Source organism: Dipteris shenzhenensis, chromosome 3 (genome assembly GCF_047967505.1).
Source record: "Dipteris shenzhenensis isolate YYH24624 ecotype China chromosome 3, Dip_SZ_1.0, whole genome shotgun sequence".
Lineage (NCBI taxonomy): Eukaryota > Viridiplantae > Streptophyta > Polypodiopsida > Gleicheniales > Dipteridaceae > Dipteris > Dipteris shenzhenensis.
The window spans coordinates 37,816,858-37,888,946 of NC_141598.1; the positions used below are offsets into that span (position 1 = coordinate 37,816,858).

The 72,089-nt window shown below is 39.9% G+C and overlaps 2 protein-coding genes, 1 long non-coding RNA gene and 2 pseudogenes across 4 annotated transcripts; 4 read left to right on the plus strand and 1 right to left on the minus strand.

The window, feature by feature from the left end:
• The first annotated feature begins 2,323 nt into the window (after positions 1–2,323).
• Positions 2,324–3,529, plus strand: LOC147903746 (PRA1 family protein B1 pseudogene; annotated as a pseudogene). The gene is made up of 2 exons (XR_015540787.1): positions 2,324–2,518; positions 2,646–3,529. The product of XR_015540787.1 is annotated as a PRA1 family protein B1 pseudogene (transcript).
• A 21,605-nt stretch (positions 3,530–25,134) lies between these two features.
• On the plus strand, positions 25,135–27,867 carry ITPK1 (Inositol 1,3,4-trisphosphate 5/6-kinase family protein). The gene is made up of 2 exons (XM_087372577.1): positions 25,135–27,136; positions 27,746–27,867. The coding sequence occupies exon 1, from the start codon at positions 25,665–25,667 to the stop codon at positions 26,637–26,639; it is 975 nt and encodes a 324-aa protein (XP_087228703.1). The 5' UTR covers positions 25,135–25,664; the 3' UTR covers positions 26,640–27,136; positions 27,746–27,867.
• Positions 27,868–47,249: 19,382 nt separating this feature from the next.
• On the plus strand, positions 47,250–51,838 carry LOC147903748 (uncharacterized). Its single transcript, XR_015540779.1, has 3 exons — positions 47,250–47,339; positions 49,663–49,736; positions 50,768–51,838. It is a non-coding gene; the product is annotated as an uncharacterized LOC147903748 (long non-coding RNA).
• Positions 47,562–48,749, plus strand: LOC147903749 (uncharacterized protein At2g39795, mitochondrial-like). Its single transcript, XM_087372670.1, has 3 exons — positions 47,562–47,846; positions 47,939–48,285; positions 48,430–48,749. The coding sequence occupies exons 1-3, from the start codon at positions 47,562–47,564 to the stop codon at positions 48,587–48,589; spliced, it is 792 nt and encodes a 263-aa protein (XP_087228796.1). The 3' UTR covers positions 48,590–48,749.
• A 19,671-nt stretch (positions 51,839–71,509) lies between the features above and the next one.
• Positions 71,510–72,089, minus strand: part of LOC147903750 (uncharacterized) — a 1,338-nt pseudogene continuing 758 nt past the window's right edge.

A 72,089-nucleotide genomic window follows, 5' to 3' on the forward strand; every position in this document is an offset into this window, starting at 1 on the left:
AGGGTGATGTTGCTCCCCTACTTTGAGCTTGCCTCAACTCAGGCCACATGTGTGTGCCCATGGACATTGATGATGCACTCATTTCATCACATGTGGTGGCTCTTCTTCATGGGAGGAAGAGACAAGTGGGGCATGGAGCACGCACTTCCCTTTTCATGAATGATGAGGTGGATGTTTTTGCAATTGTCTCTCTATATGATGATGACTACTGAGCATCCAGCCTCTTGCTCGTGTCACATCTTGTGTGGATTTTAACTTCTATACATTTTAGTACCTTTGGATTGATCTCACCTTTGAGATTAAGTTGTTGCATGACCATCAGTATGTTTTGATCGCAAAAATTGACAATACTTGACAATGTTTTCGCTAGTGTTGAGAGCAATGTCTTATGTGGTTTTTGTTTGTTGATCAAAGTGTGTTAAGGCAACAGGAGTGTCTATTCAGATCTATAAGATGCTTTTTAAGATAATCTATTAGTTTGTATCCTTTGACTGTAAAGTTTCATATGAATATATTTGAAATCATTTAATGAGCTTCATTTCTTTTTCTCTTAATTAATAAGCATTTTGTGAGATTACATGGAGGTTGTTGCAAGCCAAATGGCTCGAGATCTACATTATGAGAAGATCACCAAAGAGCACCAATGTGCAAGATGCCTATTCGTAGATTATAGTGTCCAAAAGTGATGTTTCTCTATTGTAGTTTAACGTGCTTGTAATATATTCAACAAACAATTAATATCACTGCTTTCACAGTCTATGTAGTGTTACGAGTAACCTCACTTTCTCTCGATCGTCACTAGTCTCTTTTCTATATCTTGCATTTTATATCCATTACAATACATAATTGTTTTGAGAGGTTAGAATGTGTAATGCCAATTATGTTCCCCCTTGCTCACTCTTACCATCGCTTGTTTCCCCCTTGCTCATTGTTTAGGGTACCTCCAATGTGGGCATCTTGCTCCTTAACAAACTTTCAGGCCTTTATCAAGATTTTATGCAAGGGAGCCATTACTCTTAATCAATTATAAGTAGTAATGACAAGTGCGCTTACAATTTCAAACCACATTTGCAAACTCATTTTTCACACATTTGTCTTTCTTCTTTCTTTTTTTCTAAAATTTTGACTAACACACTTTAGTTTTGCCATTGTGGTGGATTGTGTAAAAATGGGCTAGAAGATCAACCATCCAAATATGATGTTTTCTATTACAAAGTAAGGCTCGGTGCCTTTTTGAGCTACACAGTTAAATCTTGAGGAGTTCAGATTAATCCACAGTTGGATCGTGCATGAGTTGATATCCACCCTATATCTTTTGACTCGCAAACAATTATTTCACTTTTAAACACCTCTCAAGGATCCTACGCATATGCACTTACCTATTTCTTGCTACTCATAGATGATATACATCTAAAGCATGAGGAATAGCCAAGCTTGCAGCTTCTACCAACACTAAGAGGGCATTCCCACGCCACCCTCTTGCTTCACCGAAACGAACGCCACCCTCATCGCCTGCAACAACGCTAGGACATTCCATTGTGTCTGGATGTCTCCAGACTCCCTCGATTGTCGCTTAGGTGTCAGGGCTACAAACCAGAAGGACTATCCGATAGGCTTTTCGCAGGAGCTATCTGCACTTTTTGCCCATGCCACGATCGTTTATTTCCTTCCTCACTTTTGATATGAGAGGATTTTCGTAGCTGCAATACATTAAGAACAATATAGCAGAGACATATCTATAAAAATGAAAAGGAGGTTAACGAAAATTGAGGGAAGTGTTGCAGGGCAAGCTGTATAGAGTACAGAAACGAAGCATTTATCAGAAACATTTACACAGTAGTGGAAATAGCGAAAGGAAGCTTCGTACTGTAACCTTCAACGAAGAAAAGAAAAGCAAGATACCTTGATGGAAACAAACTGTTGAAGGCGTTGAGACAAAGAGAGCTTCAGAGTTTTGAGAGCAGGAACAACAATTTTGGCACGATTTGTGAATTGCAGTTTTGGCGGGAAGATGCACAGGGAATTGGCAGTCTCCAGGCAATCGATTGCCAACCCATCGAAATTTGGGGAACAATGAAATCAGGCTTAACTCGCCAATTTTCTCGACTTTAGTGGACTGATTTGGAGCTTCGAATTCAGAGGCCAATTTTGCGGAGGATGGCGTGGGAACGGTGTGAATTCAACCATGCGGTATACAAAACCGATGGCGTGGGAATGCCCTCTAAGCTAATGTGGTGCATCCTAAATGTTTGGAGTTGGAAATTTGCTACCGACTATCGTGGGTTGTTGGACGTTTCCCATTTGAAAAATGGCTCATGACTTGTTAAACAGAAAAGGACATTCCAATCTAGTGCTCTTGGTTTGGTTTCAACGACTTATTCTGCCAACCATAGCTTGTCGCGTCCTACGATCCTAACCTTTGTTCTCGACCTTGCAGTTTTGGGCTCCGATCTACACGGTTCTAGCAAGAATTTCTGATCTAAGTTGTGATCCTAAAATTTATATGCGTCGCTCTTTGGTACCTCATTCTCGCCCGTTTTGCTGGCTCGCATCTCGCAAAAATTCCAATGATCGTAGATCTGTAACCTCCCAGTTCCGTATGTAGCAGAAATTTCGATTTTAAGGGTTTCTTGATTGTCTTGCAGATCTGTCTCTCAAGCTCCTCGACCTCTAATCCATGGCTAGTCAAGATAACGTCTTCGGAGTTCCCACGGCTGTGGCTGATCCGGCCCCAGTTTCAGCTCCCAATTCTCTGGCTAACGAAGATGCAGTCTCAGGAGCCCCCACTGCTCTCGCCTCTACACCCGCTGCCCGTGCCTTTCTCGCACGCATTTCCGAGGCCTCTCAGCAGGTCCTTTCTCAAAGACGCCCTTGGGTGGAACTGATAGATCGGAGCTCTTTCGCTAAACCAGAGTCGGCTGCAGAAGCAACCGTCCGGATCCGGCAGAATTGGAGCTACTTTCGTGTCAACTACGCTCTGTTTGTGACTGCTGTAGTGGCCGTCTGTCTCATCACAAACCCAGTTTCGCTGATATTGCTGTGCGGCCTGTTGGGCGCTTGGACCTTCATGTATGTGATTCGAACGGCTCCGTTGGTGCTGTTCAACAGAACTTTGAGCGAGAAGGAAGTTCTGGCATTGATGGGAGTGCTGACAGTGGTGGTGGTGTTCTTGACGGATGTTGGATCTGTACTCATCTCGGCGGCCATGATAGGCATTGCGATTGTTTGCGTTCATGCGGCTTTGCGTGTGCCAGACGTTCTGTTTTTGGATGAGGAAGTTGCTTCAACTGGTGTTCTCTCATTTCTGAGTGTTGGATCCTCGCACCCTCCCATCTCCACTCATGTCTAAAGGATTGACAACCTCACATGCCAAGATGTATGGTGTTCTTCTTCTAAAGGCTATTTGTTTGCTTGGGAGGCCTAAACTCACCAAACAAAGAGCATAAGGGTGGCTCTCCCCTTACATTACTACCATACTCATACCTCATGATATTTATCTTTCCATTGAGTCATATTTATTATCTTTCAATTGATTCTCTTTCATTTGAGTGTACTCGTTGCAATTACCTTCTCATATAGAGTTAATACCCTAGTTTGCCTTCCAAATTAGGCCATGTATATACACTCGATCACAAACCACGATATGAAGTCGAATGAAGTTATGCTCAGATCCTATGCTACACAAATGCCATTCTTAATCTACCTTGAACGCTCTTTGATTGTAGCTTCAGAGCCCAAGGGGTTCACTTTTGAAGCCCATAGGGCACATGCACTTAAAATATCCCTTTGAAAATTTAAAACTTACCACAAGCTTTGTAATGCCCATAAAATTTTCAATTATTTATTCTACCTTGCTCTAATTTGTTCATATATTATGATCATATATGGGATATTCTCATTCATCACTCCTCTTTGGGCCTTTTCCTCCTTTTTTCGATAGTAATCTTTTAATTCTTTTCAAATTTGGGGATCTATATGGCTCAATAGAGACCTAGTTATACCTCAGGATAATCTTATTGCATATCTTAGGAGGCGTAGTATACGACACTTCCAGACCCATGAAAAGCCACCCTAAACAATATGCACTTATTAATTCAAGTGAAAAAATGGTAAGCTAGGGTAAGACTAACAAGATAAATAAGGACAAGTGTCAAGCACACTTGCCTTTTGAGTCCATTTTAGAATTCCAAGATAAGTTGCTTTGCACATCTTAATTTCTTCTCTCTTATGTTCTCATTTGCTCGACATGTAAGAGGTAGTGCCAATTGTATTCTATAAAGTCTCATGTTTACCTTATCCTTTGCAATTGCAACCCATTCTTTGTTACTAACTAGGGTTTTGAGTGCATGTAAATCCAAACCTCAACGAGACCCATGTGAATATATGAATTATCACATACATGTGTGGAATTAAGCTCACTCATAAGCACATTTACTTAAATAAGCATTTGTAAGCATAGCAACAAGTCCTTCCCAATATCATCTATCCGTCGATCATCTCTGTGGGAAGAACATAAAAATAAATCTCTACCTCTTGGCGTACAATCATTAGTTTCAAGTCTACATACCCCAATATACTTAAGGGTTGACCGTTGATTGCTCAAACTAGAGCAACAGTAAGGGTTAGGGGTACCTATAGCACTTCCCATACTCCACGCGAGATGAAATTATGGCTCGCTCTCAATGGATCCACAAGCGCCTAGATCCTTGTGCTTGGACCTTGCAATTGGATACTCAACCTAGCCGGATCTATTGTTAGTTCATCGTTCGGCCCTAGGTGTTCTACTATTGCCTTAAACAAAGCCGTTTTCTTTCATTATCTGATTTTGGGCTTCTTTGATGGCCTGGCATTTCATCCCGGCTACCTCGACCTTGAGCTCCTTTTCCCGATGTATGGCCTGGAGGGTTTGTAGAGTGAGGGGACCATAGTATCTTTTCAATTTGCTACCATGAAGGTAGCCATCCATCTCAACTCCATCTAGGTTAGCTATTCGGCATGTGCCTTGTGGAGTAATATCCACTACGAGTTAGGGACCCATGCCCTAATATTTAAGTTTGTGCTTGGTGTTACAAATGCTATAGAGGATTGTTAGGTCTCCCTCTTCAAGGTCTTTGTTCCTGAGGTTGCGGTCGAACCATTTTTTATGCCTTGCCTTCTCCACTCGAATGCAATAGGTTGCATGCAATCATGTTTCATCTAGTCATTCAAGATCGATTAAGTGCTCTGCCAAAGCATTTTTGGTAAGCCTTTCCTTGATCGTGATGTGAAGGCTAGGTACCACATACTCCATTGGCATAACTGCTTCCATCCCAAAGGCTAAGCTAAAGGGGGTGCAATTCATTGCCACTTTGTAAGATGTTTGGTAGGCCCACAATGTTGCGATAAGCTTGCGCTCCTAGTCAATATGACTGGCTTCGACTGTGCAAGTTATAATCTTGCATCACGTTTTGTTCGAGCTCTCATACAAGCCGTTTGCCCTGGGATAGTATGGCATCAACTTCCTATGTATGATCATGAATTTGCCATCAGGATCACTATAGTTTCATTGAGGAAATGAGTTCCTTGATCACTGACTAATTCCAAGGGACACTCGAACTATGTAATGACTTGTTTGTATAAAAACTTAGTTGTGGACCACGCATCAAATTTTCTTATGGCTCGCCCCTCGACCTATTTGGTGAAATAATCTATGGCAAGGATAACGTATCTGGGCCCTGTTCCTTTACCTAATGGGCTTATTGGACCAATCGAATCTATGCCCCATTTCTCAAAGGGCTGATCAATTAATATTCCCGTTAGGGGCATCATGTCCAATTTATGTGGGATTTGCACTATTTGCCACAGATTGCATCGCTTGATAAACTCGATTGCATCTCCGAAGAGAGTTGGCCACCAGAGGTTGGCTTGTAACACTTTACATGTCGTAATGTCCCCGATGGCGAAGTGACCACCTACTATCCCGGAATCGGCTTCTTTGAGCATGTCGATATATTTGTGTTTGCACACAAACCTGTGCATGATTCTATCCTTGACCATGCGATAGAGTTGGCCTACAATTAACTGATATGGTGCTGCATACTTAATGAGTTTGCGGGCTCAATCCTCGCTCAATCCCTCTTGAGGGATTTGTCCAGGGGTAACTTGTTTGCCAAGTAGTGGCCTATTTTGGCTGCCCATTCGGAAATTATGTCAATAAGAAATAGGGGAGCATCTGGGAGGTCATCCTTGACTCATTTTGGAGCTTCCCCATTGGAAATACTTGAGAGGTGGTCGACTAGGATGTGGGTCTTTCCTTTACGCACTACGACTATGAAGTTGAAATCCAGAAGGATTAGCACCCACCTTGTTATGTGTCCCGTCATGCAGGGCTTGTTAACCAATTATAGTAATGCTTGATGATCAATAAAAAAGATGAACTTGTTGGCTAGCAAGTAATTCCTGAACTTCTTAATTGCGTAAACCATGGCCATGCCTTCCCTCTCTGTTGTTGTGTAATTAATATCAGCAGAGGTTAATTGTCGGCTAGCAAAGTACATCGGGTCATCCATGTTGTACTCCCCTGGTTGGGCTAACATGCATCCGATGGCAAATTTTGAGGCATCTATGTGGACGTGTAATATTAGATTCTAGATTGGGGCCTGCAATACCAGTGATGTGGCCAGATCTAACAACTTGTACAATGGCTGCGCTATGTTTGCGTAGAACAGGATGAATCTTTGATAGTAACCCATATGGCCTGTAAACCACTGCAGTCCCTTGGCATTTGTGGGGGGGGTAACTCTAGAATGAGCTTGATCTTGTTGTAATCTGTGGAGATGCAATCCTTGGACTATGTGACCAAGAATCACGCTGTGTTTGCCCCAAAATTGACACTTGATAGGATTCAAGGATATCTGATACAACCTGGCTCTCAAAGACTAGCTTCAGGTATCTCAGATGATCATCCATATTGAATTCATGCACACATTATCCAAGATAACTTCTACAAAGTCCCTTAGGTACTCCTTGAAGACGGTGATCATCAACCATTGAAATGTGGCGGGTGCATTGGTAAGTACAAATATCATCACTTTGGCCACATACACACCCCAGTCAGTTGCAAAGGCAGTTTTATGTTGATCTTTGGGGGGATGGATACCTGATTGTAACCTGAGAATCTATTTAGAAAGCTGTAAGCTTCCTTCTCAGCTACTCTTTCTAGAACATGTTCCGTGAAAGGCAATGGATAGTGGTCCAGGCCTTATGGCAGCATTGACTTTTTTCAAGTCTACACATACTCGAATCTTTCCATTCTTCTTCAAGACTATAACAATGGCTTACCCCCAAGCTGTATGCTCTATCTCATAGATGAATCTCGCATCTATGAGATTTTGGATCTCCTCCCTCACTATGAGTGCATATTTGGGATTCATAGGATAGGGACGTTGTCGCACTGGCCTGACATTAGCTAGCATGGGTAACGTGTGCTATACAACCTCAGCGGGCACACCCTTTAGGTCTATGTACTTCCAGGCCATACAATCCTTGTACTCTCAAAGGAGGGTAATTAAAGCATACTCCTTGTTGAGGGTGAGGTCATCTGCTATGTATACTGGTTGTGGGTCTTCCCCTTCTAGCACTAGGTTTACTTCCTCAACCTTAGTTGAGCCATGTATCCTTGGAAGCACCCTTCTTCCTGGGTTCTCAGTTGGGTTGTCATGCATATGTAGTGCTTGCCAGTTTTCCAAACAAGCAAGGAAGCCATTTCCTACTGAGGGAAAGAGAGCACGAAGGGTGCTTGAATGATTCATTCAAATGTATGGACAGCTTCTCATCCTAACATGTGAAATATTATGTCTGATTCATTGATGATTACTCGTGGAAGACCTAGAAAGTAAGAGAGAACATTTTCATCCAAACCTCTGTTAATGATATACTTAGTGAAAAGGCTTACTTATGATGGGTTTATGAAAGTGCACCATACTTATTTGACAAATGTGTTACAAAATAAGGAACCCAAGAAGTTTGAGGATGCCATAAAGTAGCCAAGTGGATACAGGCCATGGATGAGGGGATGCATGCCTTAGAGCAGTCGGAAACGTGGTCACTTGTTGACTTGCCTAAGGGAAAGAATGTCGTAGGTTGCAAATGGGTTTACAAAGTGAAGCATAATGCAACTAGCAGTGTGAGCAAGTACAAGGCTAGTTTTGGTGCTAAAGGGTATGCTCAACACAATGGCATTGATCACAAAGAGACTTTTAGCCCTGTGGTCAAGATGGTAACAATTCAGATGCTGGTCACATTAGCTACAACTAATGGTTGGAAAATGCATCAAATGGATGTCAACAATCCATTCTTAAATGCAGAGTTATCAGAAGAGGTTTATATGTAGTAGCCATTAAGTTATGAGGATGCCAAACATTTGCACATAGTATGTAGATTGTGGAAGGTGATATATGGGCTGAAGCAAGCACGTTGAGCTTGCCATGGTCGCACTACTACTTATTTGTAGAAGTTGGATTTTTATGCTTGTCCAACCAGCCCATTTCTCTTTGTGTTAGTTAGAGCAAGTGACAAAGTGCTGTGATCATTCTATATGTGTATGATCTCATAATCACAATAAATGATGAGCAGCTCATAGCTCAAATAAAGGTCGGTTTCAAGATGAGTTTGAGATAAATATCTTGGAGAGATTCATTTTTTTCTTGGCATAGAGGTCATCAAGGAAGGTTATGACACATGGATGCTACAAGCGTCGATATGCTTTAGGCATGCTTGCAAATTATGGCATGACTGTATACAAGCCCATAAGAGTGGTTCCTCGTGTTCTTCCCAATGCTGGAACTCCAGCATTGAGATGCCAAGCCAACATTCTAGTGGAACGTCCCCATGAAGCCTTCTCCCATCCGACTCTATGATTAATAAGAACCTATCCATGATTTAATAGGTCACTACAGCCAACAGGAATCAAATGCTCTCCTTGGATCAATCTGAGTGCTTGGGCATTGGACTGCTAGTCTAGCAAGGCTTCAAAAGGAGCCTCTAAGCTAGTTTTAACAGCTTAACAAGCATGGGGCAATGTATATTGGCTGCTAAGTAGGGCTGGGACAAGCCCACTAGCATGTGTGGGGAGGTCCTCAAAGTACATCACTTGACCCGAATGCTAAGTTGTTAGCACATATGGGTGACATGAGATAGAAGATCTAAATAGGTATCAAAGAATGGTAGGAATCTTATTTACCTCACCATTACTTATTGGGATCTTATTTATGCAGCTAGAGTAGTTAGCCAATTTATGTAGTCACCTAGGAAGCCACACATGCATGCAGTTCGTAGGATCATGTGGTGTGTACACTATAGGGTTGGTACAGATCCCAATATTTATGCATACACAGATGTCGATTGGGAAGACAATGTAGATGATAGGAGGTCTACATTAGGATATGTATTCAATTTTTCATGGTCTGCAGTGTCATGGTCTTTGAAGAAGGAGCCAACCATTGCATTATCTTTTATAAAGGTTGTATATAGAGGGGCAACAATTGTAGCATGTGAGGCCATCTAGTTATGCAGTTTGCTAGCACAAATTGGCTATGATGTGAATCTCTTTATTGCGATAATATTAGTAGCATCATGCTAGCTAATAATCCTATGTTTCATGTTAGCAATCACATAAACTACCCTTCCACAAACCTTGGACACTAAAAAACACCAAAACCACCTCAAAGTCACTCAAAATTACGTCCCACACCTCTCTTCCACTCACACCTAAAACCAACTGTGTTTCCGTACAATACCCATCATTTGGCAATGGATAGATAATGAGAGAAGAAAATGCAATGCAAAAGCATATCGGGAACTCCTTGGTAATGGTGCCAAAAATATGTAGCCCAATAGTGACTCAAGTGTCATGGTGATCTTACAAGAACACCAATGGAGTACTCCTCCAAGTTACTCTGGGTTGAGAGAATTGCATGCAAATGCCATCCACTAGTATCACTCTAGCATCTCCCAGCTTGTTGCAATTATGAATCCACAAGTAGAAGAAGAGGGAGGGGACTGGAGAAGGGAGATGGAGAGAAGAAGGGAAGAGGAGAAGACAACATGGCATTCATGAAAGGCACTATGAGGGAACAAGAGACAAGTCCATAGAGGAGAACGAGAGCTTGTATTCCAATGTGTGCAATCAAAAAGTGAAAACCAAAATCAACCATTTGGTTGTTTCTACATGCCATTTTTTGAAGGGATCAGGGCCAACCTTATTCTCTTTACAATCATCTTGGGCCCAGGCACAATCCTAGCTCTATGAACTTGCCACTATACATCAAATGACATTACCAACCGGTGGTGGCATATTGTTAACCAAATCGATTAAAACACCAGGAACCTCAAGAGGTCGACCTCACCAAATGCTAGAGTTCCACGTGTATTCAAGAGGAGAGTTTTGTAATTCAACTTTAGGAAAGAAATTACTAGTATTATACTAATAAGAGGGCCTTTTAAATTCAACTTTGGAAAAAAATAGCTCATAAGTAAAGAGGGGTAGCTTTATTTGGGGGGGGGGGATTCTAGACCCTTGAGTGCACCCATTTTGCCACAAACTCGCTAGTGCAACTAATCTTTCAATTTCCATTAAGGAAGCGATGGCATTAAAGGAGTAAAATGGTAGTAGTGGTGGTGGGCAAAAATAAATGCGGATGCTTGTGGAAATGGATCGTTGGATGCAAAGTAAAAGGTCATAATGGGTGAATGTTAGGGCATGCAAATAGTTATAAAGGAGGCGGGTGCGCCACTACTACAAAACTAGGTAGAAATGGTAGCCCAAAAGTGATATTTCTACATTATTAAATGGCACTTTCTTGCCACCATTTCCACATATGCCATTCTTTGGAAATGGCAACCAAAAGTGCTATATATTTTTTCCATTTTTATGTCTGAAATGGCAACCGAAAGTGCCATATATTTTGCCATTTTTACGTATGAAATGGCAACTAAGTGTGCCATATAGTTTTGCCATTTCCACATGCAAAATGGCAACCAAAAGTGCCATATATTTTTGCCATTTTTATGTCTGAAATGGCAACCAAAAGTGCCCTTTTTATGTATGAAATGGCAACTAAAAGTGCCATTTTTATGTATGAAATGGCAACTAAAAGTGCCATATAGTTTTGCCATTTCCACATGCAAAATGGCAACCAAAAGTGCCATATATTTTTGCCATTTTCATTTCTAAAATGGCAACCAAAGGTGCCATTTTTATATACAAAATGGCAACTAAAAGTGCCATATAGTTTTGCCATTTCCACATGCAAAATGGCAACCAAAAGTGCCATATATTTTTGCCATTTTGATTCTGAAATGGCAACTAAAAGTGCCATATAATTTTGTCATTTCCACAACCAAAATGGCAACCAAAAGTACCATATATTTTTGTCATTTTTAATGTATGAAATGGCACTACATTTTGAGATCGACTGTGAAAGAAATTGCAAAAGGTTACATAAAAGTTATGTTTGAAATGACAAAAGGTGACATAAGAATTATCACTTATTATATTCGAAATGGTGAAAGATGACATAAAATTTGCAAGATTTCATGTTGAAAATGGAAATAAAGTGACATACAAAATGCCGGTTATTATGTTACAAATGGCAAGAAATTGTATCACAATTGCCATTTCTTATTTTATAAACAACAGCATTCAAAATGGACAAAAAAAGTTAACTTCTACTAACTTTAAAATAGGCAAAAAAGTTACATGACATTGGAATCTTAAATGACTAAAATTTTACATTGGATACTTGGTATCCATGAATGAAATTTATTGTCTTAGTGTGAAAGATTAATCAAAAGTCTTAAGTGCATCAGTACTCATAGTACACACTATGGAGAAGTTAGCTAAAATTCTAAGGAATAACTTTTATCTTTTATAACACATGCATTTTACTTGATAACAAATATTATTCAATAGTTGATTGAGAAATAAATAATACAATTTGTAAATAGCAAAATAAAATATAAAATTATAAAGACATTACATGAAGAGTTTTCCAAGTAACATTCAAGCCTACGGCTTAACCCAATGTCTGAATCTCATCATTTGCTTTAAATATACAAGCATCCTTATTGATTGCATCATCAAATCATACTGTTATATAACCAACTCCTATCGGTATAGCATGAACTCTAAATGAAGGATCCAAGCTAATTATTGTCCCTATTCTAACTATGTCTTTTGAGTCGTTATGTAAGATCTTTACTCGTCCCCTTTGAAAAGCATCAACCTACAAAGTTACATTCAAGAGATCATTAGTAGAATATTTGTTTAAAATATCTTCATGCAAAATATCCAAAAATGTTATGGTCATTGCAATACTAATTAAGAAAATAAATAAATTTAACTTGGAAAACACGTATGCCATTTGTTTGTGCTACTATCTTTTCTGAATGCTTCCTACTCTACACAATGTTCCATAAATCTTTTCAAAACAATATCTATAACACATGCGCATGCACATGTGTGTGTTTAAAAAAAGAAACTTATAAACAACACGGCACACGATGCTCAAATAAAGGTGGAAAAAACTTTTATTAACATTTGGATTCTCATAACTGGTAACAAAGTGTCAAATCCATCTAGTAGTCTAGGCTCCGAGGTGAGGGTCCACTTACCTACCACCATCCAAGAGAAACTGAGTGTTAGAACATCATAGTCTCAAGTGGGAAGACAAGTAATGCCTATTTACCCCGGCTTGTTATCGCTTTTACTAAGGAACCATCCTACCTTTTGGATTCAAAAAAGAAATACTGGGAATGTATGAGTCGGCGAGTAGTCCATGTCAATCCAGTCAAATATACATACCAAAAAACCACCATATCCACGTACCTGGATTAGAGCCTATACATTTGTTTTTATTAAAACCACACTCCTTATCTGTTGGCACCTTCCAATAATTATGTATAATGGTTTATTTTAAAAAAAAAACACCATGTTATATATGATAGGGAACAAGTGTCTTATATATATATATATATATATATATATAGAGAGAGAGAGAGAGAGAGAGAGAGAGAGAACCTTTTAGAGTTGAATTAGCCATATTAGCTAACTAAAGACAACAATTAGGATAAGCTATATACAACCGTATATATATCCGTTAGTATCCACATGTCTATATCTCAATAAAGGTAACATGTAAGTAGAATTAGATTGTATGAAAACACTACTTTGCACAAGTATAAGGAAGTAAAAGAAACTCCCCTAGAAAGAAACAGAAAATAATGTAATTGAATACACAATTTTAGGGGATTTTCTAATCATGGGGTGATGATAAAAAAAAGGGGGCCTGAATTGGAAAAAAACTACCAAAGCTTTACAACTATATTAAAGTAATTAATAGGAGAGCATAAGCTAAATCACTACGCATAATGGAAAGAACAACTGTAAATCCTTTTAATGGGACAACGGGATATTCTTAGGGGAAGGGAAGCAGTAAATATTTATAGAGAGGTAGAGGTAGTGCGGTTAATGTGCCTCAAGCCGGCCATCTATGTGAGCTGTTCAGAGAACCTGTAGGTAGGGTGAGAAGAAGTAAATGTTGACTCTATGTGCTACCTATAACACAGAGGTCCATGAAAAGAGAAGGGCTTTCCTTGTGTACCTTTATGACTATGAAGGCATCCTACTGATTAGTCTTCGAGCGGCGTGACAGTTGATGTACCGATAACAGTAAAAGGCTAGTACGAGCACACGAGCAGCAGGAGTTGAGTTCCCCCCAGTTGAGATACCAGTGATGCACTAGCTTCGGATGGTGGCTGTGGGACTTTTCAAGACTAGCAAAAGCTTAGTCTATAAGCTATGTAAGGGACTCTTTTAGTGGGATGAGTAGGTGCAGCAAGTGGGAGAAGATACGACGGTACTATGCAACATAAGCAAGGTGAGGCTAGGCTTAGCGCTTGAGTTTCTTAAATATGCTAAGGAGCTTGAGTCGGGATAGGGTAGCAAGTCGGGGATAGTCAAGTTGGCCTAGTGGGTTTTTTGGGTTTCTGTTTAAGGATTATTTAGTGGAGGGTTTTTTTTCCAAGTGAATTTAGCTAGTATAAGTTAGAGGGGGTAATCTTTAGGTAAATTGGTTACAAAAAAGAAGGGGTTTTTTCCACATTAAAAAAAGAACAAATGGTTTAAACCATTAGTGTAAAAAAGATTTGATTTCTTAAAAACACCTCGGATAGCTAGGAAATTACGAGCCAATAGATATACAATTATAAAAAGTAGAATAGGTCATAAAAAGGAACAACCAAAATAAAAAGAAAATTTTGAAACAAAGAAAAAAAGGGGGGAGTTTAATAAAAAAGGAAATAAATTCAAAGATTTAAAACATCAAAAAATTGGGGGGGACATAGAAAAAGCCATGATAGTAATAAAATAGTAGAGATCTAGAGCAAAATTTGGATTTATTAGGAAAAAATTAAAAGAGATACATAAGGGAGTTAACTTTTGGGGGGAAGGACAGGGAGAGAGAGAGAGAGAGAGAGAGAGAGAGAGAAGTAGGGAGGGCAGAGGGGAGAGAGAAAGAAAGAGATAGAGAGAAAGAGAGAGAGGGAGAGAGAGAGAGAGAGAGAGAGAGAGAGAGAGAGAAGAGAGAGAGAGAGAAAGAAAGAGAGAGAGAAAAGAGATATAGAAAGAGAGAGATCAATATATGTGTATGTGAAAAGAGTGTAGAAAAAATGTGTGTGTGTGTGCATGTGTGTCATAAATCAGCCATATGCCACCTACCATAATCCTTAATGATCATTTGAATGCGGCGTAGCTTTGGCTATTGCAACCATATGACCACTAAAGGCCCCAAAGTGCTTCACCACCATGGCCAAGTGCTCTATGAAGACTCATTTAAATAGCAAACTACTCAAATTTAAATCTTTGAATTGTTTTTTGAATTTTTAGGATTAATGAAGAAGATGAAAATAGAGAGGAAATGAGCATGTGGTTGCTAGTTGAACACATCAAGGCAGGCTTTCATGCTGGCAACTATTGGCAATGAGATTGTACTAGCCTAAAACTTAACAGCTTTTCATTCATGTGACACAAATTTTCACCCATTTTACACAATGTAAAGACTACAAATCACCACAACAATCTAAGATTGGGATTTGAACCCTTTAAAATTTGAAGTCCCATGAAATGCACCACTCTATGCAAATATCCATGTGGGATCTTTTGAAACTTTTTTAATATAAAATACCCTTTTGTATATTAACCTTTGGGCCTTAATTTAGCTCCTTCTATATATATAAATATGTATGTAATGGAATTAATTAAAACCCATCTGTTGAACTAACGTGATAGGGTAACATACAATGAGTGACTCCCCCAAGCATGATGCATGGTGCTCAACTAGGAAATATCCAATCCAAGCCATGCAAATGACATAGAATGGCCATGATTCTTTGCATAGGACTTGAAATCACCTAGTTTGAGGCTTGTTCAAAAAGTGTCACACACATATAATACCATATGTGTGGCTAGAAGTACAATGATGTATGTTTTAAAAGGTGCAAGGTGTGGTAAAAAAGGACATATTGTAAAAAAAGTCAACACGCACCCTAAAACAAGGCCTTCTAGGCTCCAAGATTTTGTAATCCAATACAAGTCATCATTTATCAAACCTAGTCAGAAACTAGAAGTGAGAGAAGTACTAAAATTTTTAGGAAATGTAAAAACAAAGGAAAACTATGCTTTTGTTGGTATAGGTGCCAGTATATACCAATGCCTATATCAACTTAGATAAACTTTCAAAAAGCAAACCCAAATGCTTCTTTTTTTCCCACACATCTCTTGTTTGAGATCTTCCCAACTTTTTGCCTCTTCCTCATGACCTTTCCACCATCTCCCTACCCTCCCCTGCCATCCACACCCCTGTTGGCCCACTCCCCTCCATCCACCATCTCCCTGCCCTACCTTGCCATCCACCCTACACCATCCACACCCCTATTGGCCCACTCCCCTCCACTCTAAGCTTGAAGAAGAAGATTTCTATTTTGGGAACTAAAGGAGTGGTTGATAGTTTGAGTGATTGATAAGCTTCCCAACCCTTTTATCCACATTAGAAGAATCTTTGGAATCTGCATTGTGTGTTTACATGTTTCTTATGTCTTTATGGTTCCACAAAAGGCAAATATGAGATTTTTCTATAGCTTAAGGGAGATGCTACCAACATTTTCTAATTACTTGATTGCTTGATATGATTGCATCTTGTTACTTGCTTGAGTTTAATGGTTTCTTGGTATCTTGTTGTCTTGTTTATGTGCTTTCATTTCTCTCATTTGTTTTGATTACTTTGTTGCTTGACATTATTGCTTTTTACTCATTGCTTGATTTGTAGCATAATTTTTAGCACTCAAGCACAATGCATGGTAAGAAATTTGAAAACACACATGCCCAACCATGAAAATGATGCCCGATCCCCATCAAACTTTGAAAGCACAAGGGTTTTTATCTCATTGAAGCTATGTAAAGTATCATGCAGACACACACAGATATGCTAGAAGCACTAATGCATACTTTTAACACTCATGCATGATGCATGTTTAAGAATTGTGGAAATACATCTGCCCAACCATGCAAATGATATCCTATCAACTCAAAAATTTGCAAGGATAAGGATATTATTGGTATTAAGACTTGTATAAAGTATCATATCCATAAAACCCACACACATATGCTAGAAGCACACCGATGCATATTTTTAACACTCATCCATGGTGCATGGTAAGAATTGTGAAAATACACATGCTCGGCCATGAAAAAGATACCTGATCCACATCAGACTTTTGCAAGAACAATTCTATCAATTTCATTAGGGCCTATGCAAAGTATCATACCCATCGGGTGCACACACATATTGTAGAAGCACACCAATGCATATTTTAAACACTCATGCACGATGCATGGTAAGAATTTTGGAAATAAGCATGCCCCATCATGCCAATAATATCTATCCACATTCACTGTGAGCAGTGTAATAATCATCAGACAACATACATATGCTAGAAGCACACCGATGCATAATTTAACACTCATGCATAATACATAGTAAGAATTGTGAAAATATGCATGCCCAAGCATGCAAATGCATCCTACTAATAAAAAATATACACATATAGTAGAAGCATACTGATGCATATATTTAGTGCTCATGCACGATGCAAGGTAAGACATGTGGAAATACGCATATCTAACCACTCAAATGACATTTGATCTACATCAAAATTTGGAAGCGCAAGGGTCTTACTCTCATTAAGGTATGTTTAAGGTATCATACCCATTGTACACACAAACACACACACACACATGCTAGAAGCATACTCATGCTTATTTTTAAGACTCATGCATGATAGCATGGTAAGAATTGTTAAAATACATCTGCTAGACCATGCAAATGATATCCGAACCATATCAAACATTGAAAGAACAAGGAAATTAATCTCATTGATTTCTTTCCAATAAACTCACACACAAATGATAAAGTACACCGATTCACAAATGTAGAATTATGCATGCCTGACTACACAAATGGTACCCAACCCACATCCAAATTTGTAGAAATAAGTATCTTACTCTCATTAGGGCTTGTGAAAAGAATTGTACCCATTGGACACACACACACACATATATGCTAGAAACACATTAATGCATATTTTTAGTAATGTCGCATGATGGATTGGTAAGAATTGTGAAAATTTGCATGCCCGACCATGAAAATGATACCCAATCCACATGATAATTTCCAAGCACAAGGATCTTATTCTCATTTGGCTTGTGTAATGAATCATACCTACTGGACACACACACACACACACACACACACACACACACACGCTAGAAGCACACAAGTGCATCTTTTAATGCTTTTGCATGATGCATGGTAAGAAATACGCCTGCCCAACCATGCAAATGACGTGAACGATTCAAATAAAACTCTGTGAATGGATGATATGTCTAAACCATAAATTTGAAGAAGTGATTTGATAGGTGTCTCAGTAGTGTTTGGTTAATAAAGTAAGGTTACATTGGATTTTAGTTAGTGACATTTTTTAAATATAGAAATAGTGATAGTAATATCAATGTTGTAAATGGTAGCACTGAATCTTTGGCAATAATAAGATACTTTGTAGCAACTAAATGGTCAACCATTGTGTAAATTTACTCCACATATGCATTTCGTGCTGCCATTTCTTACCAAGAAATGGTAGTTAAAAAATGGTTGCCATTTTGTGCTATCATTTCTTCGTAAGAAATGGCACTCAAGAAATAGTTGCCATTTTGTGTTGCCATTTCTTCGTCAGAAATGGCAGTCAAGAGATGGTTGCCATTTTGTGCTACCATTTCTTCTTAGAAAATGGCAGTCAAAAAGTGGTTGCCATTTTATGCTGCCATTTCTTTGAATGAAATGGTAGTCAAGAAATGGCTACCATTTCATACCAAGAAATGGCAATCAAGAATTTGCTGTATGAAGAAATGGTAGTCAAGAATTGGCTGCCATTTGGTGCTGCCAATTATTCCTAAGAAACGATAGACAATAAAAGGTTGCCATTTTCTTCCAAAGAAATGGCAATTCAAGAACTAGTTGCCATTTCTAACTGTCATTTTTGCAAAAAATACGGCAATTTGAGAAACTGTTGCCATTTCATACATAAGAAATGGCAAAAATGAAATTGTGTGCCATTTCCTATTGCCATTTCTACCTAGTTTTGTAGTAGTGGTGGCACCTACCACCTCTGTCAAGCAAAACCAAACATGACCACATTTTGATAGTCCTAACAAAAGGTGTGATGGAAAAAAGAGGAAGTTCTCCCAATATATGGCATGTGCCATATGTTGGGGGGGGAGTGGGTTAAGATTTTGGGTGATGCCACGTCCTTATTTCTGTCCTTCCTTCTTCATTCCCTTCTCCCGTGCAATCAATCTATATATCTCTTGTTAGACTCCTTTCCTTTCATTTCTGCTTTCAGGTGTGTTATGCATAACAGGGAGCTAGTTAGCATACTCCATCAGTGGTTAGCATAATCTAGAGCTAGTTAGTATAGAAGAAATAATACAATAACCAGTTGTAGCTAGACTAATCCAAAGCTAGTCACATAATTGTAAGAATTCTAGCCAGTATACTACAATGCTAGTTAGATTTTCCAAACATTTAGTTAGCATTCGAAAAAGAGTGATGCAGCTATGCATAATGAGGTGCTACTCAACATACTATATTGGTAAGAGTTCTGCCTAGCATACTATAGTACTAGTTATCATACGAGATTTCTTGTGAGTAGAGAACCACACATCTAGTCGACATAATGTAGCTATGGATAGTGGGGTGCTAATTAGCAAACTCCATAACTAGTTCATATAGAATAAAATAACAAAAAAATCTTGTTAGAATGTTATAGTGGTAAGAGTTCTAGATAGCATACTATTATACTTGTTAGCACACTACATGTCTACTTAGTATAAAACAACAAAACTAAAGTTTAAGCTTATAAAATGCATTATAAAATCATATATTACGAAGCAATTCACATTTTAATGGATAGTTTTAAGGGAAATTGTTGTTGAGAGATATTGAATGCAAGAACACCATCTTCTATTGAATTTTGCTTAGAATGAATCTGGAGCACACTAGACCTGAAAGTTGTAAAGTCTAGAAAGACTATCCCAAGCTATTATCACTTTAGGAGCAATGTTTCACTAAAGATTCAAGTATTTGGAGATCCATGTGGAGAGGTTGGGAATTTCTTAGACTATAAGTTAAATGGAAGGGTAACTTAGGAAAATTGCATCTTCACAGCTAAGGATTCAAGCGGTGCACATGAAGATCTGAAACATGTACTTAGGTTGAATAAAAAGGGCATTCAAACTTGGAATGACCTGTTGGGATAGAGAGCACGAGATTGGAAAAGGGATCAACCCTTACTTCAAGAATTCAAACTTAATCATTTTGATCTACTTTTATAAAAAACAAATTGAGGATCTAAGAAAAAGACTCTCTAGCCTAGTGTGACGCCAAAATTTGATATATATTATTTGGCATTGGTATTGTTTTTCTAGCGGCTCTCACTTATTTCTATTTTCTGAGATATTATATGGGATTGAGAGGATGAGTGGAATGGATCATTGTAAATACCATGTGTATGAATGATAAATACTTTGGAATGGGGTGAGAGTTATTTGTGTATGGGATATTATGGGGTTTTTAGAAAATAGGAAGAGTGAGTCATATAAAGAGGTGGTTCTCATGTCCATATATTCCAATAATATAAGAGAGATCACATGCCAAGTGTGTGGAAGGCATGTGGAGGAGTGTGGAAGAATGTGGAGTCAATAGGAATCCTTCTAGAATTCCTATGTGGAATAAGGAGGATGTGGATATATGGAAAAGAGAGGGTCCCTGCTCATGCTACTGTAGCTCTAGTCTCTTCAAGCCTCTTCCATTCTCTCTCTCTCTCTCTCTCTCTTTGTCTCTCTCTTGTAGATATCCTCTTATGTAGACTCTTGAGTCCATATCTCTCTAGTTTATTCTCTTTCTATGAGTAGTCTTCGAGCTCCCGCTCCCTCTTGTATGTATGAAACCTCTTTTTTTCCCTTGTGTGTATAGTATATGGAAACTCAGGAATGTGGGAAATAAAGCACAACCACGACAAACCATTCGGTGGGGTTGATGTACTATTTTGTGGGAACCTCTACCAAGCAAGCCCCCAACCAAAAACTCGTCGATATTTCTTAAAAGGATTACTAATTCGACTATGCTCAATTTACTAAACAAAATCAGGCTTGCATCATAGTCAGATGTAGATCTAGAAGACCGCAATAAAAAACACCTAAAGGAGCCACCACATAAACATAGTGTGCCATACCTTTGCTGTACAAACGATTCCAAAGACTGCCACAATGACTACGTCTTCAAGATGCTGGAGTCAAAGCCCCACACAATTATACTAAGCACAAGACTTGTAGTAAAACCATTAAGATCCCGCCTACCCAAGGAGAACAAGGGCTAACAATGAAAGCACTCGCTTTTGACCCTTCAAATATCCGAGCACATGGATTGGTATACACTCCCTTGTCACGTGTGCGTGAGCCAAAAAATCTTTTCCTACTTTCAAAGCTTGAACACAAACATATCAAGTTGGACCAACAAGAACTCATTCGGCTCAAGTCAACTTGAACTTGGCCATTTGACCAGGCAATCCTCGCAACTGACGCAGCCACAACGCGAACTTTACAATCTCTCAACACCAGATCCTTGCCTTCACATGCCAACGACATCATCTGTTTTGAAAGAGTTCTAAGCACAAGTGTTCTATGCCTCCAAGAAACACGCACAAACCCATCACACACCATTACTCTGCCAATATTCCATGCGGTTCACATGCATCACGGTGTTGGAATAGCCATATACTATAAAAACGACATCTATATTCTATACCAACATCAAACTTGTGACACCGGATTCAATGTCTGCTTACCATACTCGAAGACATAAACCAGATATAATTTGGAGTCATAAACTTGTATAGAGCACCAAACACCCCAAAAATGCCACTGCTTCAAAACTTCCAATAATTGCTGCAACATGCTCCAAGCACATTGCCAACATACATACTTTGACAAAGTGTGGATCGTACTAGCCTAATCTATCACTTAATGAGCATAAAGATCACGGTGGATCAAACCAAATACGGAAAGCCATGGGGAGAGAGACAGGAAGTATGAAACACTCAATCTATTCCAATGTGCTATATCAACAATACATGATAGGCCTCTTATATAGAGAGTGCCCTTTGAATAGTCAACACATGTGGGTTCCTTTGATCCACATCTCTCCTTATGGATATCCTCAATCCACATCTCCATATCATGTAGTCCACATCCTAGGGTGGCTACTTTAATTCTTTCCTATACCATACCTTAGCCTTTAATCTATGTGCTCATGGCACCACAACTCTGAACACCTCCCCTTGGTGCCATGATCCTTTGGCTACTGCGAGTCAGATGTGATTTACATTCCATCACCTCCCCTTAGTGCATAAATTGCTACTTAAGGTGGTCAAGTGTGGCTTTTACACGTCAATACCTCCCCTGGGTGCTTTCATCGCTACTCTCAGGTGGTCAGGTTTGATTTACAAACATATGGGCTGAAGGTGGCAAGGTTGTTGCTTCTCAATGCTTGATGTCGATGGCGTTCACATCTTTACTCGACGTAGCTTGATGCGTGACACTTTGTTCTTTCATCTTTACTTGATGTAGCTTGATGCATGACACTTTGTTCTTGTGCTTTTGGCATGCTTATGACAGCTATGTGTGCATTCATGCTTTGATTTGTCATTTGTTGCAAAGGACTTACCAATTGATTTCTTTCAATATTGGTAGTGTCTAATTGCATATAGTGGTTCTGATCTGACAGGCGCGTAGAGCTCGAAAAGACGATCACTTTTCCTTTTTGGAGCATGTTCAAATTTCTCCTGGATTGCAAGTTACGGCTTCTCGAAGTTTCTGTGAAGAAGAGGGCCTTTGATGATGTGGCACGGGGATTCACATGCAGAATTCAAACTGTGCTTAACAAGGGCCTTTGTGCTTAGGTGGCACTTGGTGATGTAGCAATTAACCAATCCTGAACCTAAACCAGCTTGTGGTAAACTTGACTGCTGGTGTCTTAACTGAACCATATAGTCTCATCCAAGGTTAAGTATGCTTAACCATAGTTACTTCCAATCTGCCATGTGCCACTCTACTGACCATTGCACGGCTAACTAAACCTTGAGAATTAACCAGACAACCATGGTTTGGTCCTATCTACCACGTGTCTTTTTTTTGGTAGAGACCTTAGAAGAAAGGTTTGAGGCGATGATGGCGACACAAAGGATTTGAGTTTCGGAGAGCGTGAGGCGACGGTGATGCTGAGGAATCCCAAGAAAGCTAAGTCGAACGAGCTGCTTTGTGGCTGGCTTGCTTGCTTGTTGCAAGAGATGGCTACTGTTGCAAGAGATGGCTGCTAGAGCTCGCAAGGATGTATGAGGCGGTTGAGGCCATGGAAGAGGCATGGTGCAGATAACTAGTAGCTCATTGGGAGGTTGTTGCCAATTGTTTAGGCTTGTAGCTCGGCGTTGGAGAGGTAGGCGCTAGAGGCGTTGCTTGGAGAGCCAGTGTAGAGGCTCTGTTGGAGAGCTATAAGGGAGCCTGGAGCATCGCGCTAGATTGCATGGAGCTTTTGGAGTACATGGCGAGATCTTTGGCAGCGTTTTGGGGACTTATCGACTCCATTGTTGCTCGTCGCAGCTCTAGCAAGCCTCTCGTGCATCAGACACCTAAGACGCAGCTAACCTCGCCACAGATCTCAAACAATGTATTGGACCAAAGAAGGCCCCCGAAGGATGAGAAGAGACTGCTTCCGTTGCAAATTGCACTCTATTTCAGCCACTATCTAAAAGGATGAGAAGAGACTGCCATTTGCATGAGTCCTCAGTGGTGGGGAAGCCATGGAGCAATCCCATAGATGAAGGTGATGCAGCCTCCGTCAATGTTGTTGCAGGAGCTTCTAGGCATTCATTTAGCTGTTGGAGTCTTGGAGCCTTAGTTGCAGTCCCGTTTGTGGCTTGGGCACGCTGTGAGCTGCAGAGTCCTTGGGTGTGGCTTAAGCTACATGCACTTTGGAGGTCGTTGTCCTTTAGCTTTAAGGCACGGATTCAGGAGTAGAGCTATAGAGGCCCAAGAAGCACATTTCTGATCCTCTCTCCCTATCATTTTTTTTCACAAGAACAATGGGGACGGAAAATCTCTCTCAGCAAGAAACACTCGAGCTCACAATGAACTCAACTCTCTAAATGAAGAACTCTCGAGATCTAAAACTAATCTAGGAATGGGAGCAATCCTAGTGAACTACTAATGAGCTAAACTAGGAGAGCTAAACCTATGCTCTGATACCATGACAAAGTGCGGATCGTACTTGCCTAATCTATCACTTAATGAGCATAAAGATCACGGTGGATCAAACCAAATACGGAAAGCCATGGGGAGAGAGATAGGAAGTATGAAACACTCAATCTATTCCAATGTGCTATATCAACAATACATGATAGGCCTCTTATACAGAGAGTGCCCTTTGAATAGTCAACACATGTGGGTTCCTCTGATCCACATCTCTCCTTGTGGATATCCTCAATCCACATCTCCATATCATGTAGTCCACATCCTAGGGTGGCTACTTTACAACACCACCCAACTGAAAGACTTCATGGCGCACCATAACATGCAACAAATCATCACATGACCAACAACCTACGGATCCACAATCGACCACCTTTAGACCAATGTCAAGAACAACATTGACACTAAGAGAGGGACCAACATCATATATTGGTCCAACCACTCAGTGCTCTATAAGTGTTAGCAACCATTGGAAAAACAAACACACTACCAAACCGACCTTGGGGAGGCAAATTGAATGCAATTCACCTTGTTCCAGAAGTTGGGCATTTTTTGGCCTGCCATGTGTTACGTGGAAGCCTAAGTAACGATGGCCTTGCTTGGAGAAGCGATTTTTTTAAAACCTTTCTCTCTCTCTCTCTCTCTCTCTCTCTCTCTCTCTCCTCTTCTTCTTCTCTCGCCTAGCTTCCATTTTCATGTGCACCATCTCTGGCAGGCCCACTGAAGTTACTTCACCTTGTTTTTTGGCTTGCCTGAAAGGTAGCCTTAGTAATGAAACTCATCTTCAAGAATTGAAATTACGATTTTTATTTTCCAGAAATTTTCTCGCATATTTGGACATATTCAACATGCAACTAGAGTTTAACTTCCACGTAATCCCGAGTCTCTCTCTTGCTTTACAAACACACACACACACTCTCTCTCTCTCTCTCTCAACTCTCCATCTCTATTCCATGCTCCACATCTAAGAAGGCAGGCCTTATGAATAATGGATCAACTTGTTGTCACGTTCAAATGCAAATGTCGAGCAAGGAAGGAGTGTGGGAGCGAACGGACTGGGAGAAACACAAAAAAAGGAAAAGAAGGAAAAGGCGATGGGTAAATTGGAAACGTGTCGTGTGAAGAGAAAGAGTGAGTGGTACTAAAAAAGAAGACACTTTTGGAAAGGGCAAGGGCATGTGCTGTGTGAGGTGTTAGCATATTCGTGTGCCAGTTAGGTTTCCGGCACTGCTCCCCTACCATGTCTTCTTCCACATTCCATCCTCCAACACAGATTGACATATCTTGTGGTTTTTCTGCTTCGGGGAAAAACGTGACTCGCCCTCGGTGGAACATTTTGCTTGTGGTATTCGCACTCGCATTGATGCTCTCCCGCCTCTGGTATTTGCAATTCCGGTAGTATTGTGGACGATTCGCGGACCACATTCAAGGGGTGCGAGGGAAGAAGACCGCGAAATCATCTGCTGCTGCAGGAAGGAAGGAGGAGGAATCATCTGCGCGACCTTCCTTCCGTTGCGAGGAAGAAGACGGAGAAATCATCTACTGCAGGAGGAATCATCTGCGAGCTTCCTTCCGGTAGATAGCTTGATAGCATGCGAGGAGGAAGATAGCGAAATCATTTTTTGCAGGAAAGAATCTGCGAGCTTCGTTCCAGTAACTTAGCTTGCGAGGAAGAAGACGGAAAAATCATCAGGAGCGCAGCAGCAGTAGCACCATGTCCAGCGATAGGAGCTTCCGAATCGGCTACGCCCTCCTCGAGAAGAAGAAGCGCAGCTTCCTTCAACCCTCCCTCCTCCAGCTCGCAAAATCTCGCGGTATCGATCTCATCCCCATCGACACCTCCTCCCCCCTCTCCCAACAAGGTCCCTTCCATGCCATCCTCCATAAGCTCTCTCCTAGCTCCTCCTGGAACCAGGAGCTCGCAGATTTCTCCGTTTCCCACCCCGATGTCCTCATCGTCGACCCCCCCCAGGCCATCCAGCGCCTGCACAACCGCATCTCCATGCTCCAGGTTGTGGCCGATCTTCCGGTCTCGGAAGAGCACAATACCGTCGGCACCCCCAAGCAATGCGTGCTAGACGACAGCGTCAGCAGCAGCACCAACCTTGACGTCCTTACGCGCCTCAACTTCCCCCTGATCGCCAAGCCCCTGGTAGCAGATGGCAGCGCAAACTCCCACGCGATGTCTCTTGTTTTCAATGCTGAGAGTCTCGCCAAGCTAAAACCTCCTCTCGTCCTTCAAGAGTTCATAAATCATGGTGGATTAATATTCAAAGTTTATGTTGTTGATGAGCGTGTCCAGTGCGTGCGTAGGAGATCAATTCCTGATGTGGATGAAGATCAGCTCAAAAACTCCGGAGGACCTGTCTCGTTCAGCCAAATTTCAAATACAGCTTCATCTGCCGATATAGATGTTCCAGAGGTTGAGCTTCCTTCTACTAATTTCATCTTGAGCGTTGCATCCGGTCTCAGAAAAGCGCTAGGTTTGCACTTGTTCAACTTCGACATCATCCGAGATGTGAAAGCTGGAAATCATTATTACATTATTGATATAAATTATTTTCCGGGCTATGCAAAGATGCCAGACTACGAGACAGTTTTGATTGAATTTTTCCTCAGTCTTGCTGATACGAAGGCCTCATCTCAGGCTCAAAAGCTCTCTTCTGGTAGTATTGACCCTGGGTCCTAAATTGCTCTCAGAGAGCCCAACGCTACGGGTTTGTTTCTTTTAAGCTGGATGAAGTTACTATAGAGGGTTGGAACTACAGGAACAGGGAAGGCTTTTACTGCCGGAGAGCAGAATCTAAGCTGCTCTGGCGGATTTGGTGGAGGAGATGTGTGCTGAAATGAGAGCTGTGTTTGCAAGCAGGCGACGCGTTTTGAAAAGTGTCTACGGAGTGTATGAGCATGGCTATACCATATGTTTTCTAAACCGGACTACTTTTGCCTTTTGATTATATTAGAACTGGATAGGACCCCACTTGCATTATTCTTCTCCTGGTGGGAATACAATCCATCCACTCAGTCCACTGTTCCAGAGCAAGAGTTCTCTAGATACATGGCACGCAGGCAGTACATTTCTTGTTTCTTACCCACTTTGAAGAGCTCAATTAGAAAGTGTGCTCATGTTGGACGTCAGTCATTTCTTGGGAATTTCATGCCACTTCTCCCTTGTAGCTTCGGAAGGTACACTTTTATCAGAAGCTTTTTACAGGGAGATTTTCATCTTTATCTCAAGACATGTGCTTCCCTTTTCTTTGTTTGGTTCTGGGCTCTTATCGGATTGAGTCGCACATCTGAAAGTTTAGAGGTGTTCCTTGTATTGTCTTTGGATAACAGAGTGGAAGAATGTGTGTGTGTGTGTGTGTGTGTGTGTGTGTGTGTGTGCATGTGCATGTGCATGTGCATGTGCATGTGCGTGTGCATGTGTGTTTGTGTGTGTGTGTGTGAGAGAGAGAGAGATTTATACGGCTGCCTGTTATTGGACGTGTAAAGTACATAAGGGTCTGTAGGCAGTGATATTGAGATCTAGATCATAAGCTTCAAAGTTCTAGGATATTGTATTGAAGTGAACACCCATAAGGTTTAGTATGACCAGTGGACTGATGTATTTAATGATGGCTACATGAATAAATTAAGCTGAGGACGTTCAAAAAGATTCTTGAAAGGTGCATTTACCATAGAGGATGGTTCCAAGTAAAAGGCCCCAGAAGCAGTTTGGCCTGTTTCTGTGTCGGAAGGGAGCGTTTGGTGCTGTAAATGTCGATCTCATCTATGCCTTTTTCATATTGGCAGTTTGGAGCAGGCATTGGGGGCTGCAAGCAGCTGCAATACAGTTGAGGCAGTCTAGTGTAGCCTGGGTCTGTGCAGGATGCGGAGAAGCTTACAGACATGCAAACAATTCAACTTTGTGGAGGGGGCAGGGCCTTTGAAGGGACACATTGCTGTCATTATTTTCTTCAGCAAACAGCGGCATTCAGCCGCTCTAAGCTTCAATAGTAGCATCATGGTAGCAGCTTTAAGCGTCCATTTGTGGGTGCCTTTGGAAGGAGGTAACTTCATTTGTTGTCTACAGTAGGGTTTGGAACATGGCGTATAGCTCGGGCTAGGCAGTCCTCGGATCAGCCCAAGGCAGATCTCAGGTCAAACTGTTTGTTCTGATCTCTAAGCAGTCCTTTAAAATCTAAAAGAAATACGAACAAGTAATCTCTTTGGGGATAGTTTCATGCTTAACACAAGCCTTCATAGATGTGAGCATATATATGGAAAGTCGTGATTGGTCTCGATAGTTTCACTCATTGTCACATCCATCGAGACCAATCGTGAGTGAAACTATCGAGACCAATCACGACTTTCCATATATATGCTCACATCTATGAAGGCTTGTGTTTAGCCTGGACACTCCCACCAATATTTCTTTGAGTAATCGACCACAGTGACCTCTTGTTGGCATAGATGGTCACTAGTTGCAGATAATGAGCAATGAGGCATGTGTTATGATTGAAGATGCCATTGAGTATCACACCATCTCGTGTCATCGCTACCCTTGAATTGTCGTACAAGCTTGGTCACAGGTCAGTGTAGTTCTTCTATTGTTCACATTCAGCATCTTTTGGAATGTGCAGGGCCTTTAGCTACTAGACATCATGTTATATTAGCCTTGACTAAGACTTTATTGCTGCCATGTCATTCTTGTCAAATGGAGGAAAAAGTTGGGCACTTGTTTCTTTATCTAGAACATAGGGGAGTTAGTGTCTCGACTAGGCCCAACAACCTTATCTTCTTGAGCTGGTATACTATCTATGAATGTACCTCAAGGAGTTTATAGGCCACTTTACTATGGATAATGAATTGGTATCTCTTAGGGTTATACTTTTTAATAGCCCAACTTAGCTACCAGATCCACCCCTAAAGGGAACTACTTGGCAAATTTCATGTGGGGAAATCTCCTTCTTGTGCTGGCATCTTTAGCTTCCTTGCTTGCAACTATTTCCTTCTTGTCCTTGAGAGGGACCATTGCTTTATCTTGAGGTTAAGGATATTGAGATTTGTACAATAGCGTGATTGAAGGATGAGATATTGGATTGGATTTACATTGGGTGATGTGGACTTGGTTTCCTATTAAATAGGTGGTACTTGTGTGGTGTTTGTGGATCACATTGTAGCCTTTCATTGAGCCGGCTGATAGCTAATCCTATTTGGGTTTGTTTCTTATTTTTTAAATTGTAGGTCACTGTCTCCATCCCTTGTGAGCTTTCTCCATTGAGAACTAACCATCTTGCATTTCAACGTGGTATTAAAGCCTTGGGGCTCCTGGGTCTCTTTATACCTCTTTTCATTCGTAACTTGTCCTTGAGATGCCCACTTTTGTTCAACTACTTAAGATTGCTAAAGGTGTTACCGTCTCTCTCCTTCTCGCCTCGTCCATCATAGTTGCTAGGAGATTTTTTGTCCCTTGGTGACTAACGAGGAATTATTTCAGCCATTTAAAAGTAGATTTACTACATCCAAAGAAACTGCTTATGTTATAGTAGAATTCTTGCCAAAGAAATTTTAACCTGCATTTTCTTTTTGTAGCAAGCTATTACTGAAAGGATTTTTATATATAACTATTGTTCTATCATTTTTCAATCAACACCTTTTGAAGGTTCATATGGACAACTTGTAGGAAGTTCTTATCTTATTTTGTCAGATTGTGAGGAGCCAATGCTACTCCTCAGCTGTATGAGGTTTTTTTACTAAAGGCCATTAGTTCATCTCGTCGGTTCTTTCTCAGAGGCTATTTTATAATAGATTGTGTTTTCTAGATGGTCCGTTATTGGGCGTTGTTTTGCAACAACTGCCTTAGATCTCATATTATGTATGTTGTTGCTACGGTTATTTTTCTAGCAAATCTAGGATGTTACTAAAGGATTTAATCGACTTTTTTTCCTAGAATGTGTATCTTCAGGCCATTTTGTTTTAGGAGATTATGCAACTTTTCCATTTCCATTTTTTTCTTGAGGCTGGTTGAGAAGAGATTGCTTCTTTGGCCCAAGTCAACAAGGTCTTGAATTACACGAGGTTGTCCCATTACAAAAGAGCTGATTATGGGCGTTCCACATTGGTGGCTTGCATTTTATAAAAGGATGCTTACATTTAACATAATATTTCTTTTCCTCTGTGTTTCTTTGAGGAGTCTTGCTCTACTCTAACTCCACTTCTTGCATTTGCCTCTAATAGGCCTCCTAATCTCTTTTACTTTTCACTTTTGCATATACTTCCATTTGATGCGAGCGGTTAGCTTCTCCACTATGATTTGACTTGTAATTTTCTTTCAGTCTCCCAATGAACGAACATTGCATTTGACATCTGTTCGTCTCCTACTTTGAATATATCCACAAAAATAAGCATATAAGTAGTCTTTCTTCCTATGCTATTTGGTGCTATAGGTTTATAATAAACTACTCAATGTGTACACATGAGAATAGTTTGCACCAACCTAAATAATGATGGGCATCTTTTTGCAAAATAGGCAATGTCTACTAGTAACCGGGTGCTTTAACAAGTCCTTATTGTAAGGAGGAAGGTTGTTCACCAAATTCTCTCTATGACCTTGAACCCGAGCCAATGGAGGTCAAGGAGTAGAGCTCGTCTTTCATCTTGTAAGTTCATTGCCACCTTCATGGTTTCTGCTAGAGGCTCTTAATCAAGGATGATTACCTCTCCAAAGGGGCGCACCCCAGAGGGGTGCACATATCGCAAAGAAGTGTCAATTTCACAAGCACATGTTGAATCCTTTCAAGTTTACATCACTCTTTTTAAACCTACCTAGCCTTCTAGATTCACCATTTACGGCATCTTATCAATTGGTTTACATAAGGCAGGTCCTTTAGTTGCAAGTTGTTAGATCCTATACAACAAAGTGACTTTTTTAACAAATCAAGAAGCGCATAAGAAAAAAAGAAGAGCATTTCAATGCTCGGATAAACCAGGTTTTAATGATAAGATCAATAAAAAGGATAGACAATGCGTGATACAAAATTTTTCCATCATAAGTATTGAATACAATACATCATTGTGATGCACAAGCAATTTGCCATGCTAGGTAGCATACTAAATTTATACTAAAATACTAGTTAGCATATAAGAGTACTAGTTAGCATATAAGAGTGTTAGTTAGCAAAGTAGAATGCTAGTTAGCATATTGCAGTAACAAGTAGCAAAATTATCATAGAAGCCTAGCAGTATGCATAATGGTCGCTAACTAGCATACTCCATAGGTAGTTAGTATAATCTGGATCTTGTTAGGAAAAACAATAATCTAGTTGTAGTTGGCATAATTGTAAGAGTTCTAGCAAGCATACTTTAGTGATAGTCTAGATAGTTCTTTAGCATTCAAATAAGAAATAACATTGTTAATTAGTATGATGCAACTGTCCATAATGGGGTGCTAGCTAGGATAATCCAAAGCTAAGAGTTCTAGCTAGAATACTACAGTATTCATATGAGACTTCTTGTGAGTAGAGAACCACAAATGTAGTCTATGTAATGTTGCTATGGATGTGGGGTGCTAATTAGCAAACTCCATAACTATTCACATATAATAAATTAAAAGAAAAAGCTAGTTAGATACTATAGTGGTAAAGGATTCTAGATATCATACTATAGTACTTTTTAACATACTAGAAGAGAGAAACTAAGGTGGAATATTATAAAATGCACTATAAAGTTAGATATTACAGAGTACTGCACATTTTAATGGAGGCAAGTTTTAAAAATAAAATGATAGTTTTATAGAAAAACTTCAAAAGAAACATTGAGATAAGGTGCTCTATCAATGGTGAATTAATGACAAAGAGTTTGGAAGGTAGGTTTTCCTAAATAGGCATGTGCTGGGGAAATTATACCCATTTAAATAGTGCTAAGGCATGCTAATAAGTAGATGGTTGTTTAAGATTAGAGTTTAGTGGAAAGATTGGAGAAGAAGGGTCTTTACATGCTTGGTTAGTGTCCCTTGATGAACATGAACGATTACATTATGGTAGCATTTGGTGGTCAATGTGACTTGTAAGTGATTATGTCATTCATGTTTACATGATTCTAGGACTCCGATATTTGGAATAGAGATCATACACCAGACTAAACATTAAATGTATGGATTCAACACACAAACTATTCATGTTCCGTGTTGTGATTGTTGCTGTGCAAAAGATCTCTCAATGTGTTCATAAATACTTCATAGGAGTATATTAAACCAAATAGTGAATACACCATATTCAAAGTACAACATATACAAAATCAAAATAGTCGACTGTTACACACAGAGAACTAGATGCACAATACAAAATCGTTGGAAATAATAAACTCTGTAAGCATTGCATTATATCTAGAATATGAACCTCTTTTGAGAGCATACATCTCTCTTTGATCTCTTTGAGATATAATCTCAACGGCGTATTGCAAACTAGGAGTTACACTCAACTCATGGTGTCTCCTCATATCTATAACTATCTCAATTTTACATTACTAATTAAGATCCAAATATAGACGCATATTTATCCATGTAACGTTGGCACACTTGGTGGCTAGGAATTTGAAAGAAATTCTTGACCTGAAACCACTATATTGTTTCCAGTACTATTCTAGTGGAAAACCAAAAACCCTCGTCATGGTGCAACATCTCACTAATTCTAGACTATGCTAGAATATGGAATGAAGTGCCTGGTGCAATATCAAGGTGGAATGAAGTGCCTACTGCAATACCTAGATTCAAGCCATTTTGAAACACAATTGTTTTGTAATTGTTAACAGCCATTGAGCATGTTGACAGATCTGGCCCTACGGGTTTTGAGCCGCAAATGGCTTAGGATTGAGGTAGTCCTACGGGTTTTGAGCCTCAAATGGCTTAGGACCGAGGCAGTCGCTAGGATCTTCCAAATTGGCAAGGATAGCACAAGAGCCATTTGGATCCTGTATATGGATAACACAAGAGCCATTTGAAGACAAAGAGGAGGTTGAGAGAATCAGCATATGCCTTGGCGCCATATGGGCCCAAGTGGTTGTAGTAAAAGAGAGATGAGAGAGAGTGGTATAAGGAATAGGGTTGGCCCTCCCTTCAAAAGGTGACTTGTATAAAAGTCCAGATGGTTGACTTTGGTCTTCATTGTTCGATGCACAAGTTTGGAATACAAGCTCCCTCTTCTCTTCCAAGAGTGTTTTTGGGTGTTCTCTTGTTTCCTTTGTAGTGCCTTTGTGTTTGCCACTCCATCCCCATTCATTCTCCTCTTCTCCTCTCCTTCTCCCTCTCTTCTCCCATCTCCCCTTTCCCTCTTTCTCTCGTGGAAACACATTGCAACAATCCAGGAGTTGCTTGAGTGACACTTGTGGATGGCTTGTGTTTTGCTGCTCTCACAAGGAGTAGCTTGGAGTGGAGGCTCCATCGGCATTCCTTAAAAATCCCCACGACACGTGAGTCATCGTTGAGACCACACATCTTTGGCACCCTTGTCGGGGAGATAAAGGTATTCTTTTGCATTGCACTTGCTTTCTCTCGTCAATTACCCATCATGCAATGCAAGATATCTATTCTCCCTTTCATAAGATAACTACCACAAGTTTTCTAGCAAATATAATTATAAATAACCATGGTGCCATCACCCCAAACCAATTATGACATTATACGTCAAAATTCATTCTATATTGTATATTTATATAAATGAATGTTAATCCACGACATGTGATAGGCCACCCTGCTTGTGGACATTGCACCTATTATGTTATTCACCTTGGGACAACTCATACAAAGTCAAAATAATTATCACTTTATCAAGAAAATTCCATACAATTAGAGAAGTGAACATATCAAGCGGATCCAATTGCCAAGGCAAGACACCTAATACAATCAAGTACACAAGGCAAGACAACTAATTATGAGTTTAAAATATACATATTAGCTTTGTGAAGCATAGTACAAAGAGAGGAGATCTTCATAATATTATTGGAGGGATCCCCAATTGTAGCTTCTAATATCTTTGACGAATCTCCAGGGAAAATTTGTAGTAGTGGAATAGACACAAGATGCATTTTAATACATAAGAAGTCCACCATAAAGGTAGAGAGACCATAATGTTGTTATTGCTTTAAATGTCCATGTGTACTACCCCATAGATGTATTACAAATCAAAACCAAAACAAGTAATAAAAACACACCACTAAAGCATCTAATGTCACTGCCATTCATAAAAAAGAAACAATCCATACTAAGCCAAAGCAAATGTAATAAAATCTCCATGCATAAATCATGTAGAAGGCAACCCTTCTCCATGTATGACCTCTCAGTAGATCATTCTTCTCCCAAATTAGTGGTACCTTGCATGAACAATAAATTGAACACCATGCTATAAGTGTGGGTATGAGTCATCAATACTCATATTAGAAAATAAAGGGCTACAAGCATTGTAAAAATGAATTATTAAGGTAACCGCAAGTATGATGATGATGTGAGCGTGTGTATGTGTGTGTGTGAGAATGTGTGTGTGTGTGTGTGTAGTGTGTATGTGTGTGTGAGAATGTGTGTGTGTGTAGTGTGTATGTGTGAGTGTGAATGTGTGTGTGTGTGTGTGCGTGCGTGCGTGCGTGCGTGTGTGTGTGTGTGTGTGTGTGTGTGTGTGTGTGTGTGTGAGTGTGAATAAGCATGTGTGTAAGTGTATGTGGGTGTGCATGTGTATGCAAGAGTATACATAGAACTGTGTGTGTGTGTCCACGTGCTTTCTCTCCACATGGCATTTCCCCTACCTGCCACGTGGGATTTCCCCTACTTGCCACGTGCCACCTGATTTGCACCTCTGCTAGGATTTGGCAACTCTGCTGCAATATATTGTGATCTTTAGTGTGCATCTTTGGACCTTTGCCACATGGTCTTCATTTACTATCGTCGACTCTCCAAGTGGCTACATTTACTCTTGGAGGCTCTTGCACTGCACGCACTGCACTATTCTCTCTCTTTCTCTTCGTCCAATGCGCAGTCTGCACTATTCTCTCTCTCTCTCTCTCTCTCAATCCCACATAGTTTGCTGATTTGTGCTCTGTCCCTGTTGGTTATCACACCCCTTAGTGCTACTCCAAACAGTTCGCTTGAGTTCCGTTTTGCTTGCAGCTTGCCAAGCTACCGAGGCAAACTGTGTTTGAGTTTGGAGCTTGCCATAGCCCGTCGTACTTCAATTTTTATAAATAAAGTCCATGAAAATTCACCAAAGTTTTATATAATAAATAAATATATTTGGAAACTTTTGCCAACATATTATATATACAATTTAAAAATTTGGCTAGATCTATAGAATTAAGCACCAAAAGAAGACTTGTGCAATCAAGAAGACTTATGGCCTTATATCCAACGTACATTTGGCTAACTGAAGCCTATGGTAGGCCCATCACCAGCACTATGTATACCCCTCATCAAGTCATATAATAGGGATATATCTCTTCATGCTTTTATCTTCAACAAGGACATGGAAGGACACTACATACATAGGTAAACATAAGCAACAAGTAGATTCTTAGCAAGAAGAATCAAATGATTAAAATGACACAAAATTAAAGAATGAAATTTTCTATAATGGCCTGGTAGAAGGTGTCTTGTTAGATATTTTAAGTATTTCTTTAGTCGCAGTTTATGATCGTGAAAAGTAGGTAAAAATTCAACTAAATTAATGAATAGAGCTAGAGTAGTGAATATGCAGTAAGTCACTTAGTTGTGTGTGTGTGTGTGTGTGAAAATCTAACTTTAATTTCATTATCTACTTCTATACATTTAGAAATTTAGAAAGTTATCACAATGCAAAGAACTTGCCAGTCAATAGAGGCTTTAAATATAAATCTACCCCTCAAGCATTCTCATACATTTAGTACACTTAAGCCATGTATCCAGTCTTACAATCTTGTATAGTGGAAGATTCTACATATTTATGACAAGAAATAAGAAGAAATGAACTAAACTAAAATGCCACATGCAAATACTTAAATGTATGTATCAATGTATAGGGGGACATAATCTCTTGCTATTTTTACACACACACACACACGTCGTTGGTCTTGGCATTGAAGTCCCATATGAGCAAAACCTCTCCTAGCTACATGCACCTCTAGATGTCCTTGTGGAGTGCTAAGGAAGGTAAGATATGTCCCTAGAGATTGTCCTAATATAATCCAATGTCTGTGGGGATACATAACATGTTGTAATCCCCTCTCTCGCAGCTCACTTTAGGGATGCACATTGATGAATGAGCAAAGGGTGATAGTGGAAGAAAGGATGAATCAAGAAACCCCCTAATCTGCCATGTCTATATTACGTTCCCAACCCAATACCATACCCACGTTAGCCATCCAGCCCTGCATGGGCATCATTTTGTCTTATCAAGATGCGTGCTCTCGCTTTTTATTAGCCTTTCTCTCTTGATCTCTATATCCGTAATCTTCATGGAAATGCCACCCTTTTGAACCCTTTGGACCATTAGTCACTGCTAATGCACCAATGCACATCATTTTTGTTGATGAGCGAGGAAGCCTCTGCTAATGCGCCAATGCACATCATTTTTGTTCAATAGCTTTTGTAGTAGGTTACATTGACAACATTGATGCACAATGGGCAAAGGATATTAAGTAATCTCCTATAATATTGGCCAACAATGCGCGTCATTTTTGTTCCTAGGTTTGTAGTAGGTTTGAGTCACAACATTGATGTACAATGTGCAAAGGGTATTTACTTTGTCTTTAAACATGCCTCTATTTAATGTATGCCAAATGGCCATGTGCAAGCACTTGAGTTTAGGGGCCAACCAACTCCACATGTCTCTTACGTACATGGCAACCTCATCCCTTAAAATACTTGATTCCATGTGATTGGTCCCACTAGATGAGACCCCATTCCACAATTATCATGCAGCTAGTTAACTTTTAGGTCCTTTGAACTACATTCTAGGTCAACTTCCATTCTATACCCACCAACTTTGTAGGTCTTCAAAACAAGGGCAAATGCCCTCCATACTATTGCGAGGCCTGGCCCCTCCTGCCTTCCCTGATCCTAGCTTGGCTCTGATGTTGCTACTCTCTAGTCGCCTCTTGCTAGGCCAGATATAGGGCTTGATGCCCTCACCATCTTACACCCACAAAGTTGCCTTTAGATCCTAGCATATAAAGGAGCATCTAGGTGGGTTTATGGTATCAGTTAGCAGTTAATTGGATTGATTTCCTGTCATGTCTATCACAAATTTTATGTTTTTTATATTGTCATAAAAACTCTCATGTATCACATTTGTCATAAAATCTCGGTCCATGCGCTTTCACTCAAGTATCTAGAAATCCTATATTCATATCCCATGCCTCTGGAACTAACTATCCATGCTTTAAGATTCGCCTGCCACTAGAGGTCGCACTCACTCAACCTCATTATTGGCACTTCAGTAGGGTGTCGATATAATTTAAAGTAGACATTTCTTTCATGATGTATTGGGCACAAAAGGTAAGGATTGAGCTAGTTGTTGCGACTTTTGTATGCCGTCGCACGGACATGGATTAATCTCCCTCCAAACCTTGTTAGAGGTCACAGAAGTCCGATTTCTCAGAGCAGGTTCCCATTCATAGGCTAGCCTTGCTCTCTATAGCCCCATCGTAATTGGAACGTGCATGGGCTTCACAACCGTGCACATAGTTAGCCGCAATATTTGATTCTTTGAGCGAGCTATAGCGGGCATTGGTAGGGTAGGCAGTCAACTTTCTCTTGCATATGTTCTCATTAGTAGATATTGCATCCCGACATCACCTCCTCCTTAGGAGGGGCCCCATAGGTTGGTCGAGCTTTGTGTAGATGTGTTAGTGTTTAAGTTAGTGTTAGTTGTTAATGAGGGACCTTAGTTAACCTTATCTTTTTTTTTTTGCATTACCGTTCTGCTCTGTGCTTCCCCTTGCCATAGCACAAAATAGACAAGCTTCATGCCACCCCTCTCTCCTCTTACTCTCACTCTCACTTTGAGACCTCATCTAAGAGGTTAGCATCCTTCTCGCCTGCCCAAGTCGTCATGGCCACCACCCAAGTCTTCAAGCACTCCTTTAAAGACTCAGAATCTCGAGAGTAGGAAGAAAATCAGTAAGCCTTCGAAATTGCAGTAAATTTGATGAGCTTCGTTGCAGCAATCTTCCAAGAGGGCGACCCTTATGCATCACATTTTGATTCGATTTTGGCAGGACGAAGGCCTATGTACAGTATCTCTAGGAGTAGCAGCAGCGAGAGGACATGATGGGGGAGCTAGGTGCAAGGCTTGCAGGAGCCGCGGGTTCCACTTGCTGGCAGTTACTGCCAAGACTCACACAATTCTTGGTGGTATGTGGTGCATCTCCCCTTACTTTTTCTTTTCAAGCCTGTGATAAACCAATATTGCGAAGCTGAATGCACCCCTTTTGATTAGTAGGGGTGCATGTAGGCGCTTGGTTTACTGAAACAAGTTGTAGCTTGATTGTCTGTTGAAGGATAAACCTCCTTGGATTGATGCGATCCAGGGTGGGCTATTAGAATTACAAACAAAAGAGAGGAAAACTTGTTGTAAACACTCACCGAGGTCGTGGCTGAGAGCTGAATAGGCCATTATGTAAGGTCTGCACCAAGAACTGGTTGTTGGGATAGTGCACATGTGCTGCTAGTGCTTGTTCCAATAGATTGCAGCTACTGCGCCAGGGAAGCCTGGAAGGGTGCTAGCTATGTGTAGTAGGCTGGCTGACTAGTACAATTAGTTTACAGATTAGGTGCTGTTCGTAAGCTGTGGATTAGGCTTAGAGAGTGGCGAACTCCTTCTCTTTATGTTGAACAGAAAGTCGGATTTCAATGATCTACTGTCGCTAGTCTCCCTCTAAACTACTGCATTGTTGTTAATTATTTCCAGGGCTCAGATCCTACAAAAATTTGTTTGGGATTCTACTTGCTGCGGCCTCAGGCATCTAAGAAAAACCAGGCTTTAGGTATGTTTGAGTAGACGCTCTGTATTGTCAATTGGACATGAGATCTGTTTGCTTGGTCGTCATTCTGTCGATGTCTACCGTAATAAATTGATCATTTGGCTCCAATAATCCTACTGTTGCATCTCTGCTTACTGCAAATCGGATTGTTCCTCCAAGAAACATTTCAAGCTGGGCTTATAATCTTTCCGCTTTTTGTCCAACCATGCTTTCATTCCATGAATGCTGTCCAACACAGTAAGATAGCAGTCTAAGTACAACCTTCCTGTGGCAGAAGAAAGCTAGGCCCATAAAGCCCCTCCTTTTGAACAAGAGAAATACTCCACAATACTTACCAAAATAAAGAGACGACGGTTTGAACACATTGCCTCGACATTTAGTCACCATTTGAGGCTGGTTCTTTTCCAAACCTTTGACCAGCTGGTAGCTTTCTTCTACCACACAAAGGTCCTTCGTGTGCTCGTGTTTGCCCGTCGAGTATCCCACTGCACCACGCCCCACTGGGCAAGCCCTTAGGCTTCACAGTCTTCGGTCCACAGAGTCATAGGGGTCGACAAGACCCCAAGAGCGCAACGTCCTAATCAGCCCATGTTTCCTTCCTGGTTAGCGGCCTTTACGTGGGTCGGCTCTCACCTCGAGTCCCGCGACTCGGTACCAAATGGTTCACGGTTTATACAATGGTATGGAGAACGAACATGGCCCTCACCGTTCCCCACTCACTTTCACGTGCACTCTACCCTGTGGGCTCTTTCATCTCGTTAATCGTAATGCATTCTCAATTTCTTAGTCACCACCGAGAATGGAATAATCAGCCGATTATGCAAGCTTGACTGGTTCTTGAGCGCAACTTTTCCATCAAGCACTTCTTTTTCGTTTGCATCCCTCCCTTGAGCATAGTGGTCAACCATTAGACCTGCATCCTCCCATGTGAAAGTGAAAGTCGGAAGGATTAAGCCGCAGTAGCAGCCTCAACCGCTCCTCCTTGGTAAAAGCTCTTACTTTGGCGACAATCAACAAGCAAATGGCAGTGATAGAAAATTTTCTACCTGCCATGATTTTGCTAGCCTCCAGGTAGAACTAGCAAATGATTATGGTAAAAGAATCGATAAAGATGCGACCTCATTGGGCACATATCAAGAACTTATATAGATGCGGCCTCAGCAGCCTCATATGTGCCCACCCGCTCTCTCAACTAAAGAATTTCGATTGTCTGTTGGAGTTCGCAATAAGTTTCAAATAAATTGGATTGTTTTGTCTTTGAACCATCATTGTCCTCTTTTCTCTGTGACATAAACCCTTTCACCGCACTAGTAGAAGTGTGAACTGCGTTGTTTGAGCTTTCAAGTTGCATATACACTTTATCCATTACTTAAAGTGAATAGGTTGAGACTTTGTATCATGCAATGAATGTTGTAGTTCTAAGGGAAGCTCCAAAGGCATTGCAAACAAAAGATCTTACATCCATTTTGACTCTATCAGGTTTGAAGAAAAATTTTCTTTTTGCACTCACCTAATGAATCTACTACTAGTCTGATTCAGGCCATCGTTTTTTAGGCGTAAGATAGAGACAAGACTGGAGGCTTGTCATATAGTGGGCAACGTCCCATCTATTGCACTCCTAATCTAGCCAAGGAATAGGGAAGCAACGTGAACTAATTCCACAACCATCAGCACAAGTAGCAGAATTTGTCTGTCACCAACATCCATGGTACCAGAAGGAGATGCCTTAAAGCTTGGGTGCTACTAAAACTGGTATGTGCAATCTCTATTTGGTCTTTCATACACCATAGCCAGTAGCTATAGAGGATTGACTACAGTAGGGAAAGAATTAAGGCTGACATGTAGGCAGCAGATCTGCTGCCACATGGATAGCAAGTCCATGTCCTTTTTAGGATTAGTTTACAGCAACCACATGGGCCACCCCCCTTGTTAGCATCATGGGATGACTATAGGAGGCCCATAGTTATGGTTGGCTCTATGGCTGGAAACACACATGCCATGTGGCTTCTATGTTTTTATATGCATTATGCTTGATGAGAAATATGCAAGGGAGACTTTTTGCCAACAGTTTCAACATTTGCATGTTCTAGCAGTTGATTTGCTTGACTTGGATTTAAAAAAAAGGATATATATAATAGGTAAGAAAAAGCTGCTTCTTTATGTCTATGTAGTCCTTGGTTCGTGCCTTCTATGATTCTTAGTAGAGTGTGGAACTATCTTATATATCGTGGTCTACTTTAATGTATTTTGTAAAAGAAGGGCTTGGGAAGTGGTGTCTGGTTCCTGCGCTCACAAGGCAGGGGGATAAGAGGCACCACGACCTAGGACCAAGTCTCTTAGATCTAGTTAACAAGCTGAAGAAATGTATGCTTATTTATTTTTTAAAAGTTTCTGTTGTGAATATGCATATGCATCATTGTCTGTGATGTGCTCTTTCTTTTTTAATGTATTTATTGGTGCATTGTATAGAGTAAGTTGAAATTGGTTTGGCATGCTTTATGTAGTGTAGTAATATGATTTCATACATGAAAGAAGGGCTTGGTTTAGGAAGTGGTGTCTGGTTTCTGCGCTCACAAGGCAGGGGGCTAAGAGGCACCATGACCTAGGACCAAGTTTCTTAGATCTAGTTGACAAGCTGAAGAAATGTATGCTTATTTATTTTTTAAAAGTTTCTGTTGTGAATATGCATATGCATCATTGTCTGTGATGTGCTCTTTCTTTTTTAATGTATTTATTGGTGCATTGTATAGAGTAAGTTGAAATTGGTTTGGCACGCTTTATGTAGTGTAGTATTATGATTTTAAACATGAAAGAAGGGCTTGGTTCGGGAAGTGGTGTCTGGTTCCTGCGCTCACAAGGCAGGGGGCTAAGAGGCACCACGACCTAGGACCAAGTTTCTTAGATCTAGTTGACAAGCTAAAGAAATGTATGCTTATTTATTTTTTAAAAGTTTCTGTTGTGAATATGCATATGCATCATTGTCTGTGATGTGCTCTTTCTTTTTTGATGTATTTATTGGTGCATTGTATAGAGTAAGTTGAAATTGGTTTGGCATGCTTTATGTAGTGTAGTATTATGATTTCAGACATGAAAGAAGGGCTTGGTTCAGGAAGTGGTGTCTGGTTCTTGCGCTCACAAGGTAGGGGGCTAAGAGGCACCATGACCTAGGACCAAGCTCCTTAGTTCTAGCTGACAACTTGAAGAAATATATGCTTATTTAATTTTTTAAAGTTTCTGTTGTGAATATGCATATGCATTATTGTTTGGTATGCATGATGTGATGTGATCCTTCTTTTTTTAATAAGTTGATACCAATTTCATGTATGTTGGGCTATGATAAAGTTGTTCCATTTCTTAGATTTAGAACTATTTTTGAATGCTCTTTTGTTTTGATCCTACATATGGTTTAGGGATGGAAGGATCTAAGCGTAACGCTATTGATTTTGAGTTATCTAAAGGACAACAGAAGTATGTCAATCAGGTCCTTCGAGATGAGCTTCTTGCAGAGATAAATAACATGAGTACAAAGGAGATGGAGATGACCATAGAAAGCACTTCTAGATTGCATACTCTAAAGAGCAAAGTTGTTTTGAATACAAGGCGTCAAGTAGAACTGGATCCTAACAGGAAACACCTTGTAGGGATCACAAAATGGGACACTGATGTTATGCTATGGGTAGAGAGCGACATTGGGAATGTCTTGGCTCGGTTTAATGAATCATGTGCAAGGAACCCAACATTTGCAAATGATATTAATGAGGAAAAGATGCATTTATGGAATTCCTTCTGGGCTAAAAATAAGACAAAGGTTATAAGGTCGGATGTGAAAACCATACTAGGTATAAGTTGGGAGAAAAAGTCAGCAATTGCTTTCGAAAGGGCGGAGGAAGTAGCAAAAGGAGAAGAAAGTGCAAGGATTTTGAATGGAAAAATGTGAGAAGTACAAGGTAGTGATTCTCAAAAGCTACAGATCAGGACAAGTCATATAAGCAATGTGCCCTTCATGATGTACATAACTGAAAATGAGATCCAAGTTGGTGAAAAGATAGGTTCTGGCACATATGGATTTGTCTACAAAGTACAACTCACAGGTGCTCCAGGATTATTACAGCATATATGCTATGCTGGAAAGCAATAAAAGGGTGACATAGGGGATCGTACACGAGAGGCAAGGAAGGAGGGACAAATGCAAATTCGGCATCCTGTGCTTGTTCGTGTTATTGCAACAACTCCAGCAGAGCCCTTGTGGACTATCACACCATATTTTAATGGTGGTAGCTTGATGCACTTCATGAGAACTTTACCATAAGAGCAAGGTAGGTTTAGGCGCTATGTTGACATAGTCCTAAAAAGAGGCAAAGAAACGAAGGCAAGGGCACAAGGAACATTGGAAGATGTATGCACAAGGGAGCAAATAGAGCAAACTAACTACTTTAGTTCAAATGTGCACCACATTATACATGCACTCATTGCTGGATTAGCAAGGTTACATAAGGGTCAATGGATTCATACAGACTTACATCCTGGTAACATTCTGTTAGATTTCACAGCAAATGGTGCATGTAGAGTTGGCATAATTGATTGGGGGATGGCACTAGTTTCTTCAGAGACTAGAAAAGCTTTTAAGGATATGAATAAGACATCTCTAGAGACTGACCAACAATTTACACAAAGGAAGCATAAGAAAGAGCAAGAGCATGCATGAAAGAATTGGTTTGCACCTGAGCTTCAATGTTTTTCTAGGAGAGGTGTGTATAGCCCTCAGTCAGACATATATGCATTAGGATGGATAATTACATAGATTATACAGTTTTGGGAAGACGCAGTTAGGTATTTTGAATAGTCTCGCCACATGCCTGATAGTGCACTATTAAAGTGTATTAAAAAACATGCCTTTGAAAAGATGATGACTGAGAATTCTATAGAGAGAATAGCACTTATGGATACCTATAGTATCCTATCAACATTTGGATGTAATGCAAGTCTAGCAATGCGGCCCCTTGATGAGATGAATGTTGCTTTGAAGCTAGCAACATAGAAAATATACTTAGTCTACCTTTGAATGTTGCTTTGGATGTAATGCAAGTCTAGCAATGCAGCCCCTTAATGAGATGAATGCTGCTTTGAAGCTAGCAATATCTTGTTGTTGTATTCATGTGGTGGACTTGTATTCATTTTGTATTCATATAGTAGATTTGTATGAAAATAAATTAAAGTATTTCTTCTCTTGGAAGATGTGTTATACTTGATTTGCAACGCACTTGAAGTGCACATAATTTTATAAGGATAAGAATTATTATGCTATTTTTTCAGCATGTGTTTAGAGAAAAGAAATTATGTTCTATTTTATGCTCAACTAATAAAGACATAATTTTTTAAACAGGTACTTATCATGGGAAGAAAGAAGAAAGTTCAAGCTCTGGAGAAAAATACAAAAATGACATCTTTCTTATTACCTTCTACATCATTGGGCACTAATATAAACATGTTTACAACATCAAGTACACCAGAGAATTTACTCTCAAGTTCATCATCCATGAATCATGAAGCAATTTATGGGACTCCTGAACATGCTTTGGGCACAATGCATCATGCTAGAAATCAATGTTCTAGATCACTGCTTAACGATGATAGTTTTAACAGGGATTTGAGTTTTCAAGTCTTGGAAGCAAGGAAGACAGGATCACAAAACTGTAATCAAGGGAATGCAATTGGAATTGAAAATTCATGAGCTGGCACATCATTGACAAATAATGAGGTAGTGGATTTAACTGGATTGGAAAGTGGAAAAATGTCAGAAACAGTATCATCAATGTCAACACCAACTGAAGAAGCCATTGAGAATGCATCACAAAATTGCAACTCTTCAAGTAAGCAGAAGAGAAAGAGAGCTTGGGATATTTGTAGGAATTTTCAAGAAGATTGGGTAGCCAAATATCCTTGGTTAGACGTAGAACAAGTGGACTGAGGATGCATCAAGTGGGCCATTTGTAAAATATGCACATGGGCAAGGAAAAAGGAGGCACGGTTACAATTGAAGATTGATACGATTGAGAAGCATTGTGGGAAGGTTTACAAGACTGTAGAAGGTACAAGTAATGAAAAGAAAGTGATCAAAGAATGGGACAAGGAAAATAACCGCCACTTAAAAAATGAGATTGACTAGTGCAATTCTCAACTATCATGCAAATATTGAAGCAAGGCCACTCACTGATAGACTTCTCGGGTTACCAATCATATCTTTAATTTTTGGATGTTCCTAATTTGGCAAGCATGCATTGGTCAAGGAGTAGCACAACAGATATGGCTAACCACATGAACCAAGTCATAATTGATGATTTAAATGAGACTTTAAAACTTGCAGACTTTTTTTTTGTGTCATTGGATGAGTACACAGCTGTGGATACTACATCATGGTTGGGAATGCATTTGTACGTGGTAGAAAACAATAAGAGAAAACCATATTTTTTACATGTACACAAAATTAATTTAGAATCCAATGCTAATAACTTAGTGCAAGTTTTGATCCAAGCTTTAAAAGAGTATGGAGGCGTGACAGAGTCTGAGATGGTCAAGAAACTTGTTTGTTTTGCATGTGATGGTGCTTCAGTCTTGCAAGGTTGTCGGAATGGTGTCTCTGTACAAATAGAAACAAAATATGCTTCTTACTGTGTTGGGATACATTGTATGGCTCATCGCACAAATCTAGCTTACAAAGTTGTGTCCACATTTCCATTAGTACAACGAATCGAGACGTTGGTTAAAAAAAGCTACTCTTACTTTTGCAAGAGCCCAAAAAGATACAATCAATTTAGAGTTATTGAAGAAGCAGTGGGTACAAAAGGGAGGAAGATTTTGAAGAATGTGGATACTAGATGGATATCTTTGGTTCAGCCAGTGAAAAGATTATGGGATGAATACAAGACTTTGGTCTATTTAATGCACATGGAGGCAGAAGAAGACCAACATAGATTCGACATTGGGATTGTGTGGAATTATTCCACTTTTAGACAAAATGAATATGTTGAGTAAAATGTCGCAATCGAAGGATATTTATATCAATGAATATGTCAAGGCAATAAAACTCACTAATTTATGTATAACAACAGCATATGATAAGGAGTCAAGCTCCAGTTTTCAAGACGAGAAATTGTTTAAAGATTGGAAAAGTTTAATAGACCTAGATGGGGATTCCTCACTTTTAACATGTGACCAGGAAGGATATGTTTGCCTTCGTGCAAACAATCAGGTTTTCAGGATGACGAGAGAAAACAAACGACACAAAAGACTACAATACATTAAAAAAGAGGCTTTTTTAAAGAAAGTACAAATAGTGAAAAATCCCCTTAGTGAAGTTGCAAGTGCAGCGGTAGATGAGATCAAAAGTAGGTTTCCACGAAATGACCTAATGGAAGCATTTACCATCATATTTCCACAATTTTGGATCAATGGATCTTATGAAAGTATCAAAGTAGGTCTAAAGAATCATTTGGATGCTCTCAAAAAACACTTTGGACGGGACATTGACATGGACAATATAAAGTACAATGGTTTGTTGGATTTTGGAAAGCTTTATTCACAGTCTTTCCTTTTTGGAGAAGTCATGCACCAGCAAAGTAATTTAATGGAAAACGTTCAAATGCAAGGTTCGATGGTTCGGCTTTGGAACGAGCTCTCTCGCAGTACATTCCTACAAGATAACATTTCTGAGTACTTCAAGCTTGCAAATTTATGTCAAACCTTTATTCTTGGCTCAGTTGAGGATGAAAGGTGTTTTAGTACTCTCGGTTACTTGAAGAATAAGCTTCGTAATAAGCTAGATGATAACTTAGATCTTAGCTTGAGATTATACTCTTGTTCTTATGATGTTAGTAGCTTTCCGTATGATAGAGCATTAGCACTCTGGAAGTCAAGCTGTAAAAGAAAAGGCTATAATTAGCATTTTTGGACTATTTAAATTAGACTTTGAGAAATTTCTTCCCCCATTGGATTTGAAGGATTTTCATTATCCTTAAACAATTTTATGTTTTGCATACTCTACAGTATCCTAAATGATAGCTATTTCATGTATTTTGAAATTATGTAAAACGGAAAAGACAGAGTTTTCAATATAACTAGGTTTTAGTATATTTGTGAAAATTGAAAGTTTTTTAAATGCCCTAGAATATTTAGCCAAGTTTTGAAACAAAAATTATAACAAAAGATATAATTCGCCAATTCTTTGAAACTTTTAAAAATAATTTATGAAAAATTTCGCCAGTATATTATAATACTATATTTCTATACCTTCGATAAAAACATCCCTGGTGTACACTTAGTCTATCTCTTGTGCACTCCTCTCTCTCTACTTGCATTATCACACCTTGGGCCGATGGTGCCATGTCCTCAATCGACACCTGGCTAGGTACGTGGTGCCTTCTTTGTAGAAGCTCATGCTGAAATGTCTTCTTATGCCCTCCCAAATCATCACACACTGTTCGTCGAAGCTCTTTTGCTGCCCCTAGCAATATGCAACACCATGAGTTTCTACTACAGAGAAGGCACCAGGTGACGCCTGGCCCCCCGACCCGGGGCCGGCGGGCCAGGTACACCTGGCAAGGCAGAGGGCGTCGAGTGGAGATGTTGCATGAAAACTTTTGTGAGGGAAATGGCTGTGAGGTGGTGTAACGGCCTCTTCCGCCTCCCCATTCGCTTCCAAATCAAATTCTTAAACTTGCTTCCATTTTCTCATTTCTCTTCCTCAGCTGATCACGACAATCTCCAACCTCCCCCTCGCAAGAAATTTTCCAGGCCTCCATCTACATCGAGCCCTACTTCTCCCTCCACTGATCATCTCGATGCTGACTCTTTCCTTCTCGATTCCTTGAAAACAGAGCTCAAAGACACTTCCTACCTCGTCAAGAAGTACCAGGTAAGAGACTAAGAGCTTTTAGGGCTTCTGGATGACCTGCACTTTCGGCTTGTCCTTGCTGATGGCGTTAGTGTTGTTTGGTGAACTGCCAGAATCCGTTCAAAGGCTCATTTAAGCCTTTTGAGGTTGTGCCGAATGTAGATGCGAGCGACTTGACTCTGTGCAGGAAGTTTGGCAATGAAGAAGTCGTTGTGGAGTGTATATTAGACATAGAAGAACCACAAGACGAGGATGACCATTCTGAAGACGAGGAAGATGAACCAAAGTTTGATCAGCGTTTGACTCTCAAAGTTCGGATTTCGAAAGGTTCTTCCGAAGACGGACCGCGACTATCGTTTATTTGTTCTTATGACAGGAGCGAATCTATCGTCATTGACGATATTGCTTACCTTGGCAAATCGTCGTTCGATAACAATACCTACTCAGGTCCTTGTTTCACGTAAGTGGTTTGAAATCTTCCTTGGAATGAGACTCTTCCTCAGAGTACCGTTGATGAAGGAAAATGCTTCTACCCGTTCTGTTTTTAATGACATGGTTTATCCTTTTACCAGCTTTGATGTTTGTCCGTGCCATTTCTTTTCAGAGACCTGAACGCAAACATAAAGCAGGCTTTCCAGAACGTGATCAAGGCTCGAGGCATTAAATCGAGTCTTGCAGATCATATAATTGACTATTTAACTTCTCAATACCAGGCCGACTATATTAAGTGGTTGCAGAATATTCGATCTTTCTTAAAACGATGAGTTGTGGTCTTTATGTTCTGGTGCATCTTTTAGAAGTACGCATTTTCAGAAGGATTTATGTCAGCTGTTTGGACCGTTTAACCTTAAATTTCATCAAAACAGGTGCGGCTAGGAAGAGGTGGTTGTAAGAGTGTGACGTGCGCTCACACTTAAACTCGCTTGCTTGCTTACTTGTTCACTCCCACTCACTCTCCCTGTGATGGCCTGCCATCCTTCCCTTTTTCTCACTTCCACAAACACAAACCACATACTCCCACACAAAATTTTGCCAAACTATTGTATGTAGAAACAAAGATAGAGAAATGCCATGTTACAATGATTTCATCCATGCTACTTTGTGCCACATGGGTTGGTGGTGAAAATAAATCTGATGCCATTGTATACATTTCTTTCAATTCGTTCTCTGGATTGAAGCTTGGATGAATTCAGCTCCTCCTCACACTCCTTCCTTTTTTTGTTAATTTGAATTGAGTGGGCAGAGTATCATTTTCATGTCGTGGGAGCTATGTGCATTGACAATTTTACACCAACCCTTTTTTGCCATGTGGAATGTTTCCGAATGTCACCATGGAGGCTCATGATGAGTGACTAGCAGAGCTGTGGTATTCCAACTTAGTTAATCTTTATCAATTTAAAAGAAAATCAACAATTGCTGAGATGAGAGCATGACAAGGCTGTTTTTAATACCAGATGAGCAGTTTTGATTGGTTTGATTGTCAAGGAAGATGAAGGCATTGATGCGACTCTCCTCTTATCTGCTGGTCCAGCCTCCTGAAAATGGGTTGGAAGTTTTAATCAGGAGCTGTGCATTGCATCGAGGGGTTTATCTTTTATGATTCTATTAAATTTTTCAGTTGTATCTTCTGGGTGAGACTCTGTTAAGGTGCATATGCAGGCCTTTTATGATGAGATATGAGACCCTATTTTGTTTGATAATGTTTGCTGCCAATCTGTTGTAAACATCCTCGTGACTGCAAAAGTGAGTCCACTTTGCAAGCTTAATGTGTCTTCAGCTCCTTGTAGTTTGTACCTTCCATAAAGCACTATTAAAAACTAGTTTTCTTTTGATTCAGGATGTGAATCTGATGCTTGTACTTCTGTGAAGTGATGGGTCACAGATCTGCATTTTGAAGTTTGCAAATATCAGGTATTGCAGATTTGAGGAGGTAATCATAGTTTCAGCAGGATGATTATACTTTGTCGTCATCCATTCTGTAAATTAAATTATACCATTGTGGAGATGTAATGGCCATCGTTTTAGAATGTCTGTAGCTCATATTCAGATTGCCTGCCTTTAGAAGTTCTACATGATCCATCGATATGGGTTCTACTCTGTGTACGTGCACAAGCATGTATGAATATGAAATATTCAACGCCCAAGACAGCTAAAAACTTTATAGATATGTCCACAGATAGGACCAAAGATGAATACAAAACATGACTCACAACCTACACCATGTGGAGAGCAGGATGCTACTCCACTGGTGCTAGATCTGAGGCCGCTCTCTCCTCCTGCCTTGTGCTTCCAGGTCTTCAGTGGCTTAGGGAGGAGCACCGAAACGCCTCGTCAGCTACTTTTCTGCTGTGGGTGTTATGCTCCAATGTTAAGCTCTACACTGGTGGCTAGGGCCTGCTGTAAACTCTCTGCGTGCTGGTGGTCCCTTAGCTGCACCCTGCTGAGCCAATTTCCATCTTCTAGTTCACCCTGCAAGTGCTGTGATGACCTGCTGAATGTATTTACATCCTGCCCATTGTTTGTGCCTTTGCCCCCCAATTGGGCCATAGGTTGCAAAAATGAGCGATGAACTATGGATTTAGTTGACCCACCCTTGGGGTCATTTGGTGGTTAGGATTATAATGGTTCCAACAGAGTGGTAGTTAGCTCCTAGGTTAGGCCACCTATTCATGTCATTGCTAGGTGGTTAGAGATTTGTAAGGGTCCCTAGGGCAGCCAGTAAGATGTTAGTATTGCATCTATGTGCATGTGTTAGTGCATTCTGATTGGGTACAGGCAGTGCCACATGGGTGGCTTGACCCTTATGAAAGTCAAAGGGTAGGTTCACCCTCACTTCCTCAGCTTGTGCTATGTATTGTGCATTCATTGTTTTTGCAGCTAGTTACTACTATCTTTAAGTATGTGCTCTCACTATCTTCTCATGAGCATTGTTGGCATTTCAGTTTGCAGCAATTCATCAGAGTGTGCAGGTTGCCATCCTGCTGTTAGACCTGTGAACCCCACTCTCTTGGGCAGTCCTCTAACTGAAGGCGCACACATACCAAGCTTGGGTATTTGAGGCTTGAGGTCCTTGAGAGCTCCCCTGTAAGACTCAGTAGAGAGGTGATTCTGCCAAGCAAAAGGCTTGTGCAGAAGAGACTGCTGAAGCAGAGAAATCAGAGGATTTAAGACCTGAGAACATCTGTAATTAGGGCAAGGTGTTCCAGAGCAACAATGAACGGCGCAGTCGTACATCAAGAGCAAAATGAAAGGAGGTGTGCAGATGGGCTCACCTTCATACTATCACTACAGCAGGTAGGTCCAGAACACCAATAGAAGTTCTTCACATTGGGCTGCCTAGACAACACAAAGCCCACAGAAGCTCTAGAAGAGCAACACAGGCTGAACCATATGAGGAGGTAGGAGAACACTTCTAGATGTCACAAGGGTCCACATCTATTCAGCACCCTGCTGATAGAGGGTGGCACACTTTGCACATATTTTGTATATAATTTAGTCCATCTTGCTGTTTCTCTCTCTCAGCATTGTTCAATTACGGTCTGCACATTGGGTATACTGAAGGATTTGTACGAGATCGACAATACCTCTCGAATCATTACTCTCTAGCATCAGTTGTACAATCTCGACATGAATGAAGGAGATAACATGCATGATCGTCTGACGAAGGTCAACGTTATGCGGGACCGGCTTGCAACAGTTGGTTAGAAGGCAGATTCGAGTCTGTTGGCACTACTGACACTCCATAAGCTACAAAGGAGCTTCAAGAGCTTCATGACGAATCGTGATCGATGGTCAATGGTCTTTGGCCGGTGGCATTCAAGCAAACATGTGCCACCGTCCTCACACTTAGTCACACAATATGCTAAGTCAATATGCATGTGTCCCACTAACCCACCAATGTGGTGGAATTGGTCTACTATGAAGGGTTATATAAGGAGGCCAATTCTCAAGCATTAACATCAAATGCCAATATCCCTATCTGAAGTCCTTCTCCATCTAGAGTCTGTCTAGATTGCCATCGAAGCTCTACTGGAGGGTGCACGGGTGGACAGCACCATCAGTTGTATCTGATACAAAATTTTTATTTTGTTCTATTGTGTTTATTCTTTGGTTATTGTACTATCGTTGTTATCAAATGATCTCTCCGTTGCATCGCATTTTTATAATATCAAGTCATTCACAGCTTACTGTTTCAGGTCAAAGTCTATGTGTGTTTTAGAATAACACACATTCCTATCTTTGAGTTTCTTGATGTACCAAGGCTTACAATGCTCAAAGCACCTTGGTCCAATCAAAAGTTCATAAACTTCATATACAACTTTGTCTGCTCACTCAAGATTCTAGAACTAAACTTTCGTTGAAACAAACACTGTTTTCAGCACTAGTATGAGGAAAACAAACACAAGTATGTGAAAAAAAAAAGTCTAATAAACCTAATTAGATTAATCAAGCTACTATAATTTCACTACTACAAAACAAAACAATTTCAACCACCGAGTTGGTTGCATCGTATTTCTATAATATCAAGCCATTCAAAGCTTATTGGTTTAGGTTAAAGTCTATGTGTGTTTTATAATAGCACACATTCCTATCTTTGAGTTTCTTGATGTACCAAGGGTTACAATGCTCAAACTTCCTTTGTTCAATTAAAAGTTCATAAACGTCATATATAACTGTCTGCTCACCCAAGATTCTGGAACTAAACTTTTGTTGAAACAAACACTATAGTTTCAACACTAGTATGAGGAAAACAAACACAAGTATGTGCAAAAAAATAGTCTAATAAGCCTAATTGAATTATTCAAGCTACTATAATTTTACTACTATAAAACAAAACAATTTTAACCATTGAGTTGGTTTAGAACAATGTAATCAACCTAATTAAACTAATCAAGCTATTAGAAGGTTAAATAATTTCACGATTATAAATCAAAACAATTTTAACCACCGAGTGATGAGCTTAGACTAGATACATAACTAGTGTTTGACCTATACCATCTCGGTGTTCTGACGATCGGGATGGTTTAGGACAATCACACTTCTAATTAAACTAATCAAGCTACTAGAAAAAAAAAATAACAATTAGATGACAATCACATTAATTAATTGAATTATATATTGTTGTGCTAACCATCACGTTGGTTTTAGATGATCACAGTCCAAGCGAGGTCCAAGCATGATTCGGATCAACCCAAAAATTAAACTAAACTAATTTAATTGTCAGTAAAATAAAATAATTTAACTACTAGGACACAATAATTTCAACCATCGGGTTGGTCATCAATTATTTTGGTTGTGAAATATATTTTTGTTTATTATTTGTTCAATCACATTGGTTCAAAACAATCACATAACTCTTGTTTGACCTGAACCAGATGGGTGATATAGTGCATGATGTTCTAACGACCGGGTTGATCATCAATTATTTTTGTTGTGAAATATATTTTGGTTTACTTTTTGTTCAACTACGCTGGTTCAAGACAATCATGATCGAACAACTAACACAGGCAATGTGCAAACAAGGGTAGTAATGTTAGAGATATAAGAAAAATTCAAAGCTAGGAAGGATGCAGATCATGTAGAGTGCAACATAGTGGAGAAGGATATGAGAAAAAGATTTGGCAAGATTGGAAGGTTAAGCATGATTCTCATTGGTGAATTACAATGCCACTCTACAGGAACTTGCGAAGGCCCTTAGAAATTCATGGAAGAGGTACTCTGTGTTGTCTGACACCCGAGAAACATTGAAACTCTTGCAAAAGGCCTACCCAAAAGCCTCTAAAGATATTTAATAGCTTCAAGATCAATTTCCTTCAGGGAGAATCATGTCGAGCAACTAAAGGCAAACTTCCACACCTTGAAAATAAGGCAAGAAGGAATAAAAAAATAGAAAAAGGTTACCTTTATAATATTGAAATTCTCAAGAGTCCAATCAGATGACTATGCTTGTCTAATGCAATAGGGTCCTACATGTTGTATCTACCATGGGCACATTATTTATGGGTGTTAGATCCGATGCACCTAGTGTGGCCACACTTTGCATGTTTTTTGCTTTGGGATGTTTACACATATAAATCCAATATGCAATTTTGTCTTTTTCCCCACTGCCAAAGTCATGGGTAGATAAAATGTGCCTACTTGCTGCAACTGTCCATGTCAAGTAGAGACTACATGCTCATTAGCCATAAAAAAAGGAGACAAAAAAAGGAGACTTGATGAAGGGAAGAGCTCCATGATGAAGTGAGGGAGCTCCCTAATTCATGGAAAGGATGAAAAAGAATCAGAGAGCCCTCATGAATTTAGGTCAAAGAAGAAAGAAAGAATTAGAGTGCTAGGTGTGAAGGGAGCTCTAGGCAGTTTTTAAAAGAAAGCCAAATCGCAAAAAAACCATTTTTTTTGCATTTGATGTCAGCTATACCATGTGTAACTGAAGGAGCTCTAGGTGCGGGGGTCCCACTTGTCGTCCCATAGCCATGCTATGCCTCTCTCCCAAAAGATCTTGAGAGGGGTTCCACCACCTTATTATATGCAAGTCCCATAGAATTCCCACATTGCTTATGGGATTAGGAGGGCCATGTGTCCAATAGCACCTAGCAGACCAATCAACTAACTTGCCATTAACCAGAAGCCACACAAGAGGGGGCACCCAAGGGGGTTAGCGCATTTCCAACACCCCCATGGGCTAAGCACCTTAAAAGGTGAGCCAACCAAAACAAAGGCCAACCCACCAAGGTACACAAAACTGCACAAGGAGGACAACCTCCCAAAGTGCCAAAAACATGTCACCACCAAATGTAGCCATCCACTTGCTGGTGCATGCGAGCCATCGCCAAAATTGTCATATTGGAAAATCACACCATGAATTATGAACCTTCACAATGACATTTTACTTAATTTCCACCACATGGATCGCAACATGTCCATGTGTAGATACAGTCTACCACCTATCTGTATGGGTCGCCACAGTCTGCAATGACAGAAAGACATCAGAGCATAGATAACCAGAAACAACTTGCCATGCATCATCTACCCACAAATAGTTTGCCGGACCATACTAGCTTTGATACCATGTCAAAAATTACAGTTTCTACCACGTGTAACCAAAGGGAGTGTCAGGTTTGGGGGCTCCCACTCCCCACCGTCTCATAGCCACGCTATGCCTCTCCTCCCAAAAGGTCCCGATAGGGATGAGAGAAAGGCGTTCTACCACCTTATTATATGCAAGCCCCATAAACTTCCCACATTTCTTAGGAGGGCTCAATGCCACATGTCCAACATTGCCTGACAGCACTAATCAACCCATTTTCCATTAACCACCACAAGCCACACACGGGGACTGCACCCAAGGGGGTTAGCCAATTTCCAACATTTGAATGGTCTTGAGATGTACCCATCAAACTATTAAATTATTTGTCAAAGTTCTTGTATAATTGTGTTCTTTGATTATTGAACAAAGTTCTTGTATGGATGTTATTCTTTAATTATTTGCTAGAGTTTTGTATGTTTTGCAATAAGAGTAATGTTTTCCTCTATATCTTAATTTTACAAGCTAATTGATTTAGGCTTGACTGTTGAAACTTGCAGGGAATTGTACAAGCTAGCTGCTTTAATATTAACTGATCTAACATGATGGTTTGTTGATAAATTAATTCTCATCATTTTTTTTGTAGATCTTAGAGAACCTCATGAGTACTTAATACTCACTCTCCAAATGAGATTACATTTTACTATCTAAGATGGTTGGTTTAGCGTCAACTTACAACTAGCACGGTGGTTGTGGAAGCGAGGGGGTTTAGGATTTACTATTGGTTCGACAAAAAACATAAGCTTAATTGTACAAGCTAGCTAGTTTATGATTAACTATAACTAGCAAGGTGGTTGAATAAGGTAGCTACTTTAAGAGTAATTTGCAAGTAGCATAGTGGTCTATTGAAAAAATACTCTCTACTAGAATGACAATATATTATCCTTGCTTTAAGATGTAAACTCATAGTGTAAGCTATTGGTTTAGGATCTCCCAAAACCATCTTATTTGTTCCTGTTTAGTACAATCCAAGTAGTGTAAGAATAATTTCAACCATCACGATGGTTTCTAGCTAGAACAACCTAGCTCACTTATGATTGTTCCTGGTTAGAACAAGCTAGCAGGCTTATAATTAACTATGTATGGTGGGTTCTAGTCAAAAAAATTGTCTTATTCTACTCCAATACATACTTGTAAATAAACATACACTCAATTGTACAAGCTACCTATTTTATGACTAAGCATAGCTAGTGCTAGTGCACTGATTTTTTGTGCTAGCAAGTTTATGAATAATTGCAACCAATGTAGTTGTTTTTGGTAGAAGCAAGGTAAATTATTGATGGTTAACTACAACCAAAATTAAACCCTCCCCATTTGTGGTTTGACCTTGTTTCTCTCAAGAACCATCTCTACATAAGGTTAAATATGACATAGCTCCCACTCTTGTACAACTACAATTGCCATTTTTAGGTAAAATGTGTCCCATATGCTATGCAAATTGTGTGCTTCATCAATGGTCTCATAGTCCTATCTGTTCCTTCTTTGCACTTCAATCATTTTGACCTCATGGAACACTCTATGCACTAAAATATTGCTAAGGCTTTGTTTATGCGATGGGAAACACTCATGGAACCTGCAAATCCTTGAACAACACAGCAACATCCTTCAAAAATACGCACAAACTCTCAAAATTCACAAACGAAAGAGATAGAACAAGCGTGCTGGGTACAATCTCCCCTCATAGGAGTGGTGCTCTTCTTCCACCTCCTATGTATTTATGTATATTTCCCAAAAAGCTTCCGAGCAAAAATCATATAAAAGCCTCTGTGCTTTCCTCCATGCACCCTTTTACAAAAAGCCCATCCACCTTCTAGAATAGCTAGCTTTTTCTAAAAATAAAGCTTTTTCTAACTTTAGTTTATACACTTAGCCAAGCCACTAATATTCCAAAATTCAAATATGTACATAAGCTTTTGTAATATCAAAAATTAGGCATACGCCTTATTTATCCCCGCATCACTGGAGTTGCACCTACGTGCCCAAAATATGGCGGATCATGCTTGCCAGATGCCATCGCCCAATCAATTACTATTCCCCTGGATTCTCACGATCAATAGTAATGAAATATTTCAGCATACGATAACCTTGGAATTAATCACCACAATCAATCAACCTTTTAGTATTATAGCAACGCAAAATCAATAAATCACAGATGAATGGTGCACACATGCGACACATACCATCTCATGGTGCACCTGACGCTACACATGAATAAAATCGTACGGATGGTGCACACATGCTACACATACCATCATCGCGTAAGTGGTGCACACAATGCTACACACTCATACAACCGCAACCATATATCCAACCATGTAGGAGCACACATACATCACTACGGAACAGCGAGCACACATGCATCAGCTGCACGACAAAAATGCTGGATCTCACTAAACTAAATACTGAAGGATTAAATTAATGGGATAATTCCAATTCTCGTAACATCCCTCTTGCTTGAAATTGCAAGTGCCCTTAATTGTGTGACAAAAAAGTAGTCAATAAATCAAGGTACTGGTGAAAATATCGCTCGGGCATCCACTTAGCATCCTCAACGGGGTGGTTCTTAAATGTAAGAAGATAAATAGGATACGAGTTTCCACGTCTCGTTTGAGTGATTTGTTGATCAATGGTCTGGTCTGGCTCTAAGAGCTGGGTCTCTCCTTGAAGCAACGGTGCATCGTCTAAAATAGGTCGAATTGGTGGGTCTCCATGGAAAGGTTTCAGGAGGTGCACATGAAAAGAATCATGAATTTTCCAATCGGGTGGTAATTTGAGCCGATAGGCATTGTCATTAATGCGCTACAAAACTTTAAAGGGACCATAGGATTTAGGGGCAAACTTAACTACAGGTTGTGTCTCAATACTCTTAAGTCTGCGCTTCTCAATACATAACATGACTAGATCACCTTCAGCAAATACAACTTTCTTTCTACCCTTGTTTGCACATGCAGTATACATAGCTTGAGCATACTCCATATTCTTTTTGACAGTAGCCAAAATGCTAGAGAAATATTCAGTAAATCGATCAACAACCTCTACTTGGTGCTTAAGGCGAGTCAATGGAGTAGGAATGGTCTTTCCATAGACAATTTGGAATGGAGATTTGCCTGTAGCAGAGTGCGTAGTGTTGTTGTAGGAGTGTTGTTGTAGGCAAATTGTAATATGTGTATAAATTTGTCCCATTTGCCTGGCTGACCAGACACGTAAGCATGTAAAATGTCACAAATAGTATTTTGTGTGAACTCGGTTTGGCCATTAGACTCGGGATGAAAAGCAGTGGAAAAATCTAACTTCGTACCAAGATTGTCAAAGAGTGCAGTCCAGAAGTTACTACAAAATTTACTATCCCAGTCTGGCACGATTACCTTTGGAAGGCCATGGTGTATAAAGATGTGCTTGATGAACAAATGAGCAGCCTGAACTGCGTTCAAGGTCTTCTCACAAGGAATAAAGTAAGCCTGCTTGCTAAATCTATCAATGATAGTCCAAATCATATCAAAACCTGAGCTAGTCGTAGGAAATCTAGTAATAAAGTCCATAGAAATTTGCTCCCATGGGCCATCAGGAATTGGTAAAGGCATAAGTAAACCTTGATATTTGCCCTTGTAGCTCTTGACTTTTTGACAAATAAGACATTGTGCAACAAAAGTTGCAACATCAACTTTAAGCTTAGGCCAGAAAAAATCTTGAATTATAGTCTGATATGTAGCAGCGATGCCTCTATGTCCCATGTAGGGTGGCTGATGTACCTCTTCTAGTACCAAGCGTCGAAATGGTGCAGTGACACACAAGCACTTTTTGTAGAATAGATAGTCATTATGAATGGAATACGAGGCCATAGGGGTGCTATTAGCTTGCTTAATCTTATGCTAAATTTTTGAAAAGTCTCGATTAGTAGGATAGTTTGCCTTCATAGGCTCAAAAGGGTCTCCCTCGATGACTGAGATATTATTTATGCTAGGTCAATGGCTCAGATCTGAGATCACCGGCTGAGTAAGGAGATGTGTAAGACTCTGGTGATTAATCTTAATGAGTAACTCGGAACCCATAAGATAGTGTTTTCAGAGTTTAAGGGCATGGACCATAGCGGCTAATTCTTTATCATATGTGGAATAGTTTAGCTCTGTTGGTTTTAATTTACATGACTCGAATGCAATTGGATGGTTATCTTGCATGAGCACAGCCCCAAAACCCTGTCCACTAGCATTAGTAACCATGAAAAAGAAGGGTCTCGTAAAGTCCGGCATGGTCAAAACTGGTGTGTGCGTCATTGCACCCTTAAGTCATTGAAAAGCTAAAGTGTGCTGCTCACCCCAAGAGAAAGCACGAGTCTTACACAATAGTTTGGTCAATGGATGTGCCTTGTGTGCAAAATTTCTAACAAATCTGCGATAGAAACTACACAGACCTAGAAAAGATCATAACTCATGGATATCTTTAGGCTGTGGCTAGTTTACTATCACTTCTACCTTCTTGGGATCTACTCGAATGCCTTCAGTTGAAACAATGTGTCCAAGATATTCAATTTCAGGCTGGAAAAAAGAACTTTTCTCCGGGTTGGCATACAGTTGGTTCTCACGTAAGAGAGAGAAAACAAGATCCAAGTGTTTCTCATGTTCCTCCCGACTCTTGCTATAAATCATGATATCATCAAAGAAAACTACCACAAAGTCTTGATAAAGTAGGAAGATACGATTCATCATCTGACTAAATGTGGCAGGTGCATTGGTCAATCCAAAAGAGAACAAGAAATTCATAGCCAATTTGAGTTCTAAAAGCAATCTTGAAAATATCGGGCTCGATCACTCTCACTTGATGATATCTTGACTTAAGATCGATCTTGCTAAAGATTGTGGATCCTTTCAACTTGTCGAGTAGATCATCAACTCTCGGAATGGGGTATCGATTTTTCACAGTGATTTTATTTAAGGCATGATAATCGATGCACATTCGGAAAGTTCCATTTTTCTTCTTGACAAGAAGAACGGGTGTCCCAAATGGTAAGCTACTAGGTCGAATTAGGCCTCTAGCTAAAAGATCTTCTATTTGGGATTGAATTTCTTGATGCTCAGTAGGATTGTGCCTATATGGTGATTTACATGATGATGCGCTACCTGAAATAAGGTCAATCTTATGATTCTCAAGTCTAGATTGAGGTAGGCCAGGGGATAAGTCTTCCATGAAGTAGTCGTCATAGGTAGCTAGAAAAGGATCCACAGGCTCTTGCTTAGTTTTCTTAGTCTCAGGACTAGCCTCAGTCTTATTGACCATAAAGTCTATTCACATTTGCGCAAAGCTCTTTTAGCTTGGGTGTGTGACAATATAGGCCAAGAGGGAAGATTCTTGTTGCATTCTAGAGTCATAGTCTCAGTGCCTTGAGATAGAGTAATGGTGCACTCAAGATAATCAGGTTTGGCATTATGATCGATGTGCTAGGGCATCCCTAGAATGAGATCTTGCTCACGCAAAGGAGCGACTAAGAAATTATGGCTCTCAACTAATGGCCCTAAAGTCACCTCAAGATCCTTAACCATTTGCAAACAATTATAATTCGATCCTTGAAAAGCTGATTTGACTTTATATTTTGTTTTGATGGTTGCAAGCCCTAACTTTTCAACTAAACGTTGCAAAAGGAAATCATGGGTGCTTCCATCATCAAATAAGACACTATGTTCTTTTTCGTGCAATAGTGCAGTCATATGTAACAAAGAAGTACGAAAATAAGATGCACTTTTACCTGAATAACACTTACCTGAAGGGGTGTAGTCGGCATCTTCAGTGTCGTTGTCCTCATCCTCACCCTCTTGCTTGAAAGATTTATCATGGGATCCATCATCAATGTAGTTGATCTGTGCGGAGTTGTTGCACTAACTATTACCGTTGGTACGTCCATTGGTTCTCCCTCCATTGCCTCTGTTGTTATTGGTAGCATTCTTTGCTTGGGTACCTGTCTTATGTGTTGCTAGCAAGTGGATTCTTTGGACATTCATAAGAGTAGTGTCCCTTCTCTTTGCATACGTAACATGTGACAAGTTCTTTGGTTCTTTGATTAATACATGACTTAGCAGGTTTCCAATTAGACTTACCATCATATCTACCAACTTTACCACTTACACCATCTTCAAACTGTGTAGGTAGGAAGCGCTTTTTGATTTTATCTTTGAATGCTTCCCATGTATTTGGAACATGAGTGCTTTTGGCAACCACACTCCACCATAATTGTGCACTGCTTGTCATGTGACTCGCAGCAAGTTTTACGATCTCTTCATACTGTTCTCCCAAAAAGTATTGATTGAAAGAACTAATCCACGCAAGTAAAGCTCGTCCATCTCTTTTACCATCATATTTTGGAAAAAAAAAAGTTTTGCGATTAATCTTACCAGACTTCTTCTTATCACGAAGCTTGAGTGCTTTCAAGATGGCCTTTCCCACATTGTCTTCATCGCTAGACTCATGTGAAGGAGTAGTGTCATGATGTCGTCGTAGTGAAGTCTTCACATGTTGCTTCTTCTTCCTTTGATGTCTCATCTTGCTTCTTCCACGCTTACTATCACTAGTGTCTAATGATTTGCTGCTTTCACTTTTTTCATCATCTCTGTCCTTCATACGCTTCTTTGTGACTTCAGTCATCTCTTTTAACACTCGATTTGCGCGTTCTTCATTGGCTTTATGTGTGTCACACACGTTGCGCATGTACTCAAGTTCCTGCTTAAGGTCCCGTGCATGATGTTTCCATGCATCCAGTGAATCTGATGCATGCATAGGTTCCTTGTCCTCAATTAATATTGGTGGCTTCCAAGTTGTCATCACTTGGCGTAGAGCATCTTCAATTTCTTGACGTTGTTGCTTCTCATGCTGATAGCGTTCTTGTCATTCTTCCTCAGTAAGTGTCATCGGTGTTGAACTTCTTGACCGATGGTGATTGTTTTCCACATCCTCATCATGATGTAGATCTTTAGGATAACCTATCTCTGATGGAATACGCCTTCCAGACATAGTTAAGTATGTGCACGGTGCAAAGAAGAAATCACTATGAAAGGAAATACACACAAACACAAGACTTATCTCAATTCGGTTTGAACCAAGCTTTGAAAGCAGCTATTTGTTGAATAGTATCTTTGTGGGCTCTGGAACTCACACGATTCCAACAAGTGAATCCACGTTGCAAGGTACAAAGCAAAGCTCGTGTTTGATAGCACTTGTAGACTGCCTCCTGCTCTTGTGAACACTTACTTTTGAGATTCTCCTCTTCCAAATTCCGTTGGGTTGCTCCCTTGTTTGCACTTTTGTCTTGAAGGATATCCTTATGACTAGGAACTTCAAAGAATAGAGCAATAAAGTGACTTGATCTAGTGGATAGTCACCAATTGTTCAGAAAACTTGAGCTAGAACAGTACCGAGATGGGGGACCTCCCGGGAAGTTTTAAGAGCAATCTCCCAAGGCTTCCTCGTGTGTAGCCAATAGTGCCTTCAGTGCCAAGTATGCCTTGGTCGCCGCCTTTGTCATACACTTGGAGGAGCTAAGGCATGGGTATGCGTTCACAAGCTTCAACCTATCTACTAAGGCCGACTTCTTTTGCTACGATTTTTTTTTCTTCGCCGCACGTTTTCCTGCCTATGAGCCATTCTGCGCTGTTTGCTTTTGCTGCTTCGAACTTCGTTGCGCTCTTGTACGCGGTGTTTGCAGCGGTGTTTGCAATCTGATGCGTGCTGTACGGGGTGCGTTGGGGTGCGTGCGCTTCTCGTGCTTTGGATGACGAAACCTTGACTCTGATACCACTGCGATGAGAAACGCTCACGAAACCTGCAAATCCTTGAACAACGTAGCAACACCCTTCGAAAATACACACAAACTCTCAAAACTCACAAACGGAAGAGATAGAACAAGCGTGCTCGGTACAATCTCCCCCCATAGGAGTGGTGCTCTCCTTCCACCTCCTATGTATTGCAGGTGTGCGTTCACAAGCTTCGACCTGTCTACTAAGGCCAACTTCTTTTGCTGCGATTTTTTTTTCTTCGCCGCATGTTTTCCTGCCTGCGAGCCGTTCTGCACTGTTTTCTTCTGCTGCTTCGAACTTCATTGTGCTCTTGTACGCGGGTGTTCGCAATCTGATGCGTGTTGTAGTTTCTTGTTCGAGGATGCGGGGTGTGTCAGGGTGCGTGTGCTTCCCATGCTATGGACGACGAAACCTTGGATCTGATACCACTGCGATGAGAAATGCTCACGGAACCTGCAAATCCTTAAACAACATAGCAACACCCTTTGAAAATATGCACACTCTCAAAACTCACAAACGGAAGAGACAGAATAAGCGTGCTAGGTACAATCTCCCCCCATAGGAGTGGTGCTCTCCTTCCACCTCCTATGTATTTATGTATATTTCCCAAAAAGCTTCTGAGCAAAAATCATACAAAAGCCTCTGTGCTTTCCTCCATGCACCCTTTTACAAAAAGCCCATCCACCTTCTAGAATAGCTGGCTTTTTCTAAAAATAAAGCTTTTTCTAACTTTAGTTTATACACTTAGCCAAGCCACTAATATTCCAAAATTCAAATATGTACATAAGCTTTTGTAATATCAAAAATTAGGCATAAGCCTTATTCATCCCCGCATCATTGGAAATGTGCCTACGCGCCCAAAATATGGTGGATCATGCTTGCCAGATGCCATCGCCCAATCAATTACTCTTCCCCTGGATTCTCACGATCAATAATAATGAAATATTTCAAGCATAAGATAACCTTGGAATTAATCACCATAATCAATCAACCTTTCAGTATTATAGCAACATGAAATCAATAAATCACAGATGAATGGTGCACACATGCGACACATACCATCTCATGGTGCACCTGATGCTATACATGAATAAAATCGTACAGATGGTGCACGCATGCTAGACATACCATCATCGCGTAAGTGGTGCACACAATGCTACACACTCATACAGCCGCAGTCGTATATCCAACCATGTAGGAGCACACATGCATCACCACGGAAGAGTGAGCACACATGCATCAGTTGTGCGACAAAAATGCTAGATCTCACTAAACTAAATACTGAAGGATTAAATTAATGGGATAATTCCAATTCTCGTAACAGTTTACTATATGTTTATTGTGCCCTTGTGGAAGGGTTAACCACAATTCATTTTGTTATATCATGGGAAACCTACTTTTAGGGCATGTTAATTGGTGTGTATAAAGAGCTCAAACCACATCCATCATGATTTCATCAGACTTTTCATGCAATTTTTCTTTAAGACAAAGTACAATCTATGCTGTGATTCAAATTGACACCGATGACACCAAATGCTGTTTTACATGAGAAAGATGGAGGACAAGTTTAAAATAGGATCCCTTTTTGAATGCATCATTCCTCTCTAGGTTGAAAGTTGCAGAACATGCTTTCAAACCTTACCTATTGTATGGTAGTTCGATATTTCCTTTCTCTAAAAATTGATTAGAAAGGGCTGAGAGGTTGATTAGGGACTCTATTTGGCATGACTCTAGTTGGCATTCTATTAGTTGGAGATGGATTCAGGGCCCTAAGAGGAGAGGGAGTTTGGGATTACTACCTCTAAAAGAGAAAAAAAATATTCTATGTTGAGCTAACACTTACTAGTTTTGACTTTTTGACATGTGTGGGCAATCCACACATTTTGAGAGGAGGAATACTCGAGTGTTTAGTGATACTCAAGTACACTCTAATACACTCTTATGCCATGGATGATGGGGGAAATGGAAATAAATCTATTATTGTTGGGCAAAAGTAAAACTTTGTTGTATTAAATCCAAAAGATATATACAATCATGCTTCTATCATCCCAAAACAAAATTCCCTCCAAGGAGGTATAATGAGACATAGCAAAACACAACATGCTGTAATAGATTGGTAGCATATGATATGATACCTAATTACTCCACAAGTTCATCCTTAATAGGGAAAAGAGGGGGTAGCATATGATGTCACAACTTGGAGGGTAATGTCACATCTTGATCAAAATATTTGATGATGCTCTTGTACCTCCAAATACAGCTAAGAAATCTCTTCATTATAGTTGTGAATGTCCTGGTCAAGTAGAAATTCAGCCTGAGGTAGACAGCAAAAGAGTTAGACATTAAAGTAGCGAGCATTGTTGTAAATCCAGTGATCAAATAAAAGTTCAACAACAATGAGTTCAACATCAATTTATCGAAATGCATTCCTAGCTATCAATATGTACCAAAGTGCATGAGCTATAACCCAAGTCCAAGTAGGATCATTTGAGATCTTTAGTGCATCCCCCAAAAGTATAGCCTTCCAATTGACTGGATCCCCTAAATGTATCTAAACAAATTTCCATACTCTTCTAGCACTAGGGAATGAAACAAAAAGGTGAGAGACATCTTCCTTTTTGGCAGGGAATTTCTTGCATGTCCCATCTCCTTTGCCTATCCTTAGGTCCTATAGTTTGTCCAGACTCCTTTATGCATTATAAGCCATAGGAGAGTGGACATTTTCTCATGAATTTTCTTGTCCCATAACAAGGCAAACTTATTACGCCAGTTAAGGGCATTGTCATCTAACTTCCACTTGTGATTCAACATGGGATAGAGTTCCTCAATACTATCTAATGCTGTCAATATGGGTAGAAGGAAGGAACTCCCTGCCTAGTTGAATTCCTTATCATAAGTTATACCCAACCCCCTTTCCAAGTGATGTATCTATCCCATAATTCTAATATGACCATGATCGGGCCTAATCTTGATTAGAAAATCTAAATTCCCTTCTAATTTTATGCCACTCTTTCCACTTGAAATTCTCTCTGCTCCATAATTGATCCCAGGGTTGAAGTCCTTTTTTGAGAAATGTATAAACTTTTCCAGTCCAATCTAGTTTGAGAAGGACATAGCAAGATAAATAAAAAATATATATAGGGTAGATACAATGATTTAAACCACCCTTCTACCTACAAGATTAGCCTAAAAGGCTCTCCATCCATCCAGTTTGTTTCTAAATTATTTTTTAATTTGTGGATCATTCTACACTTTCATTTGAAGGTGATAGTCAATATGATTTGAGAAGTTGACTTCTCCGTGCTCTCTCTTCTCCCCAATGTGAGCATTTCTCTTAACATTGAACACTCTCCACTCGTGTTCCTTAGCACTTCATAGGTGGTAATAACCCCATGTAATCCCACTCTTTCTCCTTGGCACTCCATAGGTGGTAATAACCCCATGTAGCCAACCTACATTTTGCCTATATAAACAATAAGCTAGAGCATATTATAGACATTCTTAGTGGGAAAACCCCTTCACGTGCGGCTTGCACCGTGGCTTTGTGACAGCTTCGATCTACATGAGTAATGCAAGGTTTTTCATATAATAACAAGAAAGTGAAGAGCTGATTGCTCCTAATCAGCACGGTGGTTGAAATTTGTTTTGCTTCATTATATACTTTAATTAGATGGTGTTTTTTCTTGTTTTAGTGAAAAAAGGGGTTCCACCGATCTTTTGTTCTTGCATGTTGGGTCAGCACAACAAACAAAGTTGTATATCAAGTTTATGGATTAGAATCCAGACATTCCAATTGGGCAGAGGAGCTTTGAGCATTGTAAGCCCTGGTATGTCAAGGAACTCAAAGACATGAATGTTTGTTGTTGCAAAACACACATAGACTTTGACCTGGCCCAGCAAGCTATGAATGACTTGAGATCTGGTCATGTTGGAGCATTGGTCCATAGGGATCAATGCCCATGACTCCCCAATAAATGTGTAGTCCGTAGGCCACCTGGATCCTCATCATGTGTTGCAAGGGAGAGCAGGTTTTGTAGCCTAAGGTCTGTGTGGGAGCCAGTGGTTTTGTCCAAAGGGAGATCATGAGTGGCACCACATTGAATGCATTTGTGGCACATGCAAGCATTGAAGTTTGAAGCTTAATAAGAAGACTTTCAATGTCTGTCCAAATGAAATGAGGGAAGACAACCATGTTGCTCTAAAATGGAGGAGATTTGAAAATATCAATGTTGAAGGATCCGATAAAAAGAGATGGCTACTATCATATACAAGCACTCAGCCAAGGGAGCTTATAGGTCATGTGGTTCAATCCATCCCAAAATATGTGCTTCAAAATTTCATGGCTAGCTAGTAGGATAAGCAGTTCAGGACGTGCCTTACCAATTTTCCCCATGACACTGTTGTCTCTATCATAGATTTTGCTGAAAATTATCCATTTGAAGAACACGATGAGATACAAAGTGCTCACTAGTACAACAAGCAGATAACAATTCTTGTGCATATCACATCCATTCATTTGCTTGATTCTTCCACGCATGATGGCAATCTTCTTGCTGACTCACAGGAGTCCAGGTCAGTGCAACACACATACTATTTCTACATTTCAGATGACAAGAAACATGACACCTTATTTGTGCAGCATGCTTTTATACTGCATTGGGAATCGCTGAAAAAGGAAAATCCCCATGCAGAAAATATAAAACAACATTGGGTGTGGTAAGATGGTGCTTCCTCTCAATTTGAATTAGCCTGTGGATTCTACTTCATCTCAAGGTTCAAATCCTTGATCGGTCTAGACATGATGTGGAGTTTCTTTGTGTCTAGCCATGGAAAGGGTGAACATGAAGGATGCGGTGTTGTTATTAAGCAAGCATAGTTTAAACACCAATTAACATGCCCTATAGAAAAACTCAATGATGCCTATGATGCTGTAACATGGCTTACAGCCAACCTCTCTCCACGGGCATGCATTCAACATATAGTAAACAAAGCCTTAAGAATATTGTAGTACGCAGATTGTTCCATGAAGTGAAAGTGGATGAAGTGCAAAGGAGAAGCTGGCACGATTGCGAGAAAATTAAAGGATTTTGTGGTTTGCACAGTATATGGGGTTTTTCAAACAACCAACTGATTAAAACAACAAAACTTTATTATTTCTGCAATGCGTGCATCATAGGGGATCATGACGATTGTGAGAACATTGCAACTGTGAAGACATGGGAGCGAGTTCAAGTTTTCCCTTTACGTTCATATGGATTAAAAAACAATGGAGAGACAAACGACTCGCCATAGTTTGGGGAGAGTTTCGATGACCTCACTGACTGTCTGGAAGAGGGGGATAACTTTGCAGTTGTCGCTGTATCTAGGGAGAATGAGGAAGATGACCCATACTTTCTGTTGCAGTGCATAAAACCTAAGCACAAGGTTGAGGAAGAATTTAAGGATAATTGGGGAACAACCTATGAGAAGTGAAATGTAGTAGTCGGAGCTTTTTGGTATAAAAAAACATCCAAGAGAGGCCGCAATTATGAACTGCTACATAAAAAGCCAAGGGCACATTAGGTGCATCAAAATGCATGAAACCCAAATCCCCCACAATGAAATCTCCCAAACCACGTGTATGCAAGAAATTATGAGGTTCATAGTTTCTTGGATGCTAGGAGGTATTTTTTTTGTAAGATCCCCACCTGTAGCAGGTGTGTTTTGTAAGAACCATGATAGAGGAAACTCCATTTTCTCAATCACATATATAATAAAGTATCTCCCTTTACTATTTATGCATGACTCAAAATCTTTTAATGTTGTGCTTAAGTACTGCAACTTTCTTTGCAAGAAGCTTTGCTCCTATTGGTTGTACATTAGTTATTTGGCTACCTCCCTTCATATGCATTGCCATTGATTGGTTAGGAGGGGGTGCCATGCGTGTTATGTGGGTGCCACACATGTTTTCTTTGACTTATTTGCAAGCATGCATGCCTCATAATTTCTTTCCATGTGTGAACATACCAACCATAGTGTGTCATAAAGAGTTAAAGACATTATTGTGTCCTAGGCAACCAGAGAAAAAAAAGATTGTTAGCCCTTGGGAAACCAAAGAAAAAAAAGATGCCAAGAGAGGAAAGACAACTATCAGCAGAGGAGGACATAGAGGACATCGTTTGAGTGCTACTTGTCTAGGAAAATGTTGTTTGTGATGTAAATATTATGCCACTTGCAAAGGAGAATGATTGTAGAGAACTCATATTGGACTTGAATGGTGTCCTGCTATATGTTTTAAGGGTAGGGGACTTACTTCCTAGGCACATAGATTGGATAACAGAGGTACCAGCGACAGAGGTGCCATTCAACCGGCGTGAGCATGTATGGGTCTATAAAGAAGCAACACCTTTTTTAATATGGTGCATGGAGCATTTCATTGTTTTCATCTAGAGTTGTGCACGACTACACAAAGCTAGGTGGCTAGTGCGGGTAGCATGTCTAGACCAAGCTGCCAAATTAGAAGGGCATCCTTTTAGCTAGGAAGATTGTCAATTGCAGGAGGGTGCAATTACCATTCCTGGGACAGACAAGCCCATTTTGTATGTGTTTGGAGGATTTTTGGGCTAGGTTGCTAGTGTTTAACAAGGATAAAAATCTATGTCAATGCTGTATCATAATTCCAAAGCTTGAAGACCTGGCAAACTCACAACTCATTGGATACTTGGCTAACATGATTGAAAATTGGCTGTGGAAATGGCTACTTGCAGAATGTCATCCCGAGTTTTCACTGGCAAACCGAATAGACCCAAATTTGGATTATGAGAGCTTGAGTGTGTTTCATGCTATAAATAAGATGCAGACTTTGTAAATGTACAACAATTGATAAAATGTACTATTCTCAATTGGTGTGATTATATGTTATTCTCAACAATTGATAAAATGTACAACAGTTAAGATGTACTATTCTCAATTGGTGTAATTATACAGGCTTATAAATGTACAATTTTTTAGTCTAGTTAACTTTTGGATCATACGTTATTCTCAGTATTTATTCAATATATGCTATGATTTACATGTGCTAGGATTATTGTGTTTGCTGCATCACACAAATTGAATTTGAGGAAATATTTGGGAAATTACAACAACAGGCAACACTCAAAATCTATGGGCTGCATAGCATCTATTCTCTGCTATTTAGTATATATTCTCTGACTGTTAGTATATGTACTATGTTAGGCAACATATGTTCTATGCTTGCTAGAATGTATTCTGAGTTAGGTAGCATATATTCTCTACTAGTTAGTATTTATTCTTTGCTATGTAGAATATATTATCTACCTATTAGCATATGTTCTATGCATATTAGCACATGTTCTATGCATGTTCTATGCTAGGCAGCATATGTTCTATGCTAGTTGTGATATGGTATGTGCTAGTTAGAATATGTTCTGTGCCAACTAGCATATGTTTTGGTCTAGCTAACTTCTAAAGCATATGTTATTCTATGCGTGTTAGCATATGTTATCTGCAAGTCAGCATTTGCTCCGTGCTAGTTCACATATTCTCAGTGCTACTCAACTTCTAGATTATATATTATTATATGCTTGTTAGCATAGGTTCTGTGTTAGTTAGCATATGTTCTCTGTTAGCACTGTATAGTAATGTAAATACTTAATGTGAGTGTTTTATATGTTAGCATATGTTTTGTGCTAGGTGGCATACTTTCTATGTCTATAAACTATAAGAGACCTCTTGCTTGGGCATCTATACTTCAATCTGGACTAAATTTGGCATGTCGATCTTTGGGGGTGCACTACTAAGAAATCTTAGGTCTCACGTGTGTTCAAAGAGTATTAAAAAAACCCCTCAACTAAATTTTTTTTCCCAATAAAATCACCCCTCTTTACTTATGAACTAACGGATTTTTTTCAAAAGTTGAATAAAAAATCCCCTCTTGTTATTGTAAACCTGTTGAAATTTTTCCCAAAAGTGGAATTAAAATACCCCTCCTTTTTAATGCGTGTAGTACACTAAAATTTTAGGAGGTGAACCCCCCAAGATGTCGATATGGCCCTTGTCCCTAAGGGGACCCCTCAAGCGCCATATTGACATACCAATGGATATTGTCAATATGGCTCTTGAGGGGTCCCCTTCATCAAGAGCAAGGGCCATATCGACATGCCAGCCACCCCATTCTATCGCAAGTGTATGCGATCAGGAACTGAACCGTGCCAGGTTTTTGCAGTAAACAAGCGGGATGGGTGTGTGTATGTAGGACTTTGTAGAGGCATCTTCTTGTTTATACATAGACCAACAGGAGGGATTGATGTATGCCTGCTAGTATTTGAGCTTTTCTCTCTTCTCCTCTGTCCACTATTTATCCTGGAGTGTATCTAAGAGAGACATCTGGAAGCGATGTTTGTCGACTGTCTTGGTGGCATAGTCAAATAAGAATCAACATTGAACCAGTTGCGGATATCCAATCCCCATCCAGTGGACATAACTTTGATTTTGTGATTCTTTCGCAACTTCATGCTCACATCCCATGATTTTTGGGGTAGTCTATCATTATTCATTTGCATCATTTGGACAATATATTGCATTACCTTCATGAAAGCATGAAATTCAATTGGTTTGTGTCTTGTCTCTAGAAGCAGTACTGAGTATGGTGTTGTAACCTTCACACCCAAGTGTTGATGCAAAAAGTCTTTCTGCATTTTCTCAATGTCATTCCATGTAGATGGTGAGAGAGAGAGAGAAGAGAGAGAGAGAGAGAGAGAGAGAGAGAGAGAGAGAGAGAGAGAGAGAGAGTTGTCATTTATAAATGGATGTCTTATAAAATGTCAAGCATTACGCAAAAAAAGATAGATCTCATTGGGCATGCTATTATAGATTGCCTCATATGTCTTTGATGTGATACAATACATATTTCTTTTGTGGGGGATACGCTGCATGGGTATCTTGATACAACGGACAATATGTGATAGTATGTGAACTAGGGGCATATTTGAAAGGAGGTTGAAGGAATAGGCATTTATCTGCTTGTAATACAAACCTTTTATGACATATGATTATTTGGTAATTTCATTTTCCCATTCATCCTCATAGTCTTCTTTAGCCTCCTCCTTCTATGCAATACATTTGATGAGGTAAAAGTCAGCTGCCTTTGTATGAGGCAGAGCAAGCAAGAAAAAGAAAGCGAGTCCAAAACATCAAGCAACAATTTGTTGAATCCGTAGGAAAATTAAGCAAGCAAAGAAAGAATCTAAGTATCCCATAAAATAATTGCTTGAGGTAGAAAGTATACAAAAGGGGGGTTATGTGTCACATTTCTTAAAATTGATCCTGTACCTTTTGATTTACGAGTCCAAACACGGTTATGTTACATATCAAATCAAATGGCAAGGCATGATTCATATGATT

Excerpts from the sequence above, each read along its gene's own strand:
- ITPK1 (XM_087372577.1), top strand. The coding sequence starts at position 25,665 with ATGTCCAGCGATAGGAGCTTCCGAATCGGCTACGCCCTCCTCGAGAAG.
- LOC147903749 (XM_087372670.1), top strand. The coding sequence starts at position 47,562 with ATGAAAACTTTTGTGAGGGAAATGGCTGTGAGGTGGTGTAACGGCCTC. Across the intron at positions 47,847-47,938 it reads ACCTCGTCAAGAAGTACCAG|AATCCGTTCAAAGGCTCATT; the intron begins GTAAGAGACTAA and ends GTGAACTGCCAG. Across the intron at positions 48,286-48,429 it reads TACTCAGGTCCTTGTTTCAC|AGACCTGAACGCAAACATAA; the intron begins GTAAGTGGTTTG and ends ATTTCTTTTCAG.